General features: G+C 47.1%; 3 non-coding genes across 3 annotated transcripts; 1 reads left to right on the top strand and 2 right to left on the bottom strand.

The window, feature by feature from the left end:
• Nucleotides 1–12,687: 12,687 nt before the first annotated feature.
• On the bottom strand, nucleotides 12,688–12,759 carry trnae-cuc (transfer RNA glutamic acid (anticodon CUC)). The gene has a single exon. It is a non-coding gene; the product is annotated as a tRNA-Glu (tRNA).
• A 7,385-nt stretch (nucleotides 12,760–20,144) lies between these two features.
• Nucleotides 20,145–20,216, bottom strand: trnae-cuc (transfer RNA glutamic acid (anticodon CUC)). Its single transcript has one exon. It is a non-coding gene; the product is annotated as a tRNA-Glu (tRNA).
• A 20,124-nt stretch (nucleotides 20,217–40,340) lies between these two features.
• Nucleotides 40,341–40,412, top strand: trnae-cuc (transfer RNA glutamic acid (anticodon CUC)). Its single transcript has one exon. It is a non-coding gene; the product is annotated as a tRNA-Glu (tRNA).
• The last annotated feature ends 31,677 nt before the right edge of the window (nucleotides 40,413–72,089 follow it).

Here is a 72,089-nt window from a genome sequence, read left to right as displayed (position 1 = left end):
TATTACTTGAATGCAGCTAATGTCCCTATCTTAATATCTGAAAGTACAGGGTCATATTTTAAACGTAGAAGACAAAAATGATGATGATTTCTTTTCTTTCTGAGGGTTGTGTGTCTTCTTCAAAAGGCAGTGGATTCAAAATCTTTAAGGCAGAGGTAGATAGGTTCTTGATAACCAAGTGGATGAAAGATTGTCGGGGATGTGTTGGAATGTAGAGTTGAGGTTGAATTCAGATCAGCCATGACCTTATTGAATGTTGCAGCAGGCTCGAAGTGCCAAGAGGCCTACTCCCGCCCATTATATGTTTGTATCAAGCACTCTGTGTCTCCCCTCTTACAGCTATGAACTGAGTCATTCCTTTCCAATATTGCCCCTTGTAGACATTTAATTGAACACCAGATGGCCCCCTCTTGGGAGCAGGCACATTGTAGCAATTGCAGTATTTCTTGTGTTACTTTTGTTGCTTCTTACTCAGTGTTGCTGAGAATCTTCGAAATAAAAAACAAAATACTTCTTTTATTATTGCACCAATGGAAGTGTAGGTTTGGATGTAACATTGTTGAATTAGCCATTCCCATCACTTCCAGAATTTTGTGTTTAAAGCCCTCGAGTCTGGTTTCCACCCCTGAAACAGTTCTTATCAAGGTCATATTTAACATCCTTTGTAACGGTGACAGGGCTAAATATTCCCTCGTCGACCTGCGGACAGCCTTGATCAGGGTTAAAACAGTACTGACCCTCTCCAGCATCACTCTATCCTCTGGGAGGGTCTGCTTTTAGCGTCTTCAGTTCTTAATTGTTTTACCGTAGCTGCTGGTGTTGGCATCTGTACTGATGATATCCAACTGTGCCTGAACACCACTTCTCTCCCGACTCCTCTGTCATTCATAATTTACCAATAATTTCATCTGAATGCCTGCCCCATTTCCAGCATTGGATAACCATAAACATTCCCTTAGTTAAATATTGTGAAGTATGAAGCCATTGTTTTAGCCCCAAATTTCGACGTGAGCCCCAGCCCCAAGTAACTCTGCTGACTAGAATCGATAGATTCATGAAGAGTCGGGGGATGAACAGTTACAGGAAAAGGGCAGGAAAGTGAATGTGGGGAATGCCACATCACCCAGAATCCAACTGAATGGAGAAGCAGGCTCAACGGGCTGAATGGCATATTCCTGTTCCTATTTCTTATGGTTCCCGAGCCCTTACCTCTGATACAGGACACTGACGTCAGTGTGTGCCATTACTGAGAGTGCCGATGTCCCCTTGTGTAATATCAACAACTTAGCAGCTGCTAAAACCTCTTGCTCCTTGATTACCACAATAAGCCAATATGTTCAGGGGAGGCGATGGCCGACTTTATTGTCACCAGACTATTCACCCAGGTAATGTTCCGGCGACTTGGATTTACAACCTGCCGCGGCAGATGGTGGAATCTGAATTCAATATAAATCTGGAATTAAGAGTCTAATGATGAAATCGTTGTGGTTTGTTGTAAAAACTTATCTGATTTTTTGCTGTCCGAACCTGACCTGATCTACTTGTGATTCAGATACACTGTCAGCTGGTGGAATCTTCACTGCACTTTCAATCAAAACCTCCACTATAACCTCCCTACGTTTATACTCCATTTAAAGGCCAATCTCCCTTTTGCCTTCCCTATTAGTCACTGTGCTCTCGGAAGCAGGATTGTGGATCAGTTTAAAGTATGTCCTATATTTCTGATTACATCGGTACACAAGGCAGTGAAGAAAGGTTTAGGCACACTAACCTTCATCACTTCGGGAATTGAGTATAGATGTTGGCAAGTTATGTTGTAGTTATACAGGACGTTGATGAGGCTGCACCTGGAAAATTGTGATCAGTTTTGGTCCCCTTGGTGATCTGACTTCTGACTTCTTCAACTCTGGGTTTGTGTTGAACTTGATGGGATACTTTGTCCAACTCAGCATGTTTAAACAGGGATTCATTTGAAACTTTTCAGGAGGTGAGCTCAACAAGATTGAACTATTCAAAGTTACTTGGACTCTATTTTAAACTTACATCAGGACGAGTAGTGAGAGACACATACAACATGGAAACAGACCCTTTGGTCCAACTTGTCCATGCTGACCTGATATCCTAAATTAATCTCCTCCCATTTGACAACACCTGACCCATATACTCTGGCAGCTCATTTCATATAAGTACCACCCTCTGCATGAAGAAGTTGTCCATTTAATATATTTCGCCTCTCACCCTAAACCTATGCCCTCGAGTTCTGGACTCCCCCATCCCAGGGAAAAGACCTTGTCTATTAACCTGTCCATGCCCCTCATGATTTTGTAACCTCTATTAGGTCACTCCTCTGCCTCTGATGGTCCAGTGAAAACAGTCCCAGCCTATTCAGCCTCTCGCTGTAGCTCAAACCCTCCAACCCCCAGCAACATTCCCGTAAATCGTTTCTCACAGAGAAGTCAACGTTTCAGTCCTGAAGAAGGGTTAATACCCAAAACACTGACTATTCCACATCCTGGTGCTGCCTGGCTTGCTGTATTCTCCCAGCCTCCTGCTTGCGTACTTCGGGTTGCAATATGTAGTGGCTCAGTGTTTGCCACTGCAGGCTCACAGTGCCGGGGACCCAGGTTTGATTCCAGCCTTGGGTGGCTGTCCGTGAGAAGTTTGCACATTCTCCCAGTGTCTGCGTGGGTTTTCTCTGGGTGGTCCTGTTTTCTTCCATAGTCCAAAGATATTCAGGTCATGTCGATTGGTCGTGCTTAATTGCCCATAGAGTTAGGTACATTAGTCAGAGGGAAATGGGTCTGGATGGGTTACTCTTCGAAGGGTCGATGTGGACTTGTTGGGACAAATGGCCTGTTTCCACACTCTAGCTAATCTCATCTGCACTACTTTTGTCACTAACGAATGGCTGAGTAGACTCGATGGGCCGAATCGCCTAACTTCTGCTCCAATGGTCTTGCGGTCTTACGTTTCTCTGGATCATTTCATTTGGCAATGTGCAGTCCCTGGCTCAATGAGCAGCAGTTTCCAATGAAAGCAAAGCTCATATGATGGTTGAACTCCTACAGCGTGGAAACAGGTCCTTCAGCCCAACACATTTGCACAGATTCTCCGAAGAGTAACCCACTCAGATCCATTTTCCTACCCTCCATAAATTGCACACAGACCCCCAAGGGTGGAAGCATTCCTGGGTTCCTGGTGCCATGAGGCAGCAGTGCTAACCCTGAGCCACCATGAGGTTGTGGTTGTGGGGGGTGGGGGAGGCAATTGCAGTCCAGCAGAAAACAAAAACAGCCCACCTACTCTCCCACTGCACCCACTGTCAGAACTGGCAGGAGGTTCAGTCCTTGGGGGTGACCGAAGGCAGCGTCACCGGTGGGATCTGATTGCTGGGAGCGCTGGTGCCCCTGCTGGTGCTTCCGCAAGTTGCAGGAAAACATGAACCTCTTCCCACACTCGGGCCAGCTGAAGGGCCGCTCCCCGGTGTGGACACACTGGTGCTTCAGCAGGGCGGAGGAATTGCTGAAGGAATTCCCGCAATCAGGGCAGCAGAAAGGCCTCCTCCCTCCGCCCCCCATTCCCCCGTGTGGACCAGCTGGTGCTTCAGCAGTGTGGAGGAGCGGGTAAAGCCCTTCCCACACTCGGGCAGGAGAATGGCATCTCCCCGGTGTGGACGGACTGGTGCATCAGCAGGGCTGAGGAATTGATGAAGGACTTCCTGCACTTAGGCAACTGAACGACCTCTCCCCCATGTGGACCCACCAATGGGCCAGCAGGTCGGAAGAAAGAGCAAAGCCCTTCCTGCAATCGGGACAGAAGAACGGCTTCTCCTCAATATGGACCCACTGGTGTCTCAGCAGGTGGGAAGAACTGCTGAACGCCATATCGCACTTGGGGCCGGAGAACAGCCTTCCCTGGTGAGGACAAACTGGTGCGTCAGCAGGGCAGAGGAATCACTGAAGGTCTTACCACACTCAGGGCAGCAGAAGGGCCTCTTCCCCTCTGTGCATCCATTAGTGCTTCAGAACCCTTTCAAATATCACAATATCCGTCTGATAGGAGGGAGACCAGAATTGTACACAATATTCGAAAAGTGGTCTAAAAAATGTCCTGTACAACCACAACATAACCTCCCAACTCTAATACTCAGACAGAGGATTGCGAAAGCTTTCAAAACCCACAAAAAACAAACAGGAAAAAATGGAGGGTCAAACCGAATTTTTGAGAGTCACCTTGAAAGCATCAATGAGAAATCGGCGGAGGGGGTTTATTGGGGACCCGTTCTCCTTAAATACACTATATACGTATTTCTCTTGTGCTCTTCGTAGTTTCTCTGAGCTGCAGTGTGTAGTGGCTCGTTGAAATAATGTCCTGATGCAGCTTCGTTTGTGGGTGTTGGGATGATTGCTTCTGCAGTTAAGTACTTGGTTTGGGTCTGTTGTTTTTTCTGTACATGCCAGTTTGAAGTTCCCATTGACTGTTCGCTCCACTGTGACATCTAGGAATGGCACTTTGTTGTTGTTCTCCTCCCCTTCAAACCTGGAGCCCCCCTTAGACCATAGTCTCACCACTTGGAACACCAATATACAGACGAGTCAAAGGCCTCTACTGAAGGCTAAAACACCTAGTCGAAGATTCACTCCACTCCATTTACTCCATCCAAGAATTCCTGAACACCAAAGACACTGAGATAGAACAGGATGGAATAATGTTGTCCTTTGACATAACAGCCCTGTCCACATCCGTTAACATCAACGTGGCCAAAGAAAACTGAAGACACTACTCGAAGAACCAAAGACACAAAACCAGCATCAACTTCATCAGCAAAGACAGCACTGTCGAGCTCGTGGAACTGTGCCTTAGCATCCACTTCATATTCAATAACAAGCCCTACAAACAAATCAACGAAATACGCATGAAACCACCAGCATCAGGATTCCTAGCAAAAGCAATAATGCAGAGACTCGAACAAACAGCCCTTCCAACGATCCAACCCAAACTTAGTGTCCGCAACAGCGATGACACTTTTGCCATCAAAAAATGAAAAAAATTAGAGGAAACCTACAACACCATCAACAATATCCTTCCTTGCATAAAATTCACAAAAGAGGAGAACAACAACAGAGTGCCATTTCTAGATGTCACAGTAGAGCGAACAGTCAATGGTAAATTCGAAACAGCGTCTTCCGGAAAACAATGCACGCGAACCAAGAACTTAACTACAGAAGTAATCACCACTACACATACAAACAAATCTGAATCAGGACATTATTTCAACGAGCCACGACACACTGCAGCACCCAGGAACTACAAAGATCAATAAAAAACTGCGCAGAGCATTTTAGAAGAACGGGCAGCCTCCAAACCCCCGGGAAAGGACTTTCTAGACCGGGAATCGAACCCGGGCAGCGGCGGTGAGAGCGCCGAATCCTAACCACTAGACCACCAGGGAGATGCCGCCACGTTTTGATAGTTCTACTGAAAATTTCTTTCCTTCCCGGAAATCGAAACAGGGCCGTGGTCGGTCGAAGGCTTTCACCTGTGTATCCAACAATGTCATTTCTTGTATCCATTGCTCCTGATGCAGTCTCCTCGACATTGGGGAGACTGGAGACTCCTCGCAGAGTCAAGTCACAGCGCTTGAGGGAACATCTTCAGGACACCGGCACCAATCAACCCCATCGCCCTATGGCCCAACATTTCAAACCCCCTCCCACTCTGCCGAGGACATGCAGGTCCTGGGCCTCCTCCATCGCCGCTCCCTCCCCACCCGATGCCTGGAGGATGAACGTCTCATCTTCCGCTTGGGGTAAATTCAACCCCAGGCCATCAAGGTGGACTTCATCAGATTCCTCATTTCCCTGCCCCCCACCTTACCTCAATTCCAACCTTCCAACTCAGCGCTGTCCTCATGACCTCGCCTTCCTGCCAATCTCCCACCCCACCTATCCGCTCCACCCTCCTCCCTGACCTGTCACCTCCATCCCCACCCCCATTCACCTATTGTACTCCTTGCTACCTTCTGCCCAGCACACCCCACCCCCAATTTATCTCTCCACCCTGGAGGGGTCCTGCCTCTATTCCTGACGAAAGCCTTTTGCCCGAAACGTCGATTTGCCTGCTCCTCGGAAGCTGTCTGACATGCTGTGCTTTTCTAGTACCACTCTGATCTAAACTCTTGTTTCCAGCATCTGCAGTCCCCACTTTTGCCTCCCCAATAAACCCAGTGTGCCAATTTCACATCAACAAACTGACACAAGCAGACACAACATCTGCAGACACCCTAGCCACATTACATTACATTAAAGACATCTGGGAAATGATGTCCAGACAACTCAACCCTCTCAGCATCATGGTAGCCCACAAATTTACCAACACACTCAAACAGCGGCTAAAGAACCTGAAATACCCGATACAAACAACCAGAAAACGAATGTAATTTACAAAATACCATACAAGGAAATATATACATGAACTCTGCCACACAGTTCTCTGTGGCAAGAAATGCTGGGGTGAGATAACGAAGATTTTTTTTTAGCCAAAAAGAATCGGCACTGACTGGACAGCCATTTAAAATCAACGCAGTCTGCCCAGGATGGAAGACCCGAAGGGATGTACAGTTTTCTTAATTCCTGAAAATTTACAAAGCTGAGACTGGGTTTTGGTGTTTGTTCCCTTTCCACTCCCAGGAGCCACAGTAGTTGGGGCGGTGAGTTGGGGAAAGTGAAATGTGCCCGTGAGCAGCGTGTGGGGCTATTTCAGCTTCCCCTCCTCTGACAGCGCTGTGACTTGTCTCTGATGTTCTCAGGGCCATTTCCTGACGCGAGACAGTGAAAAGATTCTCATTCCCGCAGACTGACCATGCAAGGATGGCAGTTTCCCTCCTGAAAGGACATTGGTGAACTTGGGATTTATGACAATTGACGTCAGTGCCATCGATACCATACTGAGACTAACTTTGTGTCCCCCATTTATGATTTGAATTATTCACATCTCACCTCTTGCTGTGTTGGGATTTGAACTCATGTTCCCTGGATTACTCATCCTGTGACATTATGACTACACTGTTGTTTCCCATTCTTTTCTATTTTGTGTTTGCTGTTCACGTCTTTGTCCTCTGATGTTTGGGAAATTGAACCTGTTTAAAAGATTGCCCTAAACATGTCCCTTTGACCAAGTCTTTGGTCACCTGTCCTAATCTGTGCTCCGGTCTTGTGATTTTTAAAGGAATTCTCACAATGTTCATGTGAAGCACTTTGACATAGTTAACTGTACCACAGGTATTACTTGAATGCAGCTAGTGTCCCTATCTTAATATCTGAAAGTACAGGGTCATATTTTAAATGTAGAAGACAAAAATGAGGATGATTTCTTTTCTTTCTGAGGGTTGTGTGTCTTCTTCAAAAGGCAGTGGATTCAAAATCTTTAAGGCAGAGGTAGATAGGTTCTTGATAACCAAGTGGATGAAAGATTGTCGGGGATGTGTTGGAATGTAGAGAAGAGGTTGAATTCAGATCAGCCATGATCTTATTGAATGTTGCAGCAGGCTCGAAGTGCCGAGTGGCCTACTCCCGCCCATTATATGTTTGTATCAAGCACTCTGTGTCTCCCCTCTTACAGCTATGAACTGGGTCATTCCTTTCCAATATTGCCCCTTGTAGACAGTTAATTGAACACCAGATGGCCCCCTATTGGGAGCAGGTACATTGTAGCAATTGCAGTATTTCTTGTGTTAATTTTGTTGCTTCTTACTCAGTGTTGCTGAGAATCTTCGAAATAAAAAACAAAATACTTCTTTTATTATCGCACCAATGGAAGTGTAGGTTTGGATGTAACATTGTTGAATTAGCCATTCCCATCACTTCCAGAATTTTGTGTTTAAAGCCCTCGAGTCTGGTTTCCACCCCTGAAACAGTTCTTATCAAGGTCATATTTAACATCCTTTGTAACGGTGACAGGGCTAAATATTCCCTCGTCGACCTGCGGACAGCCTTGATCAGGGTTAAAACAGTACTGACCCTCTCCAGCATCACTCTATCCTCTGGGAGGGTCTGCTTTTAGCGTCTTCAGTTCTTAATTGTTTTACCGTAGCTGCTGGTGTTGGCATCTGTACTGATGATATCCAACTGTGCCTGAACACCACTTCTCTCCCGACTCCTCTGTCATTCATAATTTACCAATAATTTCATCTGAATGCCTGCCCCATTTCCAGCAGTGGATAACCATAAACTTTCCCTTAGTTAAATATTGTGAAGTGTGAAGCCATTGTTTTAGCCCCAAATTTCGACGTGAGCCCCCCCCCAAGTAACTCTGCAGACAGGCTTCATGTCACATTTAAAACTAGAATCGATAGATTCATGAAGAGTCGGGGGATGAACAGTTACAGGAAAAGGGCAGGAAAGTGAATGTGGGGAATGCCACATCATCCAGAATCCAACTGAATGGAGAAGCAGGCTCAACGGGCTGAATGGTATATTCCTGTTCCTATTTCTTATGGTTCCCGAGCCCTTACCTCTGATACAGGACACTGACGTCAGTGTGTGCCATTACTGAGAGTGCCGATGTTCCCTTGTGTAATATCAACAACTTAGCAGCTGCTAAAACCTCTTGCTCCTTTATTACCTCCAAACACAATAAGCCAATATGTTCAGGGGAGGCGATGGCCGACTTTATTGTCACCAGACTATTCACCCAGGTAATGTTCCGGCGACTTAGATTTACAACCTGCCGCGGCAGATGGTGGAATCTGAATTCAATATAAATCTGGAATTAAGAGTCTAATGATGAAATCGTTGTGGTTTGTTGTAAAAACTTATCTGATTTTTTGCTGTCCGAACCTGACCTGATCTACTTGTGATTCAGATCCACGGTCAGCTGGTTGAATCTTCACTGCCCTTTCAATCAAAACCTCCACTATAACCTCCCTACTTTTATACTCCATTTAAAGGCCAATCTCCCTTTTGCCTTCCCTATTAGTCACTGTGCTCTCGGAAGCAGGATTGTGGATCAGTTTAAAGTAGGTTCTATATCTCTGATTACATCGGTACACAAGGCAGTGAAGAAAGGTTTAGGCACACTAACCTTCATCACTTCGGGAATTGAGTATAGATGTTGGCAAGTTATGTTGTAGTTATACAGGACGTTGATGAGGCTGCACCTGGAAAATTGTGATCAGTTTTGGTTCCCTTGGTGATCTGACTTCTGACTTCTTCAACTCTGGGTTTGTGTTGAACTTGATGGGATACTTTGTCCAACTCAGCATGTTTAAACAGGGATTCATTTGAAACTTTTCAGGAGGTGAGCTCAACATGATTGAACTATTCAAAGTTACTTGGACTCTATTTTAAACTTACATCAGGACGAGTAGTGAGAGACACATACAGCATGGAAACAGACCCTTTGGTCCAACTTGTCCATGCTGACCTGATATCCTAAATTAATCTACTCCCATTTGACAACACCTGACCCATGTCCTCTGGCAGCTCATTTCATATAAGTACCACCCTCTGCATGAAGAAGTTGTCCATTTAATATATTTCGCCTCTCACCCTAAACCTATGCCCTCTAGTTCTGGACTCCCCCATCCCAGGGAAAAGACCTTGTCTATTAACCTGTCCATGCCCCTCATGATTTTGTAACCTCTATTAGGTCACTCCTCTGCCTCTGATGGTCCAGTGAAAACAGTCCCAGCCCATTCAGCCTCTCGCTGTAGCTCAAACCCTCCAACCCCCAGCAACATTCCCGTTAATCATTTCTCACAGAGAAGTCAACGTTTCAGTCCTGAAGAAGGGTTAATACCCAAAACACTGACTATTCCGCATCCTGGTGCTGCCTGGCTTGCTGTATTCTCCCAGCCACCTGCTTGCGTACTTCGGGTTGCAATATGTAGTGGCTCAGTGTTTACCACTGCAGGCTCACAGTGCCGGGGACCCAGGTTTGATTCCAGCCTTGGGTGGCTGTCTGTGAGAAGTTTGCACATTCTCCCAGTGTCTGCGTGGGTTTTCTCTGGGTGGTCCTGTTTTCTTCCATAGTCCAAAGATGTTCAGTTCATGTCGATTGGTCGTGCTTAATTGCCCATAGAGTTAGGTACATTAGTCAGAGGGAAATGGGTCTGGATGGGTTACACTTCGAAGGGTCGATGTGGACTTGTTGGGACAAATGGCCTGTTTCCACACTCTAGCTAATCTCATCTGCACTACTTTTGTCACTAACGAATGGCTGAGTAGACTCGATGGGCCGAATCGCCTAACTTCTGCTCCAATGGTCTTGCGGTCTTACGTTTCTCTGGATCATTTCATTTTGCAATGTGCAGTCCCTGGCTCAATGAGCAGCAGTTTCCAATGAAAGCAAAGCTCATATGATGGTTGAACTCCTACAGCGTGGAAACAGGTCCTTCAGCCCAACACATTTGCACAGATTCTCCGAAGAGTAACCCACTCAGATCCATTTTCCTACTCTCCGTAAATTGCACACAGACCCCCAAGGGTGGAAGCATTCCTGGGTTCCTGGTGCCATGAGGCAGCAGTGCTACCCCTGAGCCACCATGAGGTTGTGGTTGTGGGGGGTGGGGGAGGAAATTGCAGTCCAGCAGAAAACAAAAACAGCCCACCTACTCTCCCACTGCACCCACTGTCAGAACTGGCAGGAGGTTCAGTCCTTGGGGGAACTAAAGGCAGCGTTACCTGTACGATCTGATTGCTGGGAGCGCTGGTGCCCCCGCTGGTGCTTCCGCAAGTTGCAGGAAAACATGAACCTCTTCCCACACTCGGGCCAGCTGAAGGGCCGCTCCCCGGTGTGGACACACTGGTGCTTCAGCAGGGCGGAGGAATTGCTAAAGGACTTCCCGCATTCAGGGCAGCAGAAAGGCCTCCTCCCTCCGCCCTCCCCATTCCCCCGTGTGGACCAGCTGGTGCTTCAGCAGTGTGGAGGAGCGGGTAAAGCTCTTCCCACACTCGGGCAGGAGAATGGCATCTCCCCGGTGTGGACGGACTGGTGCATCAGCAGGGCTGAGGAATTGATGAAGGACTTCCTGCACTTAGGCAACTGAACGATCTCTCCCCCATGTGGACCCACCAATGGGCCAGCAGGTCGGAAGAAAGAGCAAAGCCCTTCCTGCAATCGGGACAGAAGAACGGCTTCTCCTCAATATGGACCCACTGGTGTCTCAGCAGGTGGGAAGAACTGCTGAAGGCCATATCGCACTTGGGGCCGGAGAACAGCCTTCCCGGTGTGGACCAACTGGTGCGTCAGCAGGGCAGAGGAATCACTGAAGGTCTTACCACACTCAGGGCAGCAGAAGGGCCTCTTCCCCTCTGTGGATCCATTAGTGCTTCAGAACCCTTTCAAATATCACAATATCCGTCTGATAGGAGGGAGGCCAGAACTGTACACAATATTCGAAAAGTGGTCAAAAAATGTCCTGTACAACCCCAACATAACCTCCCAACTCTAATACTCAGACAGAGGATTGCGAAAGCTTTCAAAACCCACAAAAAACAAACAGGAAAAAATGGAGGGTCAAACCGAATTTTTGAGAGTCACCTTGAAAGCATCAATGAGAAATCGGCGGAGGGGGTTTATTGGGGACCCGTTCTCCTTAAATACACTATATACGTATTTCTCTTGTGCTCTTCGTAGTTTCTCTGAGCTGCAGTGTGTAGTGGCTCGTTGAAATAATGTCCTGATGCAGCTTCGTTTGTGGGTGTTGGGATGATTGCTTCTGCAGTTAAGTACTTGGTTTGGGTCTGTTGTTTTTCTGTACATGCCAGCTTGAAGTTCCCATTGACTGTTCGCTCCACTGTGACATCTAGGAATGGCATTTTGTTGTTGTTCTCCTCCCCTTCAAACCAGGAGCCCCCCTTAGACCATAGTCTCACTACTTGGAACACCAATATACAGACTCGTCAAAGGCCTCTACTGAAGGCTAAAACACCTAGTCGAAGATTCACTCCACTCCATTTACTCCATCCAAGAATTCCTGAACACCAAAGACACTGAGATAGAACAAGATGGAATATTGTTGTCCTGTGACATAACAGCCCTGTTCACATCCGTTAACATCAACGTGGCCAAAGAAAACTGAAGACACTACTCGAAGAACCAAAGACACAAACACAGCATCAACTTCATCAGCAAAGACAGCACTGTCGAGCTCGTGGAACTATGCCTTAGCATCCACTTCATATTCAATAACAAGCCCTACAAACAAATCAACAAAATACGCATGAAACCACCAGCATCAGGATTCCTAGCAAAAGCAATAATGCAGAGACTCGAACAAACAGCCCTTCCAACGATCCAACCCAAACCTAGTGTCCGCGACAGCGATGACACTTTTGCCATCAAAAAATGAAAAAAATTAGAGGAAACCTACAACACCATCAACAATATCCTTCCTGGCATAAAATTCACAAAAGAGGAGAACAACAACAAAGTGCCATTTCTAGATGTCACAGTAGAGCGAACAGTCAATGGTAAATTCGAAACAGCGTCTTCCGGAAAACAATGCACGCGAACCAAGAACTTAACTACAGAAGCAATCACCACTACACATACAAACAAATCTGAATCAGAACATTATTTCAACGAGCCACGACACACTGCAGCACCCAGGAACTACAAAGATCAATAAAAAACTGCGCAGAGCATTTAAGAAGAACGGGTAGCCTCCAAACCCCTGGAAAGGGCTTCCCTGACCGGGAATCGAACGCGGGCCGCGGCGGTGAGAGCGCCGAATCCTAACCACTAGACCACCAGGGACATGCAGGCACGTTTTGATAGCTCTACTGAAAATTTCTTTCCTTTTCGGGAATCGAATCCGGGCCGTGGTCGGTCGAAGGCTTTCACCTGTGTATCCAACAATGTCATTTCTGATGTCCATTGCTCCCGATGCGGTCTCCTCTACATTGGGGAGACTGGAGACTCCTCGCAGAGTCAAGTCACAGCGCTTGAGGGAACATCTACAGGACACCCACACCAATCAACCCCATCGCCCTTTGGCCCAACATTTCAAACCCCCTCCCACTCTGCCAGGGACATGCAGGTCCTGGGCCTCCTCCATCGCCGCTCCCTCCCCACCCGATGCCTGGAGGATGAACGCCTCATCTTCCACTTTGGGTAAATTCAACCCCAAGCCATCAATGTGAACTTCATCAGATTCCTCATTTCCCCTCCCCTCACCTTACCTCAGTTCCAAACTTCCAGCTCAGCGCTGTCCTCATGACCTCGCCTTCCTGCCAATCTCCCTCCCCACCTATCCGCTCCACCCTCCTCCCTGACCTGTCACCTCCATCCCCACCCCCATTCACCTATTGTACTCCTTGCTACCTTCTGCCCAGCACACCCCACCCCCAATTTATCTCTCCACCCTGGAGGGGTCCTGCCTCTATTCCTGATGAAAGCCTTTTGCCCGAAACGTCGATTTGCCTGCTCCTCGGAAGCTGTCTGACATGCTGTGCTTTTCTAGCACCACTCTGATCTAAACTCTTGTTTCCAGCATCTGCAGTCCCCACGTTTGCCTCCCCAATAAACCCAGTGTGCCAATTTCACATCAACAAACTGACACAAGCAGACACAACGTCTGCAGAAACCCTAGCCACATTACATTACATTAAAGACATCTGGGAAATGATGTCCAGACAACTCAACCCTCTCAGCATCTTGGTAGCCCACATATTTACCAACACACTCAAACAGCGGCTAAGGAACTTGAAATACCCGATACAAACAACCAGAAAACGAATGTTATTTACAAAATACCATACAAGGAAATATATACATGAACTCTGCCACACAGTTCTCTGTGGCAAGAAATGCTGGGATGAGATAACGAAGATTTTTTTTTAGCCAAAAAGAATCGGCACTGACTGGACAGCCATTTAAAATCAACGCAGTCTGCCCAGGATGGAAGACCCGAAGGGATGTACAGTTTTCTTAATTCCTGAAGATTTACAAAGCTGAGACTGGGTTTTGATGTTTGTTCCCTTTCCACTCCCAGGAGCCACAGTAGTTGGGGCGGTGAGTTGGGGAAAGTGAAATGTGCCGGTGAGCAGCGTGTGGGGCTATTTCAGCTTCCTCTCCTCTGACAGAGCTGTGACTTGACTCTGATGTTCTCAGGGCCATTTCCTGACGCGAGACAGTGAAAGGATTCTCATTCCCGCAGACTGACCATGCAAGGATGCCAGTTTCCCTCCTGAAAGGACATTGGTGAACATGGGATTTATGACAATTGACGTCAGTGCCATCGATACCATACTGAGACTAACTTTGTGTTCCCCATTTATGATTTGAATTATTCACATCTCACCTCTTGCTGTGGTTGGATTTGAACTCATGTTTCCTGGATTACTCATTCTGTGACGTTATGACTACACTGTTGTTTCCCATTCTTTGCTATTTTGTGTTTGTTGTTCACGTCTTTGTCTTCTGATGTTTGTGAAATTGAACCTGTTTAAAAGATTGCCCTAAACATGTCCCTTTGACCAAGTATTTGGTCACCTGTCTCATCTGTGCTCCGGTCTTGTGATTTTTAAAGGAATTCTCATAATGTTCATGTGAAGCACTTTGAGATAGTTAACTGTACCACGGGTATTATTTGAATGCAGCTTGTGTCCCTATCTTAATGTCTGAAAGTACAGGGTCATATTTTAAATGTAGAAGACAAAAATGAGGATTATTTCTTTTCTTTCTGAGGGTTGTGTGTCTTCTTCAAAAGGCAGTGGATTCAAAATCTTTAAGGCAGAGGTAGATCGGTTCTTGATAACCAAGTGGATGAAAGAGTGTCGGGGATGTGTTGGAATGTAGAGTAGAGGTTGAATTCAGATCAGCCATGAACTTATTGAATGTTGCAGCAGGCTCGAAGTGCCGAGTGGCCTACTCCCGCCCATTATATGTTTGTATCAAGCAGTCTGTGTCTCCCCTCTTATAGCTATGAACTGGGTCATTCCTTTCCAATATTGCCCCTTGTAGACAGTTAATTTCACACCGATGTCCCCCTATTGGGAGCAGGCACATTGTCGCAATTGCAGTATTTCTTGTGTTAATTTTGTTGCTTCTTACTCAGTGTTGCTGAGAATCTTCGAAATAAAAACCAAAACACTTCTATTATTATCGCATCAATGGAAGTGTAGGTTTGTATGTATCATTGTTGAATTAGCCATTCCCATCTTTTCCAGAATTCTGTGTTTAAAGCCCTCGAGTCTGGTTTCTACCCCTGAAACAGTTCTTATCAAGGTCATGTTTGACATCCTTTGTAACGGTGAAAGGGATAAACATTCCCTCAAGGTAAAAACAATGACTGCAGATGCTGATAACCAAATACTGGATTAGTGGTGCTGGAAGAGCACAGCAGTTCCTGAACTGCCTGAACTGCTGTGCTCTTCCAGCACCACTAATCCAGTATAAACATTCCCTCGTCGACCTGCGGACAGCCTTGATCAGGGTTAATGACCGTACTGACCCTCTCCAGCATCACTCTATCCTCTGGGAAGGTATGATTTTAGCGTCTTCCGTTCTTATTTGTTTTACCGTAGCTGCTGGTGTTGGCATCTATACTGATGACATTCAACTGTGCCTGAACACCACTTCTCTCCCGACTCCTTTGTCATTCATAATTTACCAATAATTTTATCTGAATGCCTGCCCAATTTCAAGCATTGGATAACCATAAACATTCCCTTAGTTAAATATTGTGAAGTGTGAAGCCATTGTTTTCGTCCCCAAGTTCGACCTGAGCCCCCGCCCCCCCCCAACGCCCACCCCAGTAACTCTGTTGACAGCCTTCATGTCACTTTAAAACTAGGATCGATGGATTTGTGAAGAGTCGGGGGATGAACAGTTGCAGGAAAAGGGCAGGAAGGTGACTGTGGGGAATGCCAGATCACCCAGAATCCTACTGAATGGAGAAGCAGGCTCAAGGGGCTGAATGGCATATTCCTGTTCCTATTTCTTATGGTTCCCGAGCCCTTACCTCTGATACAGGACACTGACTTCAGTATGTGCCATTACTGAGAGTGCTGATGTTCCCTTGTGTAATATCAACAACTTAGCAGCTGCTAAAACCTCTTGCTCCTTTGTTACCTCTGAACACAATAAGCCAATGTGTTCAGGGGAGGCGATGGCCGACTTTATTGTCATCCAGGTAATGTTCTAGGGACTTGTGTTCAAAACCTGCCACGGCAGATGGTGGAATCTGAATTCAATATAAATCCGGAATTAAGAGTCTAATGATGACCTCGTTGTGGTTTGTTGTAAAAACGTATCTGGTTTCCTGGTGTCCGAACCTGGTCAGATCAACATGTGATTCAGATACACTGTCAGCTGGTTGAATCTTCACTGCACTTTCAATCAAAACCTCCACTTTCACCTCCCTACTTTTATACTCCATTTAAAGGCCAATCTCCCTTTTGCCTTCCCTATTAGTCACTGTGCTCCCGGAAGCAGGATTGTGGCTCAGTTTAAAGTAGGTCCTATATTTCTGATTACATCGATCCACAAGGCAGTGAAGAAAGGTTTAGGCACACTAACCTTCATCACTTCGGGAATTGAGTATAGATGTTGGCAAGTTATGTTGTAGTTATACAGGACGTTGATGAGGCTGCACCTGGAAAATTGTGATCAGTTTTGGTCCCCTTGGTGATCTGACTTCTGACTTCTTCAACTCTGGGTTTGTGTTGAACTTGATGGGATACTTTGTCCAACTCAGCATGTTTTAACAGTATCCCTCAGAGGGATTCATGTGAACATTTTCAGGAGGTGAGCTCAACAAGATTGAAGTATTCAAAGTTACTAGGACTCTATTTTAAACTTAGATCAGGACTAGTCGTCAGAGACACATACAGCATGGAAACAGACCCTTTCGTCCAACTTGTCCATGCTGACCTGATATCCGAAACTAATCTAGTCCCATTTGACAACATCTGACCCAAATCCTATGGCAGCTCATTTCATATAAGTACCACCCTCTGCATGAAGAAGTTGTACCTTTAATATATTTCGCCTCTCACCCTACACCTATGCCCTCTAGTTCTGGACTCCCCCATCCCAGGGAAAATACCTTGTCTTTTAACCTGTCCATGGCCCTCATGATTTTGTAACCTCTATTAGGTCACTCCTCTGCCTCTGATGATCCAGTGAAAACAGTCCCAGGCTATTCAGCCTCTCCCTGTAGCTCAAATCCTCCAACCCCCAGCAACATTCCTGTAAATCGTTTCTCACAGAGAAGTCAACGTTTCAATCATGAAGAAGGGTTAATTCCCAAACCGCTGACTACTCCACATCCTGGTGCAGCCTGGTTTGCTGTATTCTCTCAACCTCCTGCTTGCCTACTTCGGGTGGCAATATGTAGTGGCTCAGTGTTTACCACTGCAGGCTAACCGTGCCGGGGACCCAGGTTTGTTTCCAGCCTTGGGTGGCTGTCTGTGAGGAGTTTTCATATTCTCCCAGTGTCTGCGTGGGTTTTCTCTGGGTGGTCCTGTTTTCTTCTATAGTCCAAAAATGTTCAGGTCATGTGGATTGGCCATGCTTAACTGCCCATAGAGTTAGGTACATTAGTCAGAGAGAAATGGGTCTGGATGGGTTACTCTTCGGAGGGTCGATGTGGACTTGTTGGGACAAATCACCTGTTTCCACAATGTAGCTAATCTCATCTGCACTACTTTTGTCACGAACGAATGGCTGAGTAGACTCGATGGGCCGAATCGCCTAACTTCTGCTCCGATGGTCTTGCAGTCTCACGTTTCTCTGGATCATTTCATTTGGCGATGTGCAGTCCCTGGCTCAATGAGTAGCAGTTTCCAATGAAAGCAAAGCTCACATGTTGGTTGAACTCCTACAGTGTGGAAACAGGTCCTTCAGCCCAACACATCTGCACCGACTCTCCGAAGAGTAACCCACTCAGATCCATTGTCCTACCCTCCATAAATTGCACACAGACCCCCAAGGGTGGAAGTATTCCTGGGCTCCTGGTGCCATGAGGCAGCAGTACTAACCCTGAGCCACCATGGGTTTGTAGTTGTGGGGGTTGGGGGAGGCAATTGCAGTCCAGCAGAAAACAAAAACAGCCCACCTACTCTCCCACTGCACCCACTGTCAGAACTGGCAGGAGGTTTAGTCCTTGGGGGTGACTAAAGGCAGCGTTACCGGTGGGATCTGATTGCTGGGAGCGCTGGTGCCCCCGCTGGTGCTTCCGCAATTTGCAGGAAAACATGCACCTCTTCCCACACTAGGGCCAGTGAAGGGCCTCTCCCCCGTGTGGACACACTGGTTCTTCAGCAGGGAGGAGGAATTGCTGAAGGCCTTCCCGCACTCAGGGCAGCAGAACGGCCTCCCCCCCTCCACCCCCATCCCCCCGTGTGGACCAGCTGGTGCTTCAGCAGTGTGGAGGAGCGGGTAAAGCCCTTCCCACACTCGGGCAGGAGAATGGCATATCCCCGGTGTGGACGGACTAGTGCATCAGCAGGGCGGAGGAATTGATGAAGGCCTTCCTGCACTTAGGCAACTGAACGACCTCTCCTCAATGTGGACCCACCAATGGGCCAGCAGGTCGGAGGAAAGAGCAAAGCCCTTCCTGCACTCGGGGTAGCAGAACGGCTTCTCCTCAATGTGGACCCACTGGTGTCTCAGCAGGTGGGAACAACTGCTGAAGGCCATCTCGCACTTGGGGCCGGAGAACAGCCTTCCCTGGTGAGGACCAACTGGTGCGTCAGCAAGGCAGAGGAATCACTGAAGGCCTTCCCGCACTCAGGGCAGCAGAAGGGACTCTTCATCTCTGTGGACCCATTGGTGCTTCAGAACCCTTTCAAATTTCACAATATCCATCTGATAGGAGGGAGACTAGAATTGTACACAATATTTCAAAAGTGGTCTAAAAAATGTCCTGCACAACCACAACATAACCTCCCAACTCCAATACTCAGTCAGAGGATTGCGAAAGCTTTCAAAACCCACAAAAACCAAACAGGAAAGAATGGAGGGTCAAACCGAATTTTTGAGAGTCACCTTGAAAGCATCCCTGAGAAATCGGCGGAGGGGGTTTATTGGGGACGTGTTCTCCTTAAATACACTATATTCGTAATTCTCTTGTGCTCTTCGTAGTTTCTCTGTGCTGCAGTGTGTTGTGGCTCGTTGAAATAATCTCCTGATGCAGCTTCGTTTGTGGGTGTTGGGATGATTGCTTCTGCAGTTAAGTACTTGGTTTGGGTCTGTTGTTTTTCTGTAGATGCCAGTTTGAAGTTCCCCATTGACTGTTTGCTCTCCTGTGACATCAAGGAATGGCACTTTGTTGTTGTTCTCCTCCCCGTCAAACCAGGAGCCCCCCTTAGACCATTGTCTCACTACTTGGAACACCAATATAGAGACTATTCAAAGGCCTCCACTGAAGGCTAAAAGACCTAGTCGAAGATTCACTCCACTCCATTTACTCCATCCAAGAATTCGTGAACACCAAAGACACTGAGATAGAACAGGATGGATTAATGTTGTCCTTTGACATAACAGTCCTGTTCACATCCATTAACATCAACGTGGCCAAAGAAAGCTGAAGACACTACTCGAAGAACCAAAGACACAAACACAGCATCAACTTCATCAGCAAAGACAGCACTGTCGAGCTCGTGGAACTGTGCCTTAGCATCCACTTCATATTCAATAACAAGCCCTACAAACAAATCAACGAAATACGCACGAAACCTCCAGCATCAGGATTCCTAGCAGAAGCAATAATGCAGAGACTCGAACAAACAGCCCTTCCAACGATCCAACCCAAAGTTTGGGTCCGCGAGTGCGATGACACTTTTGTCATCAAAAACTGAAACAAATTGGAGGAAACCTACAACACCATCAACAATATCCTTCCTGGCATAAAATTCACAAAAGAGGAGAACAACAACAAAGTGCCATTTCGAGATGTCACAGTTGAGCGAACAGTCAATGATAAATTCAAAACAGCGTCTACAGGAAAACAATGCACGCGAACCAAGAACTTAACTACAGAAGCAATCACCCCTACACATACAAACATATCTGAATCAGGACACTATTTCAACGAGCCAGGACACACTGCAGCACCCAGGAACTACGAAAATCAATAAAAAACTGCGCAGAGCATTTAAGAAGAACGGGGAGCCTATAAACCCCCTGAAAACAGTTTCCCTGACCAGGAATCGAACCCGGGCTGCGGCGGTGAGAGCGCCGAATCCTAACCACTAGACCACCAGGGAGACGCAAGAACAGCCTGATAGCTCTACTGAAAATTACCTCCCTGCCCGGAAATCGAATCCGGGCCGTGGTCGTTCGAAGGCTTTCACCTGTGTATCCAACAATGTCATTTCTTGTATGCATTGCTCCCAATGCGGTCTCCTGTACATTGGGGAGACTGGAGACTCCTCGCAGAGTCAAGTCACAGCGCTTGAGGGAACATCTTCCGGACACCCGCACCAATCAACCCCATCGCCCTATGGCCCAACATTTCAAACCCCCTCCCACTCTGCCGAGGACATGCAGGTCCTGAGCTTCCTCCATCGCCGCTCCCTCCCCACCCGATGCCTGGAGGATGAACGTCTAATCTCCCGCTTGGGGTAATTTCAACCCCAGGCCATCAATGTGGACTTCATCAGTTTCCTCATTTCCCCTCCCCCCACCTTACCTCAATTCTAGCCTTCCAGCTCAGCGCTGTCCTCATGATCTCTCCGACCTGCCAATCTCCCTCCCCACCTATCCGCTCCACCCTCCTCTCTGATCTGTCACCTCCATCCCCACCCCCATTCACCTATTGTACTTTTTGCTACCTTCAGCCCAGCACACCCCAGCCCCAATTTATCTCTCCACCCTGGAGGGGTCCTGCCTCTATTCCTGATGAAGGGCTTTTGCCCGAAACGTCGATTTTCCTGCTCCTCGGAAGCTTTCTGACCTGCTGTGCTTTTCTACCACCACTCTGATCTAAGCTCTGCTTTCCAGCATCTGCAGTCCTCATTTTTGCCGACCCAATAAACTCGGTGTGCCGATTTCACATCAACAAACTGACACAAGTAGACACAACGTCTGCAGAAACCCTAGCCATATTACATTAAAGACATCTGGGAAATGATGTCCAGAAAACTCAATCCTCTCAGCATCATGGTAGCCCACAAACCTACCAACACACTTAAACAGCGGCTAATGAACCTGAAATACCCGATACAAACAAGCAGCAAACGAATGTAATTTACAAAATACCATACAAGGAAATATATACATGAACTCTGCCGCACAGTTCTCTGTAGCAAGAAATGCTGGGGTGAGATAAGGAAGATTTTTTCAGCCAAAACGAATCGACACTGACTGGACAGCCATTTAAAATCAACGCTGTCTGCCCAGAATGGAAGACCCGAAGGGATGGACAGTTTTCTTATTTCCTGAAGATTTACAAAGCTGAGACCGGGTTTTGGTGTTTGTTCACTTTCCACTCCCAAGAGCCGCAGTGGTTGGGGCGGTGAGTTGGGGAAAGTGAAATGTGCCCGTGAGCAGCATGTGGGTCTCTTTCAGCTTCCCCTCCTCTGACAGCGCTGTGACTTGACTCTGATGTTCTCAGGGACATTTACTGACGCTAGACAGTGAAAAGAGTCTCGTTCCTGCAGATTAGGAATTGCACCCATACGCCGGTTTCATGACAATGAGAAAGATTAATTGGGATGCGTAAAGAAGCTGTGAGCTGCAGTTGAAACAAGTAGGTGGAGTCAGATACGTCATCCATTGTCCCCATGGTCCTGAAGAAATGTTTGCTTTTGTCTGCTTGAGAGACTTTGGACACTGGTGTGGCAGGGAGAATACTGAGATACCGAGTGAGGGAGATTAAGTGCGCTGACTGTGAAAAGTGCTTTAAGCCATTTACTCAGATTGGGGAATTAAAATCACACCCCTCGCGGTGGGAAAGACTATGTCCCCGCTCGGTTTGTAATTTCAAACCCAGAGCAACACAAGGAAAGCTCCACCCAATGGGGAAACCGTGGAAATGTGGGGACTGTGGGAAAGCATTCCCTTCCCCATCAGTGCTGGAAACCCACAGACTGATTCAGAATGGGGTGAGGCCGTTCACCTGCTCAGTGAGCAGGAAGCGGTTCAGACAGAGAGAAGCCATTCACGTGCCCCATGTGCAGGGGAGAGTTCACTCAGTCAGCTGCACTGCTGACCCACCAGTGGGTCCACACTGGAGGGAGGCCATTCTCCGACTGTAAGTTTCAAAATGGCTTCACCTGCTCCTCCCACCTAAGGAGGCACCATCGAGTTCACGTGCCAGCGCAAGGACATTAAAGGAGCGATGGCCAAGTGCTCCGATCAACCCAGCACTGTGGCGTCCCAGGCTCGAATCCCACTGCGGTAGATTGCAGAATTGGAGTTCGGTCAGTAATCTGGACTTCAGAATCTGAGGATGAAACCACTTTTAGGGGGGAAAAACACCACCTGATTCACTCATGTCCTTTTTAGTGAAGGAAATTGCCGTTGCGGGAAAGGGTTCACTCAGTCATCCCAGCTGCATGTTTTACCCGGCTGTACCAGGGATCCAGTTACAAACGGACAACTCAGCTGACCAACAAAGAAAGTGGGGTGGGGGAGTGGGTGCACTTTGACCTGGAGGTGTTTTCTTTAAAAACTACTTTTTGTATGCCTTTTTCCTGGGGAAATCTGAAGCTGTAACAAAATAGGGTCGGAGTAAAGGTTACCTGAACTTACCGCCCGGCTGAGACTCTGTGAGGTCCAACAGGTTTTTGTTTTAAAGCTGCTCATTTCTTTCAGCCTCCAGCACTAATGTCATGTCTCAGAAGGACCAGTGAATGAGTAGCTAATATTGTTACAAGTTGTATATTTTTTCAGGACTTCTGGTTCATTGTTTCATTGGAATTGCAAAGTTTACTGGCAACAGTGGGAGGTGTGGGCTGTATTCACTGGAAACAAAGTTTTAAAATCTCACACACGCCAGGGTATATTCTAACAGGTTTATTTGGAAGCACTAGGTTTCGAAGTGCTGCTCCTTCTTCAGGTAGCTGTGGTGTAGAATCACAAGACACAGAATATATCGCAAAAACATTAGAGTGTCATTCAACATAAGTGACATATTGAAGAAACCGAGATTACTGTTAAATCTTTCATCTTTTAAAATGGGCTGCAGATTTCGGTTCACTAATATGTACATTCCAGAACTTCTTTTAAGTCACGTTCTCCAGGAAACTTGATGTTTTATAAAAGCGGTAACACCTCACATCAAACAACGCATGAAAGCTGTGAGGTGAGAGTCTGTCTGTATCCCAATCTTGAGTCAGACTGGTTCTATTTCCAAATATATAATCCTGCAAATGCAAATTCACCCCAAATGTGTGAGTGCATGAATGAGAGAGACAGTGTGTATGTACGTGTGCAGGCTGGGTAAAGTGTGTGTGTGATGGAGTATAATCATGTGCGAAGATGTATGCGTGGGTGTGAGTGTGGGGGGCGTATTAGTGTGTGTCTGAGAGAGAGCATGTCTATCGGAAAGGCTCTGCACGAGCGTGTGAGTATGTAAGTGTGTGTGTGTGTGAGGGTGAGAGAGTTAGAAAGGGAGAGAGAGAGCGTAACAGTGAAGTGGGGTTACCTGTCATGTGACATGAACCCATGGTCGCGATTGAGGCCATCCTCCTGGATTCCGAACTTGGCTATCAGCCTTTGCTGGGCCACTAAAAATGATTAAGCAGTTACACAACACACATTGGAGAGGGCAGGGTGGGACTTGTCTTTCGATTTGCAGAAGGTGGGACGTTCTGGGTGCTGGAAACGAAGGAATACACACACTGGAGGACCTTCGGCACAGAGAGATGGAGCTGGAAGCCAGGCTGCAGACACGTTGGGGGATTCACTGTGGAAACAGGCCGTTTGGTCCACCAAGTCCACACTGACCCTCCGAAGAACATACCCCCACCCCCCCGACCTACCCGATAACCCCACAGCTAATCCCTGAATTTAGAACGCCCAATCCACTCTAGCCTGCACATCTTTGGAACATGGGAGGAAACCCGAGCACCCAGAGGAAACCGACGTGGACAGGGGGTGGGGGAGGGGTAGGAAAGTGCAAAATCCACGCAGTCACTGTGAGGGTGGGATTGAACCCAGGTCCCTGGCGCTGCGAGGAATCCCCTCTCCAGCTCTCGCAATCAAATGGCTTCTCCCCAATCCTGGTGACACTCCAATCAGTTTGAGGAATTCAATTTGCTTCCATAGAGTTTCCACGGGGCAGGGGTCGTTGTTACTCGGCAGATTCAACGATCCAGTGAAGGGCTTGTCTATAGCGAGAACACTGGTCCACATTTCGCTGAAAAATTAAAGTTCTCTCCGCAATTAGAACCCTTGAGTACTCCCACGCAGGCTGCGTGTATTCACGGGGATTCTCAATGCATGTTGATATTTGAAATCATTTCCTGCAGACAAACATTTCCCCTCCTGGATTCAAACACTGCTGATATTCTGGCCCTGACTAAATTTCTTGTCCATGGCTGAAAAGCAAATCCTCCTCTGCTAATAACTTGAGAAAACAGATCACTGCTGTCAGTGCAAGGCAGAAAATAGGATGAGAGAATTTTGGTTTGCACAGAACAGCCTTCTCTTTCTTCTACCCGAAATCTCTGTCTCTCAATTCCTAAATCTTTCAATGTATTCCAACCCAAATTCATCCTTCTATCCTCCTGCCTTTGCCCAGCTCCCCTCTCCTGAAAGTGCTGACCCTCTGTTCAGTTTCTCAGCCACATCTCGCCATCCTCAGTGTATAGCCCATATCTTTATTTAGTTTTTAAAACAGAAAGGCAGTGGTTTGCTGATGCCAGGATGTGAGGGTGACTGCACTCACACAGTGTTCCAGACTCGTCTCTCGTGTCATTCAGAAAAGTCTGCACTGCACATGTGCAGAGAAGGGGATGCTGGGAGTGGGTGGGATGCATTCTCACCTCCCCATCCAATCATCCCCATAGCGTCCCATGTCCATTCCCTCACCGCCACCCATAGCATCCCCTGTCCATTCTCTCTCTCTACCCTAACCTACCAGTCCCTTCTCTCTCTCTCCCACACATGCCACTCTCCCCACCCCGTCCATTCTATCTCTGCACCCTCTGCCCTCTGTCCTGCACCTCATCCACCCTCTGTCCCCATCCATTCCCTTTATCTCTCCACCCTCTGCCTTCCCCAATCCAGTCCCTTCCCTTACACTCATTTTCTCTCACCTCCCACACGCTGCCCCCATCCATTCCTTCTCTCCCCCAACTTCTCCTGCCATTCATTGTTGCTCTCTTTCTCCACCCTCTACCCCGACCATTCTCACCCCAACCTTTGCCCCGTCCATTCTCTCCCCACCCACTGCTCCCCGTCCAATCTCTCCCCACCCATTGACCCGATCCATCCACTCCCCACCTACTGCCCCATCCATTCTCTCCCCACCCACTGCCCCGTCCATTCTCTCCCTACCCACTTCGCCCGTCCATTCTCTCCACATCAACTATCCCCGTCCATTATCTCCCCACCCATTGATCCCTGTCCATTCTCTCCCCACCCACTGCCCCGTGTCCATTCTGTCCTGATCCACTGCTCCCCATCCAATCTCTCCCCATCCACTGCCGCATGAATTCTCTCCCCAACCATTGCCCCCGTCCATTCTCTCCCCACCCACTGGCCCGTCTATTCTCTCCCCACCACAGGCCCCCGTCCATTTTCTCCCCACCCACTGTCCCGTCCATTCTCTCCCCACCACAGACCCCCGTCCATTCTCTCCCCACCACAGGCCCCCGTCCATTCTCTCTCCACCCACTGCCCCGTCCATTCTCTCTCCCCACACTCTGCAACCAATTTCTTTCACTTCACACTTTGCAACTCCGTATTCTCTCTCTCCTCCCCAATCCTCTTCACCACATTCTCTCTCTCTGCTCCCACCCTGTGTACCCCCATGCATTCTCTACCCCCGATGCTCTGCTCTCCTACCCATTTTCTCTCTTTCTCTTCCCCCCGTCTCTGCGCCCCCGGTCAAATCTCACTCTGAGTACCCTCTCCCCGTCCTTTCTCTTGCATCGTGCCCTCTTTGATCGCTGTTTCAAACCCTTCTAATGATAGAGAGAGAATGGATGGTGATGGCGACCTGGGGTTGGGGTGGGGAAGGGAAGCGTAAGGAATGGCTGACCTTTAACATTGAGAATAGCTAAAATGATGTATTCAGAAACATCAGTAATGTCTGAAAGCACATTCAATGTTTAAAAAAAAAGCTGCAGACATCTTTCTGAAACTTGCATTGAAATCTGCGCAGTTAGGCCAGAATTGAGGACAGCCAGTAAACTTGGAATGGCCTATTCCTAGTCTTGTGAAATTGGTTCAGAATATGTAGAAATACAGTCATAGACTTGCAGAGAACAGAAACAAACCTTTCGGTCCACGCCGACAACATTTCCTAAATTAACCTAGTGATCTATTTGCCAGCATTTGGCCCATATCACTCTCAGCCCTTCCTATTCATACCTCCATCCAGATGCCTTTTAAATGTTGTAATTCTTCCAGCCTCGACCACTGCCTCTGGCAGCTTATTCCAAACACATGCCACGCTCTGCGTGAAAAAGTTACCCCGTTTGGTCCCTTTTAAACCTTTTCCCTCTCAGCCTAAACACCTCTAGTTTTGGACTTCCTCCACCCTGGGGAATAGAAATACAAAAGTTGAGCTGCCAGACAAAATCATAGAGTCACAGAGATGTCCAGCATGGAAACAGACCCTTTAGTCCAACCCATCCATGCCGAACAGATATCACAATCCAATCTAGTCCCACCTGCCGGCACCCAGCCCATATCATTCCAAACCCTTCCTATTCATATAGCCATCCAAAAACCTCTTAAATGTGGCAATTGTACCAGCCTTCACCGTTTCCTCTGGTAGCTCATTCCATACACGTACCACCCTCTGCGTGATTCAGTTGCTCCTTCAATTTTGACACCTCCAATTTTGGTGTCATCTGAAAACTTACTAACAGTAACTTTTATGCTCGCATCCAAATCATTTATGTAAATGACAAAAAGTAGAGGGCCTAACACTATCCTTGTGGCTCTCCACTGGTCACAGGCCTCCAGCCGGAAAAACAGCCCTCCACCACCACCCTCTGCCTTCTACCTTTGAGCCAGTTCTGTATCCAAATGGCTAGTTCTCCCTGAGATCTAACCTTGCTAATCAATCTCCCATGGGGAAACCTTGTCGAACGCTTTACTGAAGGCCATATCGATCACATCTACTGCTCTGCCTCATCAATCTTCTTTGTTACTTCTTCAAAAAACTCAATCAAGTTTCTGAGACATGAATTCCTATGCACAAAGCCATGTTGACTATCCCGAATCAGTCCTTGCTTTTCCAAATAAATGTACATCCTGCCCCTCAGGATTCCCTCCAATAACTTGGCCACCACCGTGGCCAGGCTTACCGGTCTATGGTTCCCTGGACTGTCTTTACCGCCCTTCTTAAACAGTGGCACCATATTTGCCAACCTCCAGTCTTCCGGCACCTCACCTGTGACTATCGATGATACAAATAACTCAGCAAGAGGCCCAGCAATCACTTCTCTCGATTCCCACAGAGTTCTTGGTTACACCTGATCAGGTCATGGGGATTTATCCACCTTTAACCGTTTCAAGACATCCAGCACTTCTTTCTCTGTAATCTGGACATTTTGCAAGGTGTCAGCATATATTTCCCTTCAGTCTATATCTTCCATATCCTTTTCCACAGTAAATAATGATGCAAAGTATTCATTTCGTATCTCCCCCATTTTCTGTGGCTCCACACAAAGGCCGCCTTTCTGTTCTTTGAGGGGCCCTATTCTCTGAGGAGAAAGTGAGGACTGCAGATGCTGGAGATCAGAGCTGAAAATGTGTTGCTGTAAAGGCGCAGCAGGTCAGGAAGCATCCAAGGAACAGGACAATCGATGTTTCGGGCATAAGCACTTCTTCAGGATGAACAGTTGGGCCACAACCAAGGATAGGCTGTCAGAGTGAATGAGTGAATAAAAGACAAGTCCTACCTCGCCCCTGAGGAGAAAGTGAGAACTGCAGATGCTGGAGATCAGAGTCGAGAGTGTGGTGTTGAAAAAGCACAGCAGGTGAGGCAGCATCCAAGGAGCAGGAGAATCAACATTTCAGACATAAGCCCTTCACCTTGCCCTCTCCAGTGTGTGTTGTGAAACTGCTTAACTGATTAATCATTTCTAGTGGCCGAGCAGAGGCTGATAACAAGTTTGGAACTCACGAGAATGCTCAGCTGAGACCTTGGATTCATGTCTCACTACTGGAGACCCAGCTACACAATACACACAAACCCTATCTCTCTCTCTCTCTCTCTCTCACACACACACACACACACACACACACACACACACACACACACACACAAGTACTCACGGTCGTGCAGAACCTCTCTGATAGACAGGGCTCTCTCTCAGACACACATTGATACACCCCTCACACTCTCATCCAAGCACACACCTTCTCACACAATTATACTCCATCACACGCACACTTTACCCAGCATGCACACAGACACACACACACACACAGATGCTCTGTCTCATAAATGTACTCACACTTTGAAGTCTTTGGGGTGAATTGCATTTGCAGGATTATACCTGATGAAGGAACAGCGCTTCAAAACCTAGTGCTTCCACATAAGCCTGTTGGACTATAGCCTGGGGTTTTTGTCATTTCAAAACTTTGTTTCCAGTGAATACATACCACACCTCCCACTGTTGCCAGTAAACTTTGCAATGCCAATGAAACAATAAACATGCAGTCCTAAAAAATTTACAATTTCGAACAATACCATCTACTCATTCACTGTTCCTTCTGAGACACGACATTGGAAACTCGGTGCTGGTGGCTGAAAGAAATGAGAAGCTGTTGGATCTTCCAGCTTTCAATGAGAGTTTAAGCCTGACGGTAAGTTCAGGTAACCTTTACTGCGACCCAACTTTGTTGCAGCTTCAGATCTCCACATCACAAGGCGTACAAAAAGTAGCTTTTCTTAAAAGAAGCGCCTTAAGCTCAAAGTGCACACACTCACCCCCACTCCTCCAACCACACTTTATTATTGGTCAGTGTGTTGTCCCTTTGGAACTGGATCCTTCGTACAGCGGGGTAAAGCATGCAGCTGGGACGACTGAGTGAATCCTTTCCCGTAACGGCAGTTTCCATCACTGAAAAGGACATGGGTGAATCAGGTGGGTTTCTGCCCTCTGAAAACGGTTTCATCCTTAGATTCTGAAGTCCAGATTACTGACCGAATCCCAATTCTGCCATCTGCCGCAACGGGATTCGAACCTGAGAGTCCCCAGAGCTGGGTTGTTAGCGGCGCTCGGCCATCGCTCCTTCCATCCCCCCTGCAATGGCACGTGCACGCGCTGGTGCCTCCACAGGTGGGAGGAGCAGGTGAAGCCCTTCCGGCACTGACAGCAGGTGAACGGCCTCTCTCCGGTGTGAACCCACTGGTGGGTCAGCAGTGCAGCTGACTGAGTGAACCCTCTCCCGCACATGAGGCACGTGAATGGCTTCTCTCACTTGTGGACACACTGGTGAGTCTCCAGATGGCTGATCCGACTGAAGCCCTTCCTGCACACCGAGCAGGTGAATGGCCTCTCCCCGCTGTGAATACGTCTGTGGGTTTCCAACACGGAGGGGGAAGGGGATCCTTTCCCTCAGTCCCCACATTCCCACAGTTTCCCCATTGGGAGAGCTTTCCTTGTGTTGGTCTGGGTTTGAAATTACAATCAGAACGGGGACATAGTCTATCCCCACCGTGAGGGATGAGACTTTGATTCCCCCAAGCTGAGTAAGTGGTTTGGAGCACTTTTCACAGTCAACGCACTGAATCTCCCTCACTCGGTGTCTCAGGATTCTTCCTGCCGCACCAGTGTCCAAAATCTCTGAAGCCAACAAAAGCAACCATGTCTTCTTGATTGGAATGGCTGCTGATGTTCAAGTATCAATGAATCAAGCGGCTCTGTCAGAAGTTGATGTCTCCTTTGTTTTCAGATTTCTTTCGGCACGTCTTCCTGCAAAAAAAATCACAAAATAAGTGATCATTGTCAGTACACTTAAACGAACATAACATAGGTGGCAGTTCGTGTAGTTTGCCAGATGCCTGGTGATCACATAATACCCAGCACACAGAAACCTGAAATCCCTCATGCAGCCAGATAGGCTCAGGTGTGTTTAGAGGAAAACTTCATTCAAATCTAATCTAATCTTAAACTAAATACGTGTACACACAGATATATATATATCAATATGACAAGTCTGTCAATGTGGCTCAGTTCCATGAGAAACTACACTTTTAATCGTGAACATGTGGAACAAAGCAAACCTTTTCCAGGGTGCAAACTGCATACGTGCCAAACTGAGGGAATACACAAGGAAAATACCTAAAAGGGAGATAGAAAGTATTTGAGCACCTTTGCAGAATCTGCTCCCTCTCTGGATTCACTCCAGTTGCTACAAGTAAACCTCCCTGGGGGTCACGCAGCCCTGCATCGGGAAGTACTGGGATGGTCAACTCCGACCAGTTTACATGGAGAACACATCTCCACATTAAACAGCCTCGAGGCAAACTTCCCTTCCTTCCACTTAAAGTTCAAGACCCCTCAAAGCGAAATTCCCCAGGTAAGTTTGGAAGAATTTCTTCCAGGTGTTCACTAATCATTTCTATGAGCACTTTGTTAAAGTTTGAATATTGCGAGTTTTGAAAATTAGTGATTCTGAGCGAAATCACAGTTCGAAAAACAGAATGTGGGAATTTAGACAGAGTTTATTTTTGCACATCGACGATATGTCTGCACAACAGCATATGACACGACAGCAGTGAAGATCTTCTGACCTCATTCTCAAACGTGCCTGCCACACGCCAGATGAAAAGCTGAATACTTCTCTGGAAAAACTGCCGAGCAATGCAGGAGAGTGGCACAACGGGTGCGTGTTTGGACCGTTAACCCAAAAGAGAAACCATTCTCTCCTATTCATTCAAGGTCGTCTGCAGCAGCTTTCCCGTATAACGGCGCTCTGTTCTGCACCTTGCCTTCACATCCGCTCCCCACAAAAGCTTCGACATAAATATTTCACAATGATATACTGGCCCAATGTGCACAGTTGAGGTGACAACCTCTGAGGGGTCTCCTGTTCTCTGTATCCTATGTTGAGGAGGGCAATGCTTGTCACTGGTCACTCCGGTGTCAGAGAAAACTTTAGAAAGAAAACAGTTTAATTTGGTTGACGCGAGTGGTGCTGTGATTGAGGGATGTCAGCGATGAGGGTGGATTGGAAATTTGGGACAGCTCTCTTCGAAGAACAGAAGTTTGAAATCTGGCCCGATTGAAGCTTTTCAAGTCATGCGAAGTCTAGACAGAGAAAGTAATGTCGTCAAAATGTTCCCACGCCTGAAAAGATCGGCAACGATTCGGCAGAGTTTTAAAGTCATGAGGAAAAGAACCAAAAGTGACATTAGAAAGAATGCTTTCGTACAGGGAGTGGTTGGGGTCAGTGAATCCCTAACTGACACTGACAAAGAGGCAGATTCATTAGACGCAAACGGGAATTCGGTGGTCCTGTTTAAAGTAACAATGTGCAGAATTACATGGAGAAGGCAAGAGAATGATACGAATAGAGACCCACGTTTACTTACTGTGTCGACCCAGCAGAGCGAAGGTGGGCCGCATGGCGTCTATTCAGAGTGAAATCACAAGAGAATGTGCGAAGTTAGAAAAAGTTTATATTTACACAGCCTCCATACGTCTGTGCAACACCATATAAGACGACAGCAGTGAAGATCTTTGACATCAGTCTCGAACGTGCATGCCACGCGACAGACGAAAGGCTGACGGGACCTGTGGAAAGCGAGCCAGCGCGTTGGTGCCGATTGGCGCAGCGGGAGCGTGCTGGGCTTATAACCCCGCGGTCAATGGATCGAAACCATCCTTTGATGTTGCTCAGTGCCTCCTCGAGCGACTTTCACTTGTGAAGGTACTCTGTTCAGCATCTTGCCTTTCAAACGACTTCCTCAGTGTCTGAATGCCCCCTATCAGGCCGATACTGTCGCGAAACTCACACCGTTCAAGTTGCGTGCTTTTGGAGGTCTGAGTGGTCTTCTCCTGTTCTTCGTCGGTTTCCCATGAACTGAATCGCAAAACCACTTCTCTGAGATGCCAATGAACTGATAACATTGAAATGCATACCTTGTGGCTTCGTGCCTTCCCTGCAGTAGTTTGCCACGCCGGTTCCGACGTGAATGACAAGACGTTCCGCATGTCAGAAACCGCATCCCGGGGACAGAATGACAAGCAGATGTTCTGCAAACTCTTTGCTGCTTGCAATTCTTGGAGCAAAGTGGAATGTATTTCACACTGAGCAAGTTTCAGCTGGCTCAGAGTCTCCAGTGTACATTGCTCTCTTTCCCGCCAGCTCAGAGAGAGAACAATAGGAGGGACAAAGGAGTGAATAACGATCCGTGTGGGAGGGTGAATAATGTTAATGGAGACCGTTCGTGGCTAACAATAAGTAGTGTGTCATAGCAGACTATGTGATAACAAGGGCTCGTATGTGTGTGGTAGGGGTCAAGGACATGGGGGATTTCAGGCCCTAAAGTTATGGAACTCGATCTTGAAGACCGGAGGGCTGTAGGGTTTTGAAGTGGAATATGAGGCGTTGTTCTTCCATCTGGAGCTGAGCTTTGCTAGAACACTGCTGCAAGCCTGAGACAGAGATGTTGGCCCGGGAACAGGGTGGCGTGTTAAAGTGGCAGGAAAACAGAAGCTCAGGGCCTTTTTTTGCGGGCAGAACCGAGATGTTCTGCGAAGCAGACACCCAGTTTATACTTCATGCTCCGTTGGGGAGACGCCACTGTGAGCTGCGAATGCAGTAGACTAGGTTGCGGCACATGTGCAGGTAAAGTGCTGCTTCACCTGGAAGGTATGTTCGAGCCTGGAAGGATATTCAGGAGGGAGCAGGTAAATTGTGCTTCTGAGTGAAATCACGGTTCGGAAAAACAGAATGTGGCAATTTAGACAGAGTTGATATTTGCTCGTCGGCGATATGTCTGCCGGTGCGCGATGGGAGCATAACCCAGAAGGGAAACCATCTTCCCTCTTCACTCAATGTCGAGTTTAGCAGCTTTCCAGTAGAACGGCGCACTGTCGTGCACCTCGCCTTCTGATCTGCTTCCCAAAAAACCTCGACGTAAATATTTCACATTGATATACAGGCCCAGTATGCAGAGTTGAGATGACACACTCGTGGAGGTCTACAGGGTCTTCTTCTGTTCTCTGTACCCTATGTTGAGGAGGCCAATGCTTGTCACTGGTCACTCCGGTGTCAAAGAAAAGTTTAGAAAGAAAACGTTTTAATTTTCTGCCAGTAGAGAGGGCCCGGTTCCTGGGGACGGGCAAACGGCAGTAGAGAGACAGAATGAGAAGCAGCTGTTCATACAGTCATAGAGATGTACAGCATGGAAACAGACCCTTCGGTCCAACCCGTCCATGCCGACCAGATATCCCACCCCAATCTAGTCCCACCTGCCAGCACCCGGCCCATATATCTCCAAACCATTCCTATTCATATATCCATCCAAACGCCTCTTAAATGTTGCAATTGTACCAGTCTCCGCCACTTTCTCTGGCAGCTCATTCCATACACGCACCACCCCCTGCGTGAAAACGTTGCCCCTTAGGTCTCTTTTATATCTTTCCCGTCTCACCCTAAACCTATGCCCTCGAGGTCTTGACTCCCCGACCCCAGGGAAAAGACTTTGCCTATTTATCCTATCCATGCCCCTCGTACTTTTGTAAACCTCCATAAAGTCACCCTTCAACCTCCGACGTTCCAGAGAAAACAGCCCCAGCCTGTTCAATATCAACTGGTTCAAGAGGTAGGGCGGGGGCATGGGCGCCAGCGCGCCAACCGGGGGGCTCGTTGGTCTAGCAGCATGATTCTCGCTTTTGGTCTTCGTCGACGCAGACGTGCGAGAGATCCCTGGTTCCAATCGCGGACGAGCCCGCGTTTCATGACTTGTGCGAAAGTGCCTGTTTAATTTTCTCAAAAAGCACCTTCGCAAAACGAGGTTGGGCTCCCTGGTTGGGCATCCCTCTGGTCCCAATGTCGAATTCAATAATTCTAGGGCCTGAAATCCATAGTATCCTCGTCCCTTCCACACACACCAAGCCTTGTTATCACGTAGTCTGTCTTTGCACACTACCTATTCTTAGCCACAAACAGTCTCCATTCACCCTCCCACGCACATCGTTGTCAACTCCCTTTCCTGTCCAATAGTTCTTCCCTCGCTTTGGGCTCTATCCTGATCTATCATTTACTGCATCCGCCTTCCTCCCACAATATCTCCTGCATATAAACCAAAGTTTTCCCGATCACCATCAGTTCTGTGGAAGGTTCACCGGCAACTCCTGTTTTTTTTTTGTTTCTGATATCCAGCATCCGCAATTCTTTCACCTTTTTATTGAGGTAGAGTTGGAAATTGTTTCGACAGACAGGAGGAGAGAGGGGAGAGACAGAACAGACATAAACTGTGGATCTCCGCTGTTACTCATAACGTAAAATCATTGTAGTGCGATCACTTTCCTTAAGCATGAACAGAAGCCCTGGGTCATCCGTGAGCTTGTGGCGCAAGGGTAGCGCGTCTGACTCCACATCAGAAGGTTACGTATTCCAATCACATCAGGCTCACTGACGTCGACTTCTTACATTTCAAATCAAGAAAGGAGCACGTTCATTCCGGATATCTGTTGAGGCAAATCTTCTTTCTGGAAACTTTCGAACACACGTGAAGCTTTGCTGTCAGTTTGATTTGTGAACACTGTGTCAGGGAGGTGGTGTGCCCATTGTTTGGGTAAATGCTCAGCTCCCCCAGTTCATCACGGGGTTTAAACAGAGCCATCTCCCTCTGGGCAGCCGCTTCGTTCAGTTGGTGACAGCACGGTGTGAATAACATAACACCGATACTTTTACAACATAATCCAGAGACGCCCAGCTTTATGTTTCAATCTATCAGGAGAGTGACAGCGAGTTCAGATAGAAATGTTTCCCACCAACAGCAAATCCTTTCCTCTCACTGGACACAGTTAAAGTGATCTTTATTCAACAGAAGGAGCGGAAACTACAGTCTGACGGCCCCTCTCCACATTAACGGTGAGCCTGAATTTTATAAACGGTGTCAGTAAAATCCAGTGGCGGACACTGATTTGGTTCAATCGTTATTTTTGCCAAGTGTAACTCACCGAGAGGATGCTGCTGTGTGAAACAGCGTGGGGAATTACTGCAGGGCCTCCTGCGCATGGAACACTCCGCAACTGATGTGTTTCACCTTCACCAGTTTATTCCTATCTCGGAGAAGAGAGGTTTGATGATTCGGATCATAGCAGCTAGACAGAGAACAGGAGAAGATCACTCAGCCCTTCACAAGCTTGTCATCACAGCTGGGTCATCGTGGCCCGTGTATCAGTATGGGATAGTAATCTGCATCTACTGACTGGAAGCACAGCAAATTGGAGTGCTGGTGGGACTATCACACAGGAGAAAACGGCTTCGACCTATCAACTGGAGTGGCTCCCAATGCGCAACTCCGCTCACCTCAACTGAATAACTAAACAAATTACTCAGTGATTCAAAGGAATACTCGGTTTTGAATCTGCATTGTGGCATGTACCTTCAATAATGTTGTCAAAACACCTTCATTGCTGTGATGGAGTGTCCTGTTGGGCAGAATATACCTGTTGTCAAATTTTCCACGTTCTGTTAGTCCAACTCTGATTTCACTAAGAATCACAAAATGTGTGACAGCGCAGACTGAGTCCATGTACCCCCCTGAGCTCTGCTGGCTCAACACAATATGTGAATAAGTATCTCATTCTGTCGCCTTCTCCCCGTAAATCTGCACATTGTTACATTGAACGTGACCACCGAATTCCTTTTTGTATCCATTGAATCTATCTCTTGATCACTGTCATACAGGAACTTACTGACCCCACTCCCTGTGCTTAAACGGTCTTCCTAATGTCACTTTTGCTGATTTTCCTGATGACTTTCAATCTCTGCCAAATCGTTCTCGATCCTTTTCGGCCTGGGAGCATTTTCACTGCATTATTTCCTCTGTCTAAAACTCTCATGACGTGGAAAATTCAATCAGACCAGCTTTCAGCCCTCTGTTCACCAAAGAGAGCTGCCCCAACTTTCCAATCTACCTTCATGACTGACATTCCTCTTGCACGGCACCATTCACTTCAACCTGTTCAGCGCCATCTGCAATTACTTCACTTCCCCGCTTCCTGAAGTAACAACCTCAGGATTGAGCATAATACAGGTGGAGGATTCATTCGAATTGCGCGGGCAAAAACTCTGCAATACTTGTTTTCACTTTGAGCAAGTGTTTCCCTTCGCCGTGTTCACTGCAATGGTACCTCTGTCCCATTCCTAATTCAGGCAGTCCCATCTGATTTAACGAAACGGCTTTTTGAGAAAACTGACCCGGCATTTTTGCTTAGGTCAATTTAAGAAATTAAGGTTCTCCTGGGATTGGAGCCCGGCACCTCCCACACTTCTGTATAAGCGAGAAAACCCAAAGTTCGCATCATACCCCGAGACCAAAGAGCCAAATACCATGTGAGTGCTCGCCTCCAAAAGCAACTGGGATTTGCTCAGTCCGAAATACATTGTACATTGCTCCCAGAATTACAAGCAGCAAAGAGTTTCAAGACCATCCGTTTCTCTTTCTGTCTCTCTGTTTTCAGGACGCTGCTGTTTGTCCCGTCCCAAGGAGCCAGGCTGTCTCCACTGGTGGATAATTGAACCATTTCGTTTCTACTTACAAGCTGTGCTGGGGGAAGGCAGAGCCCATTCACTCTTCTGCTCTCTCTCACTATTACGTGAATCAGGAGAAGTCAGTTACAGTCATGTGTAGGAAATGGGTAACTTTGAACTTGTTCCAAAGGTCCTGTTAACGGAGAGATAGAAAGATTCTGCGCTGTCGGGACAGAGAGAAATGGACACCGGAGACTCTTCCCTCAGGTAAATTGACATGAGTGCATTTTTGTGCAGCCTGTTTGGTGTTCAGAATTTGTCTTGACACAGCAATCCTGCAGAAAGTCTTTTGTTACACGGCTGTTGGTTTCTTTACTGCAGGAAATGGACAAAAACAGCAAGTCATGTGTTTCAACTTCACCGGTTCATTGCCATCTGAGAAGCTGCTCAAGGAGACACGTTCGAGACTGGTGTCAAAGACCTCCACTGCTGTCGTGTAATATGCTGTTTCACAGACGTATGGAGACGGTGTAAATATAAACTTTTTTCTCACTTCCCACATTCTGTTGGTCGAACTGTGATTTCACTCTGAATCACAGCATGTGTCACAGCGCAGACGGACGCCATGCGGCCCACCTTCACTCTGCTGGTTCGACAAAGTAAGTAAACGTATGTCTCTATTCGTATTATTCACTTACCTTCTCTGTGTATTTCTGCATATTGTTAATTGAAATATGATCAGGCACCTCCACTAATTCTCCCCCTACATCGGCACGCCTTCCGATTTTGTAAAGTTGATCCTGCAACCCAAAACACTGCCAAATAAATTAACTGTTTGAATCAATCGAGGAACGGACTCCTCCAGATTGGCCAAGAACAAAAGGACGTCATCAGCATGATGTTAAAGATCAGCCATTTCAGAAAGTCATTTAAATGTAGAGCTTTTCTCAAAATAGGTGTGAATTCTGTCTGTGTCCCAATATCGAGTCAGACTGGCATTGTTGTTCAAAAATCTCTGCGTTTAAATGAAGTTCTTGAAGGTAATTTAAAACAAGTTCTGGGATTAATGTACCAAAGAACAGAAGCCCATTCTAAAATATGAAAGATTTAATCTAAAATTGTTTAGTGAAGGACAGCTCCATGACCGTGGACTCCTTTGGCTATAAATTCTGTGATCATGATCTTATTGTCCATGACCACCTGATGAAAGAGCAGCACTCTGAAATGGAGCGATCAGTAAAAATGTCTCATTTGGATCCCCCCAGGTTAGAAATGGAAGCATATCTTTCCAAGGTTACAGTTTGATTTGCCCTTTCAACACTCTTGAAATGTAATGTGTTCCATTGTAGTGTTCAATTCTGATCCATTAAAATCAGAATCCAGTCTCATCTGAGTGCAGAACCCACTCAACTGACGGAACAAACAAAAACTTTTCGGTTTGCTTTTTAGATGTGACATCTTCTCTCCCTCCCTCTCTGGTGACCCAGCAGGACTACCAGAGCTGGAAGTACCACACTTGAAATACGATTGCAGACCTACAGTTTTCTTGTGCTGCTGAACATTAGGATTTAAAAACTGCGATTTCCCCACGCAGGTGTGAAGCCTGCCGACTACAAAATGAGAAATGTCGTCAAAAAGAAAGGGAGACTGTTCCCCAGTTTCTTCTTACAGATTCAAATCAGTGGAGGGTGAAAGATATTTCACTCATGTTAGGACTGGTCGGGAATCTGCAACCCACTGCCTGTCAGGGTGGTACAAGCAGATATCCACAGAGCTGCTTTTGAGGCAGTGAGTCAAGTATTTGGAAATGAGACGAGAACAATAGGGGCGTGAAGTCGTGATCGATATGAAGCAGGCACCTGAGGACAAAGGTGTTTTATTTGCCAGTGAAAGATACTGCTTCACAAAGTTGTACTATGGAAGGGAAGCAGTGACGGTGATTATCTTTGGCTGTTCACCTTGTGAATGTTCCCATTGCTGCGCATGTCTGTGTTAACGTCAGAACTCTGCAGCATGGCGGTGTCAGGTCCGCACAGTGCCGGGGCCGCAATGGATGACGCATCTGACTCCACCTACCTGTTTGAAATGCAGCTCACAGCTTCTTCACACACCCCAAATAATCTTTCTCATTGTCGTGAAGCGGGCATAACGTTTGAATTCCCGATCTGCGGGAATGAGACTCTTTTCACTGTCTCGCGTCAGTGACTGTTCCTGAGAACATCAAAGTCAAGTCACAGCGCTGTCAGAGGAGAGGAAGCTGAAAGAGACCCACACGCTGCTCACGGGCACATTTCACTTTCCCCAACTCACCGCCCCAACCACTGCGGCTCCTGGGAGTGGAAAGCCAACAAACACCAAAACCCAGTCTCAGCTTCGTAAATCTTCAGGAAATAAGAAAAATGTTCATTCCTTCGTGTCTTCCATCCTGGGCTGACAGGGGTGATTTTAAATGACTGTCCAGTCAGTGTCAATTCTTTTTGGCTGAAAATATCTTCCTTATCTCATCCCAGCATTTCTTGCCACAGAGACCCGTGCGGCAGAGTTCATGTATATATTTCCTTGTATGGTATTTTGTAACTAACATTCGTTTGCTGGTTGTTTGTATCGGGTATTTCAGGTTCATTAGCCGCTGTTCAAGTGGGTTGGTAGGTTAGTGGGCTACCATGATGCTGAGGGGTTTGAGTTGTCTGGACATCATTTAACAGATGTATTTAATGTAAGGTATTGTGGCTAGGGATTCTGCACACGTTGTGTCTGCTTGTGTCAATTTGTTGATGAGAAATCGGTATTCTGGGTTTATTGGGTCGGCAAAACTGAGGATTGGAGATGCTGGAAGCCAGAGTTTAGATCAGAGTGGTGCTGGAAAAGCACAACAGGTCAAGCAGCTTCCGAGGAGCAGGAAAATCGAAGTTTCGGGCAGAGGCCCTTCATCAGGAGTAGAGGTAGGACGCCTCCAGGTTGGAGAGATAAATTGGGGATGGGGGGTGTGCTGGGGCGAAGGTAGCAAAGAGTAAAATAGGTGAATAGTGGTGGGTATGGAGGTGATAGGTCAGAGAGGAGAGTGGAGCGGATAGGTGGGAAGGGAGCTTGGCAAGTAGAACAGGTCATGAGGTCAGTGTTGAGCTGGAAGCTTAAAACTGAAGTAAGGTGCGGGGAGGGGAAATGAGGAAACTGGTGAAGTCCACATTGATGCCCTGGGGTTGAAGTGTTCTGAGGCGGAAGATGAGGTGTTCTTCCTCCAGGCGTCGGGTGGGGAGGGGGTGGCGGTGAAGCAGGCCCAGGACGTGTATGTCTTTGGCAGAGTGGGAGGGGGGGTTTGAAATGTTGGGCATAGGACGATGGGGTTGATTGGTGCTGGTGTCCCGGAGATGTGACTTGACTCTCCAGTCTCCCCAAAGTTGCAGAGATCGCATCGGGAGCAATGGATACAAAAAATTACATTGGTGGATGTACAGGTGAAAGTCTTCTTACCATCGCGGCAAGGGTTCGATTCCCAGGCAGAGAAGCAATTCTCAGTAGAGCTAGCGCGGAGCATGCATATATCCCTGGTGGTCTAGTGGTTAGGATTCGGTGCTCTCACCGCTGCGGCCCGGGTTTGATTCCCGGTCAGGGAACCAATCTTTTGCGTGTCTGTTGGCTACTAATTCTTCTTAAATGCGCTGTACAGTTATTTATTGATCTTCATAGTTCCTGGGTGCTGCAGTGTGTAGTGGATCGTTGAAATAGCATCCTGATGCAGATTTGTTTGTATGTGTAGGGATGTTTGCTTCTGTAGTTAAGTTTTTGGTTCGCGTGCGTTGTTTTCCTGTAGAGGCTGTTTTGAATTTACCATTGACTGTTCGCTCCACTGTGACATCTAGAAATAGCACTTTCTTGTTGTTCTCCGCTTTTGTGAATTTTATGACAGTCAGGATATTATTGATGGTGTTGTATGTTTCCTCTAATTTGTTTCATTTTATGATGACAAAAGTATCATCGCTGGAGCGGACCCAAAGTTTGGATTGGATCGTTGGAAGGGCTGTTTGTTCGAGTCTCTGCATTATTGCTTCTGCTAGGAATCCTGATACTGGTGGTTTCATGGGTGTTTCGTTGATTTGTTTGTAGGATTTGTTACTGAATATGAAGTGGGTGGTAAGGCACAGCTCCACGAGCTTGATAGTGTTATCTTTGCTGATGAAGTTGGTGCTGTGTTTGTGTCTTTGGTTCTTCGAGTAGTGTCTTCATTTTTCTTTGGCCACGTTTATGTTAATGGATGTGAACATGGCTGTATGTCAAAGGACAACATTATTCCATCCTCTTCTACCTTGGTGTCTTTGGTGTTCAAGAGTTCTTGGATAGAGTAACAGCGAATCTTCGACTTGGTGTTTTAGTCTTCAGTGGGGGTCTTTGATTAGTCTGTATATTTGTGTTCCAAGTGGTGAGACTATGGCCTGAGGGGTGCTCCTGGTTTGAAGAGGAGGAGAACAGCAACAAAGTGCCATTCCTAGATGTTACAGTAGAGCGAACAGTCAATGGGGAACTTCAAACTAGCGTCGACAGAAAAATAACACACACAAACCAAGTCCTTAATCACAGAAGCAATCATCCCAACACCCACAAACGAACCTGCAGCAGGACATTATTTCAACGAGCCAGGACACACTGCAGGACAGAGAAACTACGAAGAGCAGAAGAGAAAGACGTATATAGTGTATTTAAGGAGAAAGGGTACCCAATAAACCCATTCCGCCAATTTCTCATTGATGCTTCCAAGCTGACTCTCAAAAATTCGGTTTGTCCTTCCATTCTTTCCTATTTTATTTTGTGCGTTTTGAAAACTTTCCTAATCCTCTAACTGAGTGTTGGAGTTGGGAAGCTATGTTGTGGCTGTACAGGGCGTTGGAATATTGTGGAATAATTTTGGAATATTGTGTGCAATTCTCGTCTCCCTCCTATCAGAAAGATAATGTGAAATTTGAAAGGGTTCTGAAGCACCTATCGGTCAACAGAGGGGAGAGGCCATTCTGCTGTCCTGAGTGCGGGAAGGCCTTTAGTGATTCCTCTGCAATGCTGACGGAGCAGTTGGCCCGCGCCAGGGACGTAAGTTCTCTGGCCCCAAATGCAAGATGGCCTTCTGCAGTTTTTCCCACCTGCTGAGACACCAGTGGGTCCACACCGAGGAGAGGCCGTCCTTCTGCCCCGAGTGCAGGAAGGGCTTTGCTCTTTCCTCTGACCTGCTGGCCCACTAGTGGATCCACATGGGGGAGAGGTCGTTCAGTTGCCCTTAGTGAAGGAAGGCCCTCAGCAATTCCTCAGCCCTGCTTAACCACCAATCCGTCCACACTGGAGAGAAGCCATTTTCCTGCCCCGAGTGCGGGAAGGGTTTTACCCGCTCCTCCGCCCTGTTGAAGCACCAGTGTGTCCACAGCGGGGAGAGACCCTTCAGCTGGCACGAGTGTGGGAAGTGATTCATGTTTTCCTGCAACTTGTGGAAGCACCAGCGGGGGCACCAACGCTCTCAGCAATCAGATCCCACCGGTGTTCTGCCTTGGGTCACCCCATGGACTAAACCTCCTGCCACGTCTGACAGTGGGTGCAGTGGGAGAGTAGGTGAGCTGTTTTTGTTTTCTGCTGGACTGCAATTGCCTCCACCACCCCCCAAAACCATAACCTCACTGTGACTCAGTGGCGTCACGGTGACTCAGTGCTTAGCACTGTTGCCTCATGGCACCAGGAACTCAGGATGAATTCCACCCTTGGGGGTCTGTGTGCAATTTGTGGAGGATAGGAAAATGGATCTGACTGGATTACTCTTCGGAGGATCAGTGCAGATGTGATGGGCTGAAGGACCTGTTTCCACACTGTAGGATTTCTCCGATCCTTTGAGCTTTGCTTTGAGAGGACACTGCTGCTCATTGAGCTCGGGACTGCACATTGGCAATGAAATGATCCAGAGAAACCTAAGACCACAAGATCATCGGAGCAGAAGTTAGGCCATTCGGCCCTTCAAGTCTACTCTGCCATTTGATAGAGTAAAAAATTCAGATGAGATTCGCTACAGTGTGGAAACAGGCCATTTGTCCCGATAAGTCCAGAAGCGACCCTCTGAAGAGTAACGCACCCAGACCCATTTCTCTTTAACTAATGCACCTAACTCTATGGGCAATACAGCATGGCCAATCCACATGACCTGCACATCTTTGGACAGGACCCTCAGAGAAAACCCACGCAGACACTGGGAGAATGTGCAAACTCCTCACAGACAGCCACCCAAGGCTGGAATCAAACCTTGGTTCCTGGCGGTGTGAGGCTGAGCCAGTACATGTTGCAACCCGAAGTAGGCAAGCAGGAGGTTGGGAGAATACAGCAAGCCAGGCAGCACCAGGATATGGAGTAGTCAGCGTTTTGGGTATTAACCATTCTTCAGGACTGCAACGTTGACTTTTCTATGAGAATCGATTTATGGAATGTTGCTGGGGGTTAGAGGGTTTGAGCTACAGGGAGAGTCTGAATAGGCTGGGGCTGTTTTCACTGGAGCATCGGAGGCAGAGGAGTGACCTAATGGAGGTGACAAAATCATGCGAGGCATGGACAGGGTAATAGACAAGGTATTTTCCCTGGGATGGGGGAATCCAGAACTAGAGGGCATAGGTTTAGGGTGAGAGGCGAAATATACAAATAGACAACTTCTTCATGCAGAGGGTGGTACATATATGAAATGACCTGCCACAGGATATGGGTCAGGAGCTGTCAAATGTGACCAGATAACTTTAGGATTTCAGGTCAGGATGGAAAAGTTGGACCAAAGGGTCTGTTTCCACGCTGTATGTGTCTCTGACTACTGGTCCTGATGTCAGTTTAAAATAAAGTCCAAGTAACTTTGAATAGTTCAATCTTGTGGCGCTCACCTCCTCAAATGTTTCAAATGAATCCCTCTGAGCGATACTGTTTAATCATGCTGAGTTGGACAAAGTATCCCATCAAGTTCAACACAAACCTAGAGTTGAAGAAGTCAGAAGTCAGAACACCAAGGGAACCAAAACTGATCACAATATTCCAGGTGCATCCTCATGAACGTCCTGTATAACTACAATATAACTTCCCAACATCTGTCGCAATTCCCTAACCGATGAAGATTAGTGTGCCTAAACCTTTCTTCACTGCCTTGTGCAGCGATGTTATCAGAGATATAGGACCTACTTTAAACTGATCCACAATCCAGCTGCTGGGAGCACCGAAGCAGAGTAGTACAGCATGAGTGTGCTGGGTAGATAACCCAGAAGTCGATAGGTCAAAACCATATGATGCTATTGCTCAATGTCTCCTTAAGCTGCTTTCCTTGGCAAAGGTGCTCTGTTCTGTATCTTGCCTTTGCATCTGCTTCCCAAAGCTTCTTCAGTAGAGGAGTGGTAGTGGCAGCTGGAGCCCAGGAGCTCAACAACCCCCTGGAGCTGGAGGAAGGTCCGAGCTCCAAAAAGCGGTGTGTAAGGCTGGAGGTTGGATTTGCTCAAGGCTTGTATCATATTAACTTATTTAAATGGTACCTACTGTATGGGGCGATGGTTTCCATTAAAACCGGAGGATCATGTCAGAGTGTTTGTTTATATTTAGCAGTTGTAGTTGGTAAAATACACTCCCTGGAGGAGCACCTTCTATGATGCTGCATTTCTTGCCTTCTGCTCTTCCCCATTTCTTAACTCCCATCTTGATTTTATAGTTTTTTGGTCAAATTTGATTTCATATTTATCAGACTTGGTATTCAATGTGTGCTATTAATTTGTTTGTTCGAATATTGTAAGTCCAAGTGAATGGTGTAATTTCATTTCTGATGTCAGAGTTTGACATTGAATGTGCAGATGTGAATACCAGTAAGTTGTGAAAATAAATCAATAACTTGTGATTTTCTAGCAAAAAGAGCAGTTCACCGTAATCAATGGCATTGTCTCATTTGAAGGTGATGTGTTGAGCCTCACCAACAAACCGTTTCATGCAGTCACCCAATTTAATTAAAATTTTCTTTAACTTAATTGAAGATAATAACTCTGGCATGCTAAAATTTATAGAATTTATGTATAAGATTTATTTATATATCCATTGCTCTGCCACATTGGGGAGACTGGATGCCAACTTGCAGAACATTTCAGGGAACAGCTCTAGGTCTCCACAACTGAACGACCCCACCGCCCTGTGGCTGAACACTTTAACTCCCCCTCCCAATCCGTCAAGGGCATGCAAGTACTTGGCCGCATCCCCCTCCAAGCTCTAGCTACCTGACGCTTGTAGGAAGAACACTTCATCTTCCGCCTTGGAACCCACCAACTACATGGGATCAATGTCGATTTCACCAGCTTCCAAATTTCCCCTCACCCTCACTCCCACACCACGCGCCTTGTCCCAGATCCAACCTTCCAACTCGGCATTGGCCTCTTGAGCTGTCCTACCTTTTCATCTTGCTTCCCACCTATTCGCTCCACCCTCCTGTCTTACCTCTCATGATCTCTCCCCACCTCCATCGACCTATTTCATTCACAGCTACCTCCCCTCCATCCCCATCTCCTTCCCAATTATCTCTCGGCTCCCTTGGACCAACCTTCATTCCTGATGAAGAACTTATGCTCTAAACCAAGACTGTGGTGAAGGAACATTCTGAATAAGAAAGAGTTCCCAATTCAGATTTGTTCCCCATTTGTTTCCCCGTTCTTCTAGAAATAAGAAATGTCTTTTTCTTCCACGAGAAAGTGGTCTTATACTCTGCGGTGTCTGAAGTGTTATACCACTCCCCGTCTTTGCCCAGCTTTTAAGAATCCTTTCAACCTGTCTTTCAGACAATGGTGGCGGTGACCAAAAGCAATAATTTCACTGCTCTTCAATGCCCCATTTCGCCTTCTATGAACCACTTTGATATGTTGTCTGAGTGTACTTGGTTTTCAAAATGTAATTTAGCCATTGAAGTGAACTGGGTTAATCTTTATTGATCACTAGCTTTGTTTGTACTAACTGTAATTATCCACCAATTTGCTGTTTTTTGTTCCACCAAAGTTGAAAACAATGATCAGTATTTATGTTGCACTCAGGTGTGAAAAATCAAACCAAGAATCGTCGTATAGTTGACTCAAGCTATAACAGGAGGCATTCTGTGGCAGTTTAAGACTAAAAATGTGGCTGGAAAGAATGAGGAAAGTCAAAAAGCAGAATCTCTGGCTACAATCTATCAGACTGGCTTGATAAAGTGGTGGCTCTTCAAAAGCACCTTCCAAGCCATCATCTCAACCACCAAGAGCAGGTAAGTGTGAACACAGCAGTCCAACTGTGAAATATATCGCATTGCTTCTTTGTTATTGATCAAATGCCTGGAATTCGCTCCTGAACATTATTGCAGACCAAATCATAATTGTGAAGCAATTTAAGAGGCAGCTCAGCACCACGTATTCAAGGACAGTTTGGGAAGGGTTGTTGGCACAGTCAATGATTGTAACATCTCATGAAATAATAAGCAAAGAGGCAGGGACAGAGGATTGGCTAACCAATGATACAATTGGGATAAGGGGCATGTTCAGGATAGCAAATTGTAACTAGTAGCGTGCCACAGGGATCAGTGCTGGGGCCAAAATTATTCACAAAATCTGTATTAATTCCTTGAATAAGTAAAGTGAATGCACTATTGCCAAGATTGCAGAAGAGACGGTTGATGGGAAGGCAGGTGGTAAGAATGAAATGAAATATCTGGAGAGGGATATAGACAGGTTAAGCAAATGAGCAAACCTTTGGCCGAATGAATAGAATGTTGGGAAATGACGTTGTGCACTTTGCCAGGAGGAAAAGTGTTGAATGTTAAATGGAGAAAGCTGTTGAATACAGGGATTTGGAAGGCCATATCCATGCATCTCTTCAGCAAAATTCAGTGAGTAATAGGGAATGAAAATGGGAGGTTGGCCTTTAAATAGAGTATAAAAGTAGGGAGGTTATAGTGAACCTATGTCAGGCACCAATCAAGCCACAACTGAACACTGGGAGGGTCCTTTACCTAAGGAAAGATATACTGGCATTGGAGGCAGCCCAGAGAAGGTTGACCAGGATGATATCAGGGATGGAAAGAATATCATATGAAGAGAAGTGAATAGGTTGGGCCTGTACTTATTCGAAGTTAGAAGATTTAGAGGTAACCTTATTTTCACATAAAAGAGTCTAAGCATACTTGACGGGCTTGATGTGGAAAAGTTTAGCTTTGTGGGTGAGTGTAGCACCAGAGGGAATAACCTGCAAATGAGGGATTGCATGTTGAAGACAGATAGGAATTGTTACTGATGGCAGTAAATCTGTGGAACATGTTACTACAGAGTGTTGTTGAGCTTGGGTCGATAAGTACATTCAAGCCTGTCAGATTTTTTTCACCAGTGAGGGAATTGAGGATTATGGGGAAATGGCAGGGAATTGGACTTGATGTTTACCAGAGCAAACGTGATCTAAATAAACGGTAGAATTGATTCAATGCGGTGAATTGAATAGTCAGTAATAAAGGGGAAAAGGATACAGCTGGCAACTACAGGCCAGTCAGTGTTGGAAAATTAGAGATTGTACGGAGTTGGTGGCATTTTGGCATTGTTACTGGATTTAACATCTGGAGTTTCAAATTGATGCTGCTATGTCTCCGATGCAATTTTAAATCAATTAATATATCTGGAATATAAAGCTTATCGCTGCTTTGGTGATCTTAGCAATTGATATAAGGACCTATCTTATGAGGGTAGGAAATCTTTAGTCTTTACCCAGCTAGGCGATTGTGTCACTCTTGATCCACGGTAATGTGATTAACTCCTAACTGCCCTCTGAAAGGGCACTTGGTTTTTCTGGGAGATAAATTGCCACATCCCATGAATGAATAAAGGAAAATATTCAGCAAAAAAATTGTCACTGAAGGGAAGATTGTGATCCAGTGATAATGGTTGTGTAACTCAGAGATCTCGGTCTTCTGAGAACAAAAATTCAAATCCCATCATGGCAGCCAGTGGAATTTATGTGCAAGTAATAAAAAGATCTGGAAGTGAGAGTTTGTCTCAGTACTGACCACCAGGAAACCATTACTGATGAAAACAATGAACTGCAGATGTTGGAGATCGGAAACAAAAGGCACCATTGCTGGGGCATCGCAGCAGGTCTGGCAGCATCTGTGCAGAGAAAACAGTTAGCGTTTTGAATCCAGTCACTTTTGAAGGGCCACTGGACACAAAACATTAACACTAATCTCTTTATAGATGCTGCCACAACTGTTCGGTGTCTCCAACCATTATTGATTGATTGTTGTGAAATGATTCCTTTATGGAGGAAAATCTATCATTCATCAACCCTGTGTGTGATTCCAGACCTACTACAGTGTGGGGGTTGACTCTCAGCTGCCTTGTATCATGTAGTCAATTACTCGGTCCAAGGGACATGAGGGACGGTGAGAAAATGTTGCACATGCTTGCAACAATCACATGCCACAATTTGTTTTACAAGAAAAGCATCGATTAATGAAGGACAGCCAAGACAAATTGCTATTGAAATGTCATGTCCAACTGAATTGATTTCCTTGTAGTAATGGCATAAAATTGTAAGTGTTTTAAAAATCGTCTTCAGAGGTTACATCACTGTAGGAATAGTGCATGCAATTCTGGCTGTCTGCTCAGCGAAGGATGTTGTGAAATTTGAAAGGGTTTAGAAAAGATTTACAAGGACGCTGCCAGGGTTGGAGAGTTTGAGCGCGATGAAAAGGCTGAACAGACTGGGGTTATTTTCCCTGGTGCTTTGGAGGTTGAGGGGTGACTTTATAGAAGTTCATAAAATTATGAGGGGCATGGAAAAGGACAAATAGGAAAGGCCTTTTCCCCGGGGTGGTGGGGGGTGGGGGGGAGTCAAAAAGTAGAGTGTATAGATTTAAGGTTAATAGCAAATGGAGTTTAATATAGATAACCGTGAGGTCTCACAGTTTGGATAGTCAAATCAAGATCGGAGTTTCATGGTGAATGGTTGGAACTGCAGTGGAACAGAGGGATCTCGGAGTAGGTTCACAGTTCACTGAAAGTGGAATCATAGGTAAAAGTATTTCGGCACACTGGTCTTCATCATTTAGAGCGTTGAGTATGGAAGCTGGGAATTTATGTTGCAGTTATACAGAATGTTGGTGAGGCTGTACTTGGAGTATAAAATAGATTCAGTGCTATATTGAAGGCAGGAAAGAATAACAAATATATACTGATTCGAGAGCCATAAATTATGTGTGTAAATAAGATAGTGAATTAGAGTAGAGGTAAGTGCCAAATGATAATGTTCTTCCGACAAGCACCAAATTTGTTTCATTTGCAGTATTTCGAACCAAGAAATCTAGGGGTGCACGTTCATAGTTCCAAGAAAGTCGAGTTACAGGTTGACAGGGTGGTGAAGAAGCCTTTCAGCCTGCTTCCATTCATCAGTCCAAGTATTGAGCAGAGGAGTTGGGACATCTTGTTGCAGCTGTCACACATGCCACACAACACAAGGTGTGACCCTGCCCTTCTCTGACTGACCATCCCTTTGAATATCAGGGGGAAGACACCCCTTTAATTGTGATGTTCAGGAAAGATGCCTGACTTCAACAAAAATGTGCTGTACTCACAGATGTTTGGACAGAGAAAGGAAGTTGCAGTCTGGGGTGAAGCTCAATCTTCATTCAGAAAGAGAGGAACTGCAGGAGCTTCAGAAGCTCATGGTCCAACTTGCACATTCAGACAATAGAGGGGCTTTGATTGGCAAGAGGACCCGGCAAATTCTGGTCCTTCAGGGCTCCCCATTGGTCAATCCCCAATCACGGCACTGCCTGAACTGGGTGACGCGAGCGATGGGAGACAGTCAGTCTGGAAATGCAGGAATGTCACTGCCAACCACCGCGAATCCAATTGGCTGCCTAAGGTCTGGCGCGCGCGCATGTACACACACATACACACACCATTGTGGGCATCACAATGCAAACGTTAGCCAACGAGCTTCAGAGGGAAACTGTCCGTTCGGGGCAAAATCTGGGAGCAAAGCAATGTTTCCCCCTTTCTATTCCTCATCCTGGGAGGGCGAGAGAAGGGGGGAAGCACTGTTCACTAGGATCAACTGGAGGCAGAGAGTATGAATCCAAACAGGGAGCAGACTCTGCAAAGGTTGGTTACAGTCAGCTTCTTCTGGAATATTGTGTGCAATTCTGGTCTCCCTCCAACAGGAAGAATATTGTGAAACTTGAAAGGATTCAGAAAAGATTCATAAGAATGTTGCCAGGGTAAGAAGGTTTGAACCACAGGGAGAGGCTTTGAACCACAGGGCGAGGCTGAATAGGATAGGGCTGTTTTCCCTGGAGCATCGCAGGCTGAGTGAATGTTTTTTAAAAGAGGTTTATAAAAGCTTGAGGGGCGTGGATGGGGTGAATAGACAAGGTCTTGTCCCTGGGATAGGGGGAGAGCAGAACTAGAGGGCAAAGGTTGAGGGTGAGAGGGGAAAAAATTAAAAGGGACCTTGCAGTCAACCTTTTCATGCAGAGGGTTGTGCATGCATGGAATGAGCTGCCAGAGGAAGTGGTGGAGGTTGGTGGAGGCATCTGGATGGGTATATGAATAGGAAGGATTTAGAGGGATATGGGCCAAGTGCTAGCAAATGGGACAAGATTAATTTTGGACATCTGGTCCGCTAGGACAATTTAGATTGAAGGGTCTGTTTCTGTGCTTTACGTCTCTGACTCTGAATGGTGAAAAGTATTGGCATTCGTTGAAACATTTATGCAACAGAAAATTATAAGAGGGTAAAGATAAGCCTCATGTCATTGATCCAGGAATCCTGGTGCAGTATGGATGTATTTCCAGGAATAGAGTCACTATGACATGGAAGGAGTCCTAAACGACGGCTTCTTTTACAAAAATTCCCACGTAAATCTGAGTCTTCTGGAATCGAAGACAATCGTGCGTTTATGTAAGATAGATAAGTCTGGGGTACATGGTACATATTCGATGGAATGTTTGTGGCTCTAAAAGCCTGGTTTGCAGTTGTTTCTGGGCTCATAATATTGTACTGCAGCATATTGTATATCTTCAATAAGAACGTCAATGCCGAAATACATGTCCATTCGGCAACTTAAGTCCATGTGAACTCTTCATGGAGCATGCAATCCACCACATGACCCAGCTGGTATACATTTACATATAGATCAGCACAAAGATCTTGGGTATATAGAGAAGAAAGAATATTTAGGGTGTAGGTTTGCTCACTGAGCTGTAGGTTTGATATCCAGGAAAGAATGTTCCACAGAAACAAGAATTATTTGTTCTGATTATCTATTCTGGACTGACAGCGATAACCGTTGCAATCTCTTTTCACAGGAGTATTATAAGAGAAGAATTTGGGGGTAGAAATCTCAGACCAAACATCACATCAAAGTCTGACAGTCACGTGACTCACCAGGACTTGGATATTCATGGCCTTGAAACAAGGATGAGGCGGTATGTCTGCTTAGTAAGGTTGGAAACGTCAGGGTGACTGGAAACTCAGAGTCTCACAAACCCACACACCAGAGTAGTGACTGGAACATTCTTTACAGACTGAATGAGTGTTCCAATTATCAGAGGGTTCATCAGTAACATCATACACATGCTGTAAGTGTGAGCGAGCTTTCAACTGATCATTGAACCTGGAGAAAAACGAGGACACCTGCACCATGGAGAAAACGTGGAAATGCAGGGAGTGTAAGGACGGTTTCCCTTCCCCACCTGCACTGGACATTCATCAGCATTTGCACACTGGGCAGTGGTCTATCACCTGCACTCAGTGCGGGAAAGGATTCACTCAGTCGCATCACCTCCTGGTCCACACCGGGGAGAAACCGTTCATTTGCCCCATATGCTGCAGCAGATGAAGGACATTTTTTGAAAAATCCTGGATGGAGCATACTGCAGGTATACCTGAAATAGATACATTTGTCTCTGTCCCACTGAGTCTCCAGCACAGGGCCAGGCCGGGCAGCTCAATTGGTCTCTGTCAGTGTTTATTCTCCACCTGAGCCTCCACCCACCCACCCCTCCTCATTGCCTCTTATCTCCCCTCCATCAGCATAAAGGTATCACCCACTTTTCGAAAATTAACTTTACACTACTTGACCTTTACGAAAGACCTACATTATTAACTGTTTTCACAAACCAAAAGAAATCCGAAGAGGATTTTCGCTTTTACAAAGAAAGGCATAATCTAAATTTGTTCATGGTTATTGCTTCTTCACTTTACTCCACGTCAGCTTACGAAAGGTTTCATAGGAATGCTCTACTTTCAGATAGTGGGGGGAACCTGTAGTGGGGCGGCACGGTGGCTCAGTGGTGAGCACTGCTGCCTCACAGCACCAGGGATCCAGGTTCGATTTCTGTGGAGTTTGCGCATTCTCCCCGTGTTTACGTGGGGTCCCTCCCACAATCCAAAGATGTGCAGATCAGGTGAATTGGTCATGCTAAATTGCCCATAGTATTAGGTGGATTAGTCAGGGGTAAATCTAGAATAGGGGAATGGGTCTGGCTGGGTTACTCTTCAGAGGGTTGGTGTAGATTTGCTGGGCCGAAGAGCTTGTTTCCATACTGTAGGGAATCTAATACACTGAACCTGTTGTTCATTGGCCAGGTGTGGTTTCGGTTCCTCTGTTCACCTCCCGTTCATGTGTCTGTCAAGATATACCTTAAACGTTGTTAAGGTGCCTGCCTCCATTACCTGCACTGACAGTGCATTCCAGGAACCCCCACCACCACTCTGTGTGAATCACCCCCCACCACCACCTCTCCCCAGACAGTCCCCTCTCGTCTCGAACCTGTACCCTCTTTTATGTGACCTTTCCACCCTGGAGGGAAAAAAACCTCTGACTATCATAGAATCCCTCCAGGGTGGAAACAGACGATTCAGCCCAACAAGTCAACAGCGACCCTCCAAACACTAACCACAGGGACTCATTCCCCTACACCATTACTCTATATTTACCCCTGACTAATGCACCTGACATACACATCCCTGAACACTGAGGCAATTTACACACAGACAATCCAACTTTACCTGCCTGTCAGTGGACACTATGGGTAATTTAGCATGGCTAATCCACCCTAACCGACACACTTTTGGAATGTAGGAGGAAGCCCATGCAGACATGAGGTGCAGGGAGAATGTGCAAACTGCACACAGACAGTCACCTAAGACTGAAATCGAACTCGGGTCTCTGGCACTGTGAGGCATCAATGCAAACCACTGAGCTACCCTGCCACCCCTGCCCAGCCAGTCTGTGTCTCATCATTTTGTTGAGGTCTCCCCTCAGCCTCTGTCTTTCCAGAGAAAACAATCCAGGTTTATACCACATCTCCTCAAAATAAGAGCCCCTCAGACCTGGCCCTGTCCTGGTGAACCTTGTCTGTACCCTCTGCCAGAGCACCCACACCCTTCCGGTAGTTAGGCGACCAGATCTGAACGTAGTATTCCGAATGTGGCCAGAATAAATAGCTGTAACATAACTCGCCAACTTTTACACTTAAGGAAGCGTGCTGTGTTTCCTCTTGACCACTGTACCCACCTGCATTACCACTTCCACGGATCTATATGCCCAAATCCTTCTGCATGCTAGTGCTGCTATGAGTTCTGCCATTTATTATACAATTCTTATATTTCCTTCCTCTCTATCCAGCTTCACCTTAATTGTCTTTCTCTCTTCATCTCCCCCCACCCCCTATCCCCCAACCATCCACACATCAGCATATCATATGACCATAGGATGTTCTTTATATGTTAGATCTTTCATTCCTGGACCATTCTCAAGAACCTTCTCTGAACATGTTCCAGGGCTATCCTTCCTGAGATATTTACGCCAAATCTACATACAGTACTCCAATTGTGGCCTGAGCGGAGCCTTACAGAGCCTCAGAAGTACATCCCTGCTTTTATATTCAAGTCTGATCAAAATAAATGTCATCATTGCATTTGCCTCCCCAACTAGTGACTCTACCTGCAAGTTTACCTTGAGAGAATCCTGGAGTAGAACTCCATAGTTCCTTTGCACATCAGATTTCTGAATTTTCTCCCCATAATCCTTCTGTTCCAGAGTCAGAGCAGAGATTTTCAGACACATTGATTGTTTTCAGGGATACCAAGGGATCTAGGGAATTACCAATATGCCAGGAGGAGGCAGAGAGAAATGTGGTGTGGTCCTGTAAACTCCAGAACTTTCCAAACTGCCTGAGTCAGCAATATCTCTTTTTGGACTAAGAAACAAAAGGGCCACTGAGAAACTGTTACATCAGAAGACCTCAGAAGCAGAAATTAAGCCATTCAGCCCATTGAGTCTGCTCCACCATACAATCATACAAGGGTTATGGGGAGTTTGGGTTAAGAAACTTATCAGCCATAATTGAATAGTGGAGCAGACTCAATGGGCTGAATGGCCTAATTTCTGCTAGTTAACCGTCCCTGGGAAAAAGGACACAAAACAACGAGCTGAGATAAGTGTTTAATAACCTCATGACAAAAGGAAATTAAGTCTGTCTGTGGAAGCAAGACCCTAACGTAATGTAGTTTATTGCAGGACAGGCTGTATCAAACAAACCGCTAAACCTCGAGGATAAGAAGGTAAGGTACAGACCTGAGATCTCCAGAAGTGTGGGGAGGTGGTATAAGAATCTGAAGAATCGTCACACCACAGATTTGAAAGTGAGGAATCTCCACCAGAATTTAACTCCAGAAAGATGCAGCAGCGGTACTTGGAAGAACAACACTGCAGTGAATCCCTGGACACTTCCAGAGACAGATGGGTCGGTGGAAACTCAGTTAAATTCTGCCATCGATTGGGTGATAGCCAAGTTGGGGGTGAGGTTGAACTTGGTTACTTGAGAGGTTTTATTTTTGGTTGCTACATACAATAAAGTGTAAGTCATTGTTTCAGCAGTTGATTCTATGTACAGTTTCTGAGTCAGGAGCCAAATTAAGGCAATTCACCCACAACCACAGCCAGAGGCTGGGATTAATATTGACTCCATTGCATTCAGCAGGACATCACGTCAACACTCTTATAAAGCAAAGGCTGACACCACTACCCTAGATCTCAAACCGAAACACCCAGAGGAGCGCATCGCCCTATAATCTGTAAAATTAGCATGATAAGTAGTGTAGCCTGCTCTCGTGGTAATAATAAATCCCCAACACTTTAAAATCAACAATCAGCAATTTATTTATCTAACTCTCACGGTGAACAAATGAACAAAACTATTACCAAACTGGATACAGGCCAGGAGCAGATGGGTGGCACTAGTTTAGTTGGGGATCATGGACTGGTTGGTCTGAAGGGTCTGTTTCCAGGCTGCATGACTCCATAGCACGGAATGGTTGGGGATCCAACCAAAGATGATAAAGGTTTCAAGCACCACCTGAGGCAAATGTGCGGACTCAATCCAGATAACTGAGGGCAGTGGGGCACTGTAAGGGTCGGTAGATCAGACAGTCAGTCAGCAAGTTCTCTCCGGGAGACTTGTCTCAAGAAAGGAAGTGGTTTCCTGTCCTCCCAGCCAGATTATCCATTTTGGATGAGGTCCTATATTTCAAACAAAACAGGCAGACAGGTGAAGAAGGCTTTAAGCATAATGGCCTTTTTCAGTCAGGGCATTGAGTATAGAAGTTGGCAAGTTATGTTGCAGTTAATCAGGACATTGATGAGGCTGCATTTGGAGTATTGTCATCAATTTTGATCACCTTGCTGTGACAAAAATGTTATTAAACTTGGAAAAGTGCTGAAGACATATACAAAGATACATACTCAGGACTCAAGGGTCTGAATAAAAGGGAGAGTTCGGACAAGCTAAGACGTTTTTATTTCGAGCATTAGAGACTGAGAGGGGTTAGGGCCTTAGAGAAGTGAAGAGATCATGAGAGACATGGAGAGGGTAAATGCACTCAATCTTCCCGGGGTTGGAGAATTGAGGGCTCGAGGGCTTCAGTTTAAGGTGAGAGGAGAAAGAATAAAAGGGAACGTGAGGGGCAACGTATTTTGTACGCAGATGATTCACGTCTCTTTGTCGGTCCGACAGTTTTGAGTTTCCAAATTAACATCTCACTAAATCAGGCCGAATAAAATCCAATCTAATTCGTCAACTCTGATGCAGAGGTGCTGGTGTTGAATTGGGGAGGACAAGGTCAGAAGTCACACGGCACCAGATGAAGTGATGAAGGAGCAGCACTCATGAAAGAGCAATGCTCCTAAAGCTTGTGATTTCAAATAAACTTGTTGCACTGTAACATGGTGTCATGTGACTTCCAACTTCTTCAACCCTGGGTTTGTCTCAAACTTGATGGGATACTTTGTCCAACTCGGCATATTTAAACTGTATCGCTACGAGGATTTTTTTTCGATTCGATTAGATTCCCTACAGTACGGAAACAGGTCCTTTGGCCCAACAAGTCCACACTGGCCCTCCGCAGAGTAACCCAGCAAGACTCATTCCCCTATCCCTATTCCTCTACATTTACCCCTGACTAATGCACCATACCTACACATCCCTGAACACTATGGGACAATTTAAATGGGCCAATCCATCCTAAACTGCACATCTTTAGACTGTGGGAGGAAACCAGAGCACTCGGAGGTAACCCATACAGACGTGGGGATGTATCGTGCAAGCTCCACACAGACTGTCAATCACATGGTAGAATTGAACCAGGTCAGCATCGTGAGGTAGTGATGCTAACCACTGAGTCACCGTGCCATCCCTGAGCCACCATAGGGTGGGCTGGGGCTGGGGTGGTGGGGGGTTGAATCCAGCACAAAATAAAAAAAGCCCACTGACTCTCAGTCAGAATGGGCAGGAGGTTCAGCCTTGGGAGTGACCCACTGCAGCGTCACTGGTGGAATCTGAGTGTTGGATGCACTGGTGCCCCCGCTGATGCCTCCACAAATTGCAGGACAATGTGAACCTCCTCCCGCAGGCGGGGCAGGCAAACGGCCTCTCACCGGTGTGGACCCATTGGTGGGCCAGCAGTTTGGAGAAGCGAGTGAACCCCTTCCCGCACTCGGGGCAGTTGAATGGCCTTTCCCTGGTGTGGACCCGCCGGTGGGACAACAGATCAGAGGAATTGCTGTAATCGTTCCAGCATTCTGGGCAGCTGTAGGGCTTCTCCCCAGTGGGGAACTGCTGATGGACCAGCAGCTTGGAGGAATCGCTGAAGGCCTTCCCACACTCTGGGCGGCTGAAGGGCGTCTCCCCCGTGTGGACCCACTGGTGCATCAGCAGGTTGGAGGAGTTGCTGAAGGCCTTCCCGCACTCAGGGCAGCTGAATGGCCTCTCCCCCGTGTGGACTCGCTGGTGATTCAGCAGGTCTGAGGAATTGCTGAAGGCCTTCCCACACTCTGGGCAGCTGAAGGGCCTCTCCCCCGTGTGGACCCACTGGTGCCTCAGCAGGTTGGAGGAGTCGCTGAAGGCCTTCCCGCACTCGGGTTAGCTGAATGGCCTCTCCCCCGTGTGGACTCGCCGGTGCTTCAGCAGGTCGGAGGAAATGCTGAAGGCTTTCCCGCACTCGTAGCAACTGAAAAACTCTCTCCTGTGTAGAATCGCTGGTGAGTCTGCAAGTTGTCCACACAGATGAACCCTTCCCCACACACAGAGCAGTAAAACGTGCTCTCACCATTGTGTATATGCTGGTTGGCCAGCAGGACACAGGAGCAAGTTAAGCCCTTCGCCCGCTCGGGGCTGGAGAATGGCCTCTTCCCAGTGTGATTGCACTGATGAGTCTCCAGGACAGATGGGACACGGAAGCCCTTCCTGCAGTCGCCACACTTCCATGGTTTCTCAACGGGCAGGATTCCGTTTCTCCATGGCCGAAGCTTCAGCTACACACAAACGTGTGCACCCCAGCAGGTACACCCTCTTCCTCTCTCTCTCTCTCTCTCTCTCTCTCTGAAACTCTTGGGGTGAGAGGTGTCAGTTACATTAATGCTGGGAACATGAACAACTTTGATTGTGAACTTTCTCCAAAGGTCTGTTATAGGAGAGACAGAAAGATGCTGTGCTGGCAGGACAGAGAGAAATGAACACCGAGGACTCTTCGCCCAGGTAAATTCACATTGTTGTGCAGCCTGCATAGTGTTCAGAAATCATCTTCACGCAGAAATCTTACGGAAATTCTATTGCAAAGTGGGCATCGCTTTCTTTGCCACGACCGTGCAGCAGTTAACATCTGAGCCCCAAGTGTCCCAGATGAAGAGAATCCGTGTGAAACCTTCACTCACTGAGAGTCATCCCCACGGCCCTGAGCTGAGGAACTGCAGGCAGTCCAACACGGAAGGGATGGTTAAAAATGAACCATTTTTGCTCCCTCAGCAACATTCTCGCACACACAGAAGCCATTCAGCCCATGGATTCCACGGTGACTGTCTGTCAATTGTCCCTCTCTCTCTCTGAGGTTATTCACAATCGGTGGTATCCGTCCTAATAGTGGGGGACGATGTCTGAGTCGTGATGCGGTTTCTGACATGCTTGTCATTCACGTCTGAACCAGGGTGGCGAATGAGGGCAGGGAATGGCCGAAACCGCAAGGCATGGGTTTCAACTTTACCAGCTGATTAGCATCGTAGAGAACTGGTTTTGCGATTCAGTTCAGAGGAAACCGACCAAGAACAGAATATCACTGAGACCTCTAAAACCACATCCCTTGAATGGAGAGGGCGTCGACACGAACACGCCATTTGGACACTCGGCAAGCAGATGTGAAGGAAGCTGGCTGAAAAAAAAGCAGATCAAGGTGACAGTGAACGATAGCAGAGGACGATTTCGATCCATCGACCTCTGGGTTATGGACCCAGCACGCTCCCGCTGCGCCACTCTGCTGCCGTTTGGGGAGCTGGTTGCACAGAACACTTCAGGTTTTTGTCTGGCACGCGGCAGGCACCTTCGAGCCTGATGTCAAAGACCTCCACTGCTGTCGTGTGATATGCTGTTTCGCAAACGTATGGAGGCTGTGTCAATATAAACTTTTTTCTAAATTCCCACATTCTGTCGGTCGAACTGTGATTTCGCACTGAATCACAACATGTGTCACAGCGCAGACGGCGGCCATGCGGCCCACCTTCCCTCTGCTGGTTCTGCACTTAAGTAAACGTGTGTTTCTATTCGTTTCATTCTCTCGCCTTCTCAGCGTAAATCTGTACATCTGAACGTGACCACCGAATTCCCTTTTGGGTCCATTGAATCTTCCTCTTTGTCAATGTCAGACAGGGACTTACTGACTCTCACCACTCCCTGTACGAAAACGTTCTTCCTAATGTCACTTTTACTTCTTTTCCTCGTGACTTAAAATTCTGCCGAATCGTTATGGATCCTTTCAGGCGTGGGAGCATTTTCTCAACATTATTTCCTGTTTCTAGGTCCCTCATGACTTGGAAAAGTTCGGTTCTCCGAGGAGAGCTGTCCCAATTTTCCAATCTACCTTGATTGCTGACATTCCTCAAACACCGCACCACTCACGTCAACCTGTTGAGCACTCTGGTAAAAACAATGACTGCAGATGCTGGAAACCAGATTGTGGATTAGTGGTGCTGGAAGAGCACAGCAGTTCAGGCAGCATCCAAGTAGCTTGTTGAACACGATCTCCAACCATTTCATTTCTCTGTTTTCTGCCTCATTCGTACTCCAGGCAGCCCACGCTGGTTTCACGAAGGTGCTTTTTGAGAAAGTTAATCAGGCAGTTTTGCTCAAGTCAAGTTAAAAAACGCGGGCTCGTCCGGGATTTGAAGCCGGGACCTCTCGCAAATCAGCGCAGTAACAGACCCAAAGCGAGAATCATACGCCGAGGCCAACGAGCCAGATAGCACGCATGCAGATAATGCCCCAGACCTCTTGAGCGACCTGAGACATGCTCAGTATGAAATACATTTGAGATTGCTCTCAGAATTGCAAGCGGCAAAGACTTTCCCGAACAGCAGCTTCTCATCCAGTCTCCGTGCTGCTATTTCATTCCACCGCATTCTCTGCTCACAGTGTCGTTTCCCCAACGTAGCATGAAGCATAAACTGGGTGACTGCTTCGCAGAACATCCCGCTTCTGCCCGCAGAAACTAAAGGCCCTGACCTTGCGGTTGCCTGCCACTTTAACACATCACCCTGTTCCCTGGCCAACATCCCTGTCTCAGGCTTGCAGCAGTGTTCTAGCTCCAGATGAAAGAACAACATCTCATTTTCCACTTGGAGCCCTTACAGCCCTCCGGTCTTCAATATCGAGTTCTATAACTATAGGGCCTGAACTCCCCCATGTCCTTGACCCCTACCACACGAAAGACTCCTGTTTATCACCTCGTCTGCTATGACACACGACGTATTGTTAGCCACTAACAGTCTCCGTTAACAGTTATTCGCCCTCTCACGAGGATCGTTATTCACTCCTACGTCCTTCATATTGTTCTCTCTCTGAGCTGGCGGCAAACACAGCAATGAACATTGGAGACTCTGAGCCAGCTGAAACTTGCTCAGTGTGAAGTACATTCCACATTGCTGCAAGAATTGCAAGCAGCAAAGCCTTTCCAGAACATCTGCTTGTCATTCTGTCCCCGGGGGGGCTGATGTTTGTCTCATCCCCAGGAACTGGACTATCTCCACTGGCGGATAATTAAACCATTTTATTTCTACTTGCACGTTGTTCTGGGGGGGAGGGGGGTTGGGGAATGTAGGGTTGGGGGAGGGTAAGAGTCCATTCGCTCTTCTGCTCTCTCTCCCTCTTTCTCTCTCTCTCTCTCTCTCTGAAACTCTTGGGGTGAGAGGTGTCAGTTACATTAATGCGGGGAACATGAACAACTTTGATTGTGAACTTTCTCCAAAGGTCTGTTATCGGAGAGACAGAAAGATGCTGTGCTGGCAGGACAGAGAGCAATGAACACCGAGGACACTTCGCCCAGGTAAATTCACATTGTTGTGCAGCCTGCATGGTGTTCAGAAATCGTCTTCACGCAGCAATCTTACGGAAAGTCTATTGCAAAGTGGGCATCGCTTTCTTTGCTGCGACCGCGCAGCAGTTAACATCTGAGCCCCAAGTGTCCCAGATGAAGAGAATCCGCGTGAAACCTTCACTCACTGAGAGTCATCCCCACCGCCCTGAGCTGAGGGACTGCAGTCAGTCCAACACGGAAGGGACGGTTAAAAATGAACCATTTTTGCTCCCTCAGCAACACGTAGCATCATTCTCGCGCAGACAGATGCCATTCAGCCCATGGATTCCACGGCGACTGTCTGTCACTTGTCTCTCTCTCTCTCTCTCTCTCTCAGGTTATTCACAATCGGTGGTGTTCGTCCAATTAGTGGGTGACGATGTCTGAGTTTCAACTTTACCAGCTCATTAGCATCGTGGAGAACCGGTTTTGCGATTCAGTTCAGAGGAAACCGACCAAGAACAGAATACCACTGAGACCTCTAAAAACCCATGCCGTTTGAATGGAGTGGATCGATATGAACATCGGCACGTAGATGCAAAGGCAGCTTGTTGAAGAAAGCAGATCAAGGTGACAGTGAACGATAGCAGAGGATGGTTTCGATCCATCGACCTCTGGGTTATGGACCCAGCACGCTCCCACGGCGCCACTCTGCTGCCGCTTGGGGAGCTGGTTGCACAGAACACTTCAGGTTTTTGTCTGGCACGCGGCAGGCACCTTCGAACCTGATGTCAAAGACCTCCACTGCTGTCGTGTGATATGCTGTTTCGCAGACGTATGGAGGCTGTGTCAATATAAACTTTTTTCTAAATTCCCACATTCTGTCGGTCGAACTGTGATTTCACACTGAATCACAACATGTGTCACAGCGCAGACGGCGGCCATGCGGCCCACCTTCCCTCTGCTGGTTCTGCACTTAAGTAAACGTGTGTTTCTATTCGTTTCATTCTCTCGCCTTCTCAGCGTAAATCTGTACATCTGAACGTGACCACCGAATTCCCTTTTGGGTCCATTGAATCTTCCTCTTTGTCAATGTCAGACAGGGACTTACTGACCCTCACCACTCCCTGTACGAAAACGTTCTTCCTAATGTCACTTTTACTTCTTTTCCTCGTGACTTAAAATTCTGCCGAATCGTTATGGATCCTTTCAGGCGTGGGAGCATTTTCACAACATTATTTCCTGTTTCTAGGTCCCTCATGACTTGGAAAAGTTCGGTTCTCCGAGGAGAGCTGTCCCAATTTTCCAATCTACCTTGATTGCTGACATTCCTCAAACACCGCACCACTCACGTCAACCTGTTGAGCACTATGGTAAAAACAATGACTGCAGATGCTGGAAACCAGATTGTGGATTAGTGGTGCTGGAAGAGCACAGCAGTTCAGGCAGCATCCAAGTAGCTTGTTGAACACGATCTCCAACCATTTCATTTCTCTGTTTTCTGCCTCATTCGTACTCCAGGCAGCCCACGCTGGTGTCACGAAGGTGCTTTTTGAGAAAGTTAATCAGGCAGTTTTGCACAAGTCAAGTTAAAAAACGCGGGCTCGTCCGGGATTTGAAGCCGGGACCTCTCGCAAATCAGCGCAGTAACAGACCCAAAGCGAGAATCATACGCCTAGACCAACGAGCCAGAAAGCACGCATGCCGATAATGCCCCAGACCTCTTGAGCGACCTGAGACATGCTCAGTATGAAATACATTTGAGATTGCTCTCAGAATTGCAAGCGGCAAAGACTTTCCCGAACAGCTGCTTCTCATCCAGTCTCCCTGCTGCTATTTCATTCCACCGCATTCTCTGCTCACAGTGTCGTTTCCCCAACGTAGCATGAAGCATAAACTGGGTGACTGCTTCGCAGAACATCCCGCTTCTGCCCGCAGAAACTAAAGGCCCTGACCTTGCGGTTGCCTGCCACTTTAACACATCACCCTGTTCCCTGGCCAACATCCCTGTCTCAGGCTTGCAGCAGTGTTCTAGCTCCAGATGAAAGAACAACATCTCATTTTCCACTTGGAGCCCTTACAGCCCTCCGGTCTTCAATATCGAGTTCTATAACTATAGGGCCTGAACTCCCCCATGTCCTTGACCCCTACCACACGAAAGACTCCTGTTTATCACCACGTCTGCTATGACACACGACGTATTGTTAGCCACTAACAGTCTCCGTTAACAGTTATTCGCCCTCTCACGAGGATCGTTATTCACTCCTACGTCCTTCATATTGTTCTCTCTCTGAGCTGGCGGCAAACACAGCAATGAACATTGGAGACTCTGAGCCAGCTGAAACTTGCTCAGTGTGAAGTACATTCCACATTGCTGCAAGAATTGCAAGCAGCAAAGCCTTTCCAGAACATCTGCTTGTCATTCTGTCCCCGGGGGGGCTGATGTTTGTCTCATCCCCAGGAACTGGACTATCTCCACTGGCGGATAATTAAACCATTTTATTTCTACTTGCACGTTGTTCTGGGGGGAGGGGGGTTGGGGAATGTAGGGTTGGGGGAGGGTAAGAGTCCATTCGCTCTTCTGCTCTCTCTCCCTCTTTCTCTCTCTCTCTCTCTCTCTGAAACTCTTGGGGTGAGAGGTGTCAGTTACATTAATGCGGGGAACATGAACAACTTTGATTGTGAACTTTCTCCAAAGGTCTGTTATCGGAGAGACAGAAAGATGCTGTGCTGGCAGGACAGAGAGCAATGAACAACGAGGACTCTTCGCCCAGGTAAATTCACATTGTTGTGCAGCCTGCATGGTGTTCAGAAATCGTCTTCACGCAGCAATCTTACGGAAAGTCTATTGCAAAGTGGGCATCGCTTTCTTTGCTGCGACCGCGCAGCAGTTAACATCTGAGCCCCAAGTGTCCCAGATGAAGAGAATCCGCGTGAAACCTTCACTCACTGAGAGTCATCCCCACCGCCCTGAGCTGAGGGACTGCAGGCAGTCCAACACAGAAGCGACGGTTAAAAATGAACCATTTTTGCTCCCTCAGCAACACGTAGCATCATTCTCGCGCAGACAGAAGCCATTCAGCCCATGGATTCCACGGCGACTGTCTGTCACTTGTCTCTCTCTCTCTCTCTCTCTCAGGTTATTCACAATCGGTGGTGTTCGTCCAATTAGTGGGTGACGATGTCTGAGTTTCAACTTTACCAGCTCATTAGCATCGTGGAGAACCGGTTTTGCGATTCAGTTCAGAGGAAACCGACCAAGAACAGAATACCACTGAGACCTCTAAAAACCCATGCCGTTTGAATGGAGTGGATCGATATGAACACCGGCACGTAGATGCAAAGGCAGCTTGTTGAAGAAAGCAGATCAAGGTGACAGTGAACGATAGCAGAGGATGGTTTCGATCCATTGACCTCTGGGTATTGGACCCAGCACGCTCCCACGGCGCCACTCTGCTGCCGCTGGGGGAGCTGGTTGCACAGAACACTTCAGGTTTTTGTCTGGCACGCGGCAGGCACCTTCGAGCCTGATGTCAAAGACCTCCACTGCTGTCGTGTGATATGCTGTTTCGCAGACGTATGGAGGCTGTGTCAATATAAACTTTTTTCTAAATTCCCACATTCTGTCGGTCGAACTGTGATTTCACACTGAATCACAACATGTGTCACAGCGCAGACGGCGGCCATCCCTCTGCTGGTTCTGCACTTAAGTAAACGTGTGTTTCTATTCGTTTCATTCTCTCGCCTTCTCAGCGTAAATCTGTACATCTGAACGTGACCACCGAATTCCCTTTTGGGTCCATTGAATCTTCCTCTTTGTCAATGTCAGACAGGGACTTACTGACCCTCACCACTCCCTGTACGAAAACGTTCTTCCTAATGTCACTTTTACTTCTTTTCCTCGTGACTTAAAATTCTGCCGAATCGTTATGGATCCTTTCAGGCGTGGGAGCATTTTCACAACATTATTTCCTGTTTCTAGGTCCCTCATGACTTGGAAAAGTTCGGTTCTCCGAGGAGAGCTGTCCCAATTTTCCAATCTACCTTGATTGCTGACATTCCTCAAACACCGCACCACTCACGTCAACCTGTTGAGCACTATGGTAAAAACAATGACTGCAGATGCTGGAAACCAGATTGTGGATTAGTGGTGCTGGAAGAGCACAGCAGTTCAGGCAGCATCCAAGTAGCTTGTTGAACACGATCTCCAACCATTTCATTTCTCTGTTTTCTGCCTCATTCGTACTCCAGGCAGCCCACGCTGGTTTCACGAAGGTGCTTTTTGAGAAAGTTAATCAGGCAGTTTTGCACAAGTCAAGTTAAAAAACGCGGGCTCGTCCGGGATTTGAAGCCGGGACCTCTCGCAAATCAGCGCAGTAACAGGCCCAAAGCGAGAATCATACGCCTAGACCAACGAGCCAGAAAGCACGCACGCAGATAATGCCCCAGACCTCTTGAGCGACCTGAGACATGCTCAGTATGAAATACATTTGAGATTGCTCTCAGAATTGCAAGCGGCAAAGACTTTCCCGAACAGCTGCTTCTCATCCAGTCTCCGTGCTGCTATTTCATTCCACCGCATTCTCTGCTCACAGTGTCGTTTCCCCAACGTAGCATGAAGCATAAACTGGGTGACTGCTTCGCAGAACATCCCGCTTCTGCCCGCAGAAACTAAAGGCCCTGACCTTGCGGTTGCCTGCCACTTTAACACATCACCCTGTTCCCTGGCCAACATCCCTGTCTCAGGCTTGCAGCAGTGTTCTAGCTCCAGATGAAAGAACAACATCTCATTTTCCACTTGGAGCCCTTACAGCCCTCCGGTCTTCAATATCGAGTTCTATAACTATAGGGCCTGAACTCCCCCATGTCCTTGACCCCTACCACACGAAAGACTCCTGTTTATCACCACGTCTGCTATGACACACGACGTATTGTTAGCCACTAACAGTCTCCGTTAACAGTTATTCGCCCTCTCACGAGGATCGTTATTCACTCCTACGTCCTTCATATTGTTCTCTCTCTGAGCTGGCGGCAAACACAGCAATGAACATTGGAGACTCTGAGCCAGCTGAAACTTGCTCAGTGTGAAGTACATTCCACATTGCTGCAAGAATTGCAAGCAGCAAAGCCTTTCCAGAACATCTGCTTGTCATTCTGTCCCCGGGGGGGCTGATGTTTGTCTCATCCCCAGGAACTGGACTATCTCCACTGGCGGATAATTAAACCATTTTATTTCTACTTGCACGTTGTTCTGGGGGGAGGGGGGTTGGGGAATGTAGGGTTGGGGGAGGGTAAGAGTCCATTCGCTCTTCTGCTCTCTCTCCCTCTTTCTCTCTCTCTCTCTCTCTCTGAAACTCTTGGGGTGAGAGGTGTCAGTTACATTAATGCGGGGAACATGAACAACTTTGATTGTGAACTTTCTCCAAAGGTCTGTTATCGGAGAGACAGAAAGATGCTGTGCTGGCAGGACAGAGAGCAATGAACAACGAGGACTCTTCGCCCAGGTAAATTCACATTGTTGTGCAGCCTGCATGGTGTTCAGAAATCGTCTTCACGCAGCAATCTTACGGAAAGTCTATTGCAAAGTGGGCATCGCTTTCTTTGCTGCGACCGCGCAGCAGTTAACATCTGAGCCCCAAGTGTCCCAGATGAAGAGAATCCGCGTGAAACCTTCACTCACTGAGAGTCATCCCCACCGCCCTGAGCTGAGGGACTGCAGGCAGTCCAACACGGAAGCGACGGTTAAAAATGAACCATTTTTGCTCCCTCAGCAACACGTAGCATCATTCTCGCGCAGACAGAAGCCATTCAGCCCATGGATTCCACGGCGACTGTCTGTCACTTGTCTCTCTCTCTCTGAGGTTATTCACAATCGGTGGTGTTCGTCCAATTAGTGGGTGACGATGTCTGAGTTTCAACTTTACCAGCTCATTAGCATCGTAGAGAACCGGTTTTGCGATTCAGTTCAGAGGAAACCGACCAAGAACCGAATACCAAAAACCCATGCCGTTTGAATGGAGTGGATCGATATGAACATCGGCACGTAGATGCAAAGGCAGCTTGCTGAAGAAAGCAGATCAAGGTGACAGTGAACGATAGCAGAGGATGGTTTCGATCCATCGACCTCAGGGTTATGGGCCCAGCACGCTCCCACTGCGCCACTCTGCTGCCGCTTGGGGAGCTGGTTGCACAGAACACTTCAGGTTTTTGTCTGGCACGCGGCAGGCACCTTCGAACCTGATGTCAAAGACCTCCACTGCTGTCGTGTGATATGCTGTTTCGCATACGTATGGAGGCTGTGTCAATATAAACTTTTTTCTAAATTCCCACATTCTGTCGGTCGAACTGTGATTTCACACTGAATCACAACATGTGTCAAAGCGCAGACGGCGGCCATGCGGCCCACCTTCCCTCTGCTGGTTCTGCACTTAAGTAAACGTGTGTTTCTATTCGTTTCATTCTCTCGCCTTCTCAGCGTAAATGTGTACATCTGAACGTGACCACCGAATTCCCTTTTGGGTCCATTGAATCTTCCTCTTTGTCAATGTCAGACAGGGACTTACTGACCCTCACCACTCCCTGTACGAAAACGTTCTTCCTAATGTCACTTTTACTTCTTTTCCTCGTGACTTAAAATTCTGCCGAATCGTTATGGATCCTTTCAGGCGTGGGAGCATTTTCTCAACATTATTTCCTGTTTCTAGGTCCCTCATGACTTGGAAAAGTTCGGTTCTCCGAGGAGAGCTGTCCCAATTTTCCAATCTACCTTGATTGCTGACATTCCTCAAACACCGCACCACTCACGTCAACCTGTTGAGCACTCTGGTAAAAACAATGACTGCAGATGCTGGAAACCAGATTGTGGATTAGTGGTGCTGGAAGAGCACAGCAGTTCAGGCAGCATCCAAGTAGCTTGTTGAACACGATCTCCAACCATTTCATTTCTCTGTTTTCTGCCTCATTCGTACTCCAGGCAGCCCACGCTGGTTTCACGAAGGTGCTTTTTGAGAAAGTTAATCAGGCAGTTTTGCACAAGTCAAGTTAAAAAACGCGGGCTCGTCCGGGATTTGAACCCGGGACCTCTCGCAAATCAGCGCAGTAACAGACCCAAAGCGAGAATCATACGCCGAGGCCAACGAGCCAGATAGCACGCACGCGGATAATGCCCCAGACCTCTTGAGCGACCTGAGACATGCTCAGTATGAAATACATTTGAGATTGCTCTCAGAATTGCAAGCGGCAAAGACTTTCCCGAACAGCTGCTTCTCATCCAGTCTCCCTGCTGCTATTTCATTCCACCGCATTCTCTGCTCACAGTGTCGTTTCCCCAACGTAGCATGAAGCATAAACTGGGTGACTGCTTCGCAGAACATCCCGCTTCTGCCCGCAGAAACTAAAGGCCCTGACCTTGCGGTTGCCTGCCACTTTAACACATCACCCTGTTCCCTGGCCAACATCCCTGTCTCAGGCTTGCAGCAGTGTTCTAGCTCCAGATGAAAGAACAACATCTCATTTTCCACTTGGAGCCCTTACAGCCCTCCGGTCTTCAATATCGAGTTCTATAACTATAGGGCCTGAACTCCCCCATGTCCTTGACCCCTACCACACGAAAGACTCCTGTTTATCACCTCGTCTGCTATGACACACGACGTATTGTTAGCCACTAACAGTCTCCGTTAACAGTTATTCGCCCTCTCACGAGGATCGTTATTCACTCCTACGTCCTTCATATTGTTCTCTCTCTGAGCTGGCGGCAAACACAGCAATGAACATTGGAGACTCTGAGCCAGCTGAAACTTGCTCCGTGTGAAGTACATTCCACATTGCTGCAAGAATTGCAAGCAGCAAAGCCTTTCCAGAACATCTGCTTGTCATTCTGTCCCCGGGGGGGCTGATGTTTGTCTCATCCCCAGGAACTGGACTATCTCCACTGGCGGATAATTAAACCATTTTATTTCTACTTGCACGTTGTTCTGGGGGGAGGGGGGTTGGGGAATGTAGGGTTGGGGGAGGGTAAGAGTCCATTCGCTCTTCTGCTCTCTCTCCCTCTTTCTCTCTCTCTCTCTCTCTGAAACTCTTGGGGTGAGAGGTGTCAGTTACATTAATGCGGGGAACATGAACAACTTTGATTGTGAACTTTCTCCAAAGGTCTGTTATCGGAGAGAAAGAAAGATGCTGTGCTGGCAGGACAGAGAGCAATGAACAACGAGGACTCTTCGCCCAGGTAAATTCACATTGTTGTGCAGCCTGCATGGTGTTCAGAAATCGTCTTCACGCAGCAATCTTACGGAAAGTCTATTGCAAAGTGGGCATCGCTTTCTTTGCTGCGACCGCGCAGCAGTTAACATCTGAGCCCCAAGTGTCCCAGATGAAGAGAATCCGCGTGAAACCTTCACTCACTGAGAGTCATCCCCACCGCCCTGAGCTGAGGGACTGCAGGCAGTCCAACACGGAAGCGACGGTTAAAAATGAACCATTTTTGCTCCCTCAGCAACACGTAGCATCATTCTCGCGCAGACAGAAGCCATTCAGCCCATGGATTCCACGGCGACTGTCTGTCACTTGTCTCTTTCTCTCTCTCTCTCTCAGGTTATTCACAATCGGTGGTGTTCGTCCAATTAGTGGGGGACGATGTCTGAGTTTCAACTTTACCAGCTCATTAGCATCGTAGAGAACCGGTTTTGCGATTCAGTTCAGAGGAAACCGACCAAGAACAGAATACCACGGAGACCTCTAAAAACCCATGCTGTTTGAATGGAGTGGATCGATATGAACATTTCGGCAACTTGCTGAAGAAAGCAGGTGAAGGTGACAGTGAGCGATAGCAGAGGATGGTTTCGATTCATCGACCTCTGGGTTATGGGCCCAGCACGCTCCCGCTGCGCCACTCTGCTGCCGCTGGTAGATGCTCGTTGCGCAGAACACTTCAGGTTTTTGTCTGGCACGCGGCAGGCACCTTCGAACCTGATGTCAAAGACCTCCACTGCTGTCGTGTGATATGCTGTTTCGCAGACGTATGGAGGCTGTGTCAATATAAACTTTTTTCTAAATTCCCACATTCTGTCGGTCGAACTGTGATTTCACACTGAATCACAACATGTGTCACAGCGCAGACGGAGGCTCTGCGGCCCACCTTCGCTCTGCTGGTTCTACACTTAAGTAAACGTGTGACTCTAGTCGTTTCATTCTCTCGCCTTCTCAGCGGAAATCTGCACATCTGAACGTGACCACCGAATTCCCTTTTGGGTCCATTGAATCTTCCTCTTTGTCAATGTCAGACAGGGACTTACTGACCCTCACCACTCCCTGTACGAAAACGTTCTACCTAATGTCACTTTTACTTCTTTTCCTCGTGACTTAAAATTCTGCCGAATCGTTATGGATCCTTTCAGGCGTGGGAGCATTTTCACAACATTATTTCCTGTTTCTAGGTCCCTCATGACTTGGAAAAGTTCGGTTCTCCGAGGAGAGCTGTCCCAATTTTCCAATCTACCTTGATTGCTGACATTCCTCAAACACCGCACCACTCACGTCAACCTGTTGAGCACTATGGTAAAAACAATGACTGCAGATGCTGGAAACCAGATTCTGGATTAGTGGTGCTGGAAGAGCACAACAGTTCAGGCAGCATCCAAGTAGCTTGTTGAACATGATCTCCAACCATTTCATTTCTCTGTTTTCTGCCTCATTCGTACTCCAGGCAGCCCACGCTGGTTTCACGAAGGTGCTTTTTGAGAAAGTTAATCAGGCAGTTTTGCACAAGTCAAGTTAAAAAAAAAAACACGGGCTCGTCCGGGATTTGAACCCGGGACCTCTCGCAAATCAGCGCAGTAACAAACCCTACGTGAGAATCATACGCCTAGACCAACGAGCCAGAAAGCACGCATGTAGGTAATGCCCCAGACCTCTTGAGCGACCTGAGACATGCTCAGTATGAAATACATTTGAGATTGCTCTCAGAATTGCAAGCGGCAAAGACTTTCCCGAACAGCTGCTTCTCATCCAGTCTCCCTGCTGCTGTTTATCCCGTCCCTCGGAACCGGGCTCTCTCCACTGGCAGATATGTCAACCATTTTGTTTCGAAGCTTTTCTCTGACGCACGAGCAGCCAGTGACAAGCATTGCCCTCCTCAACATAGGATACAGAGAACAGGAGAAGACCACGCATGAGAAACAGGGAATTCTCATCCATTGTTTCAGGTTGCACAAATAGGAAAATAATGTTTCTGACGGAAGCTTACAATCCTGGTGACTTTTGGGAGAAATGCCAAGAGGTTTTTGGACATTGTCAAGGTTTGGTTACCAACTGAGGTTTCCAGGGTCTGAGCCACACAACAGGTGGCAGGATGGAGAAGGGAATGTAGACTTGGGTTACATCCCTATGATAGAGTCATAGAGCTCGACAGCACAGAAACAGGCCTTTCAATTCCAACATGTTCATGCCGATCAGATATCCCAAATTGGTCAGGCCGCTTGTGGAATACTGTGTTCAGTTCGGGTCTCCCTGATTTAGGAAGGGTTTTAAACTTAAAACGACTCAGAAAAGATTCACAAGGATCTTGCCAGGGTTGGAGTGTTTGAGTTATGAAGAGAGGCGGAATGGGCTGGGGCTGTTTTTCTGGAGTATCAGAGGCTGAAGGGTGACCTAATAGAGGTTTATAAAATCATGAGTGACATGGGTAGGGTAATTAGACAAGGTATTTTCCCAGAGTGGGGTGTCCAAAACTGTCCAAGGGCAGAAGTTTCAGATGAGAGGGAAAAGATTTAAAAGGGGCATAAAGAGGTAACCTTTTCACACATAGGGTGGTGTGTGCTGCCAGCGGATTTGCTAAACGCTAGTAAAATTATTACACTTAAAAGACGTCTGGATGGGAACATTAATTGGAAGGGTTTAGAGGGATATGGGTCAAATGCTGGCAAATGGGACTAGATTTGTCCAGGATAGCTGCTGGGCATGAATGTGTTGGACTGAATGTGTTGGACTATTTCCGTGCAGTACATCTTTGTGACTCTCCGTCCAATGCTCACTTACTGTCCCCTTCAATAACAGTATAATTAGAAGTATATTGACATATCTAAAACACAATATTACAACAAATAATTATCATCTAATCTTAGAGAACCACGAATAGTGCATTAAATGCCTCAGTAACACCAGACAGATCTGTGTCCCTTTTTAAGTTCCAATACTGATAAGTGCCATGAGGATCTGAAAGCCTGGAGAGAGAGAATGTGAAATTCCTACCCTTGGATTCACAGCCTCGGCCTCCAGTTGCTGCAAGTGAACAGTGGTTTTCCGCACCCCCCCCCCCCCCGCCCCTTTATTTCCCTCCCAGGATGAGGAATGGGAAGTGAGAAACGTTGTTTTTCTCCCAGATGTCGCGCAGAGGTACGGAGTTTCACTTTGAA

This window comes from Chiloscyllium punctatum, chromosome 36 (assembly GCF_047496795.1).
Source record: "Chiloscyllium punctatum isolate Juve2018m chromosome 36, sChiPun1.3, whole genome shotgun sequence".
Classification (NCBI taxonomy): domain Eukaryota; kingdom Metazoa; phylum Chordata; class Chondrichthyes; order Orectolobiformes; family Hemiscylliidae; genus Chiloscyllium; species Chiloscyllium punctatum.
Note: the sequence above shows the minus strand (reverse complement) of the source record. Positions and strands in the feature narration are given on the sequence as shown.